The sequence below is a fragment of the Pantherophis guttatus genome, chromosome 2 (assembly GCF_059756535.1).
Source record: "Pantherophis guttatus breed Tessera chromosome 2, ASM5975653v1, whole genome shotgun sequence".
NCBI lineage: Eukaryota > Metazoa > Chordata > Lepidosauria > Squamata > Colubridae > Pantherophis > Pantherophis guttatus.
In genome coordinates, this window is record NC_142064.1 from 160,396,378 (window position 1) to 160,468,466 (window position 72,089).

General features: G+C 40.2%; 1 long non-coding RNA gene across 1 annotated transcript; it reads right to left on the reverse strand.

The window, feature by feature from the left end:
- Nucleotides 1–31,781: 31,781 nt before the first annotated feature.
- On the reverse strand, nt 31,782–46,353 carry LOC117663146 (uncharacterized). Its single transcript, XR_004590631.2, has 3 exons — nt 46,279–46,353; nt 42,591–42,634; nt 31,782–31,996 (listed from the first exon to the last, which is right to left on the reverse strand). It is a non-coding gene; the product is annotated as an uncharacterized LOC117663146 (long non-coding RNA).
- Nucleotides 46,354–72,089: the final 25,736 nt, after the last annotated feature.

Sequence of the window (72,089 nt, forward strand, 5' to 3'; positions counted from 1 at the left end):
TAGGTCTTTGGTTATTCGGGTTTTCTCCCACGTAAAATTGGAAGTGTCTTGGCGACGTTTCGACGAAGTCTCATTCGTCATCTTCAGGCTGGTGTCTTCGGCTTCGTGCTTCTAGGAGCAATGTGTGTGATCGCAGCTGTTTCTTCCTTTTAACTGCCAGTGGGGGTGTGAACTGATTGGGTGGGAGCTTGGCTGTGTTCTGATTGGTTGGGGGTTTGGCTGTGCTCTGATTGGATGGGTGTGTGTTCTGTTTAGGTGGGGGCTTGGTTGTGCTCAGGTTAGTCTGCGTGGCAGGGGGATTTGAGCTGGTGAGCTGTGTTGCTGTTGTTTGGCTTCGTGTTCATGGCCGTGCTATCTCTTCATGGTGGGTGTCAGTCTGCTTCATGTATGGATTGGAGGGGTTTAAAGGGGGTAATGATGCAGCTGTGGTCTGGCTTCTGGTCCGCAGTCGTGCCTCATCATCAGTGTGGGTTTGAGTCTGCTTTCTGCGTGGATGTGTGATGGTTACATCCTGTGTGGCTCTCGTGAGTGTGGGTCTGGTGTCATTCTTTCTGTTAGGGACTCGTTTGTCAATAAGGGCGGGTTTCCAAATGGCTGGTAGGCGGGAGGTATCATCTCGTTTATTCATGCTGTGTGGACGTTTTTCTATCTCGATGGCTTCTCTGATTATTCTGTTGTTAAAGTGTTCAGTTTTGGCGATAGTTCTGGTCTTTTTAAAGTCAATATCATGTCCTGTGGCTTTAAGGTGTTGGACCAGGGAAGAGGTTGGTTCCTCTTTTCTGACTGAGTTCTTGTGTTCTTCAATGCGTGCACTTATTCTTCTGTTGATTTGTCCGATGTATGTGGTGGGGCAGGCGGTGCATGGGATTTCATATACTCCTTGATTTTCTAACTCAATTTTGTCTTTGGGGTTTCTTAGGATGGCGGATATTTTTCAGTTTGTGCAGAATGCTGTCTTGATGTTGTGTTTGTGGAGGATCTTACTGATTCTGTCTGTGGTTCCTTTTATGTATGGGAGGAGGGCTTTGCCGTTTTCTTGTTCTCTGTCTTGGATTTTAGTGGGGGTTTCTTATACACACATGCTCTGTGGCTGCAATTACTACCAGTAAAATTGGGCATTGAAGGCAACTAGCAGATAGAGGGGATGGTTATATCCATTCAAAGTTCCAATGTGTTATTATTTTATTAATATTTTTGCATTGCACCTAGTACAGCATTCTGTTGCATGGATCACACTGCTAGTTGGAACCAAAGGTCTGATTTCTTTGGTCTGTTTCACATTCTTGGATAGTCTCCATTGTCTATGTTGTGGAACATGTAGCTATTTGGATGAAGTTACTCAACCATAACTCTCAACACCCCCTTTTCACTATCCACAAATAGCTACAGCTGCTGTGAGATGTTGTTGGGCATCTCTCAGTCCTAGGAAGGAGGCAATGGGAAACCACATCAAAAAATATTGCCAGCAAAACTGCAGAGATTTATCCAGGCAATGACCAGAAGTCAACACTGGTTTGAAGGCACTAAAAATAATAATAATAAACCCACTTCATTCCAGGCCAATAGCCATACCTGCCCTTTGAATAGAGTCACACTTCAAAAGTATTGGGAAGAATCAGAATAAAAACTAGATTTGATTTCAGGCTAGAAATCAGGAAACCATGAATTCTAGTTCTGTGTGAGGCACAGAGCAGCTGGGTGATCTTGGGCCTGTCACTTTCTTTCAGCCTTAGGAATAAGAAGACAAGGGCAAACTACTTTTGAAATCTTGCCAAGAAAACTGCAGGGACTTGTCCAGACAGTTGCCAGGAGTCAAAAATTGACTTGAAATCACACACAATACAAATGATTATGTTCCAGTTACATTGTTTAAAATGTCCTCCTTATGCCACCCTAAACATTACAATTTACTAATAACATGTAAAAGTTCTTTGCAGGCCAAACTCAAGACCTGCAAGAATACTTGCAGCTCTGGGGCCTCAAGTTGTGCATGCTTGTAAAAAGCCATGGTTTGTTTTAACCAGTAGCACTACCCATTCATAGCATTTATCCAGAGACCTTGGTTTAGCCAAAAATCACAACAGCAAAATTCACAGAATATTTTAAGCTAAATCCAAATAAAATCCCATTATGGTTTTACCTGACCTGTGACATCCAATTATCGCACACCTCTTGAAACCTCAATGATGCTCAGGACATCTGCTCTTCTGGCCATCCAGAAGATGCCACGGAGTTCTTAGAGTGATGTTAATTCTACGCTGGTAGCTCTTCACAGAAGGCACATAATTGAAGAATGAAACTGGAGAGCCTTTTAAAATGTTAGCTTTAGTCCCAAACATTTAACAGACATGAAACCTCTTTTCTTGCTCCTGGCACAGACAGGCAAAGTCCTTCCATGGCCCTGCCAAAATAGGCTGCTTTGGGGACTTAGAAACTATATTTAATTTACCTCCCTCAGCCCTTCTTCTAGCAATACTGCAGGGGAGCAGAAGGGCAGGAAAAGGGGCCCGGGGTGAGTAAGCTCCAGAAGCTTCCCAGCACATCACTCATTTGAGAAGCAATTCAGAATTCACATGGCAAGAAATTATATGGGAAACCATGCTGTCAAAAGAAGAAAAAACCCTATCTATGTATTGTGCTTCTGCGACAGTTTAGGTATCTTCTAGAATTGCTGGAAAAAAATATCAGTTGTTTCCCATTCATTCTCCATTCAGCTAGCAACTTGCATGACGGAACAACCAACAAGGCAATTGTCAAATAGCAAGCCTCAGGTGTTTTATTTTGTTGTTTTTGTCCAGGCAAGTCTGTTGCAACAAAGATAATATGAAATGGGCCAGCTGAGTAAGTTAAAGTGATTCGGTGAAAGCCGTGTCATTTTATGGAATTACTGCAAAACAAAGCTCTGGAGTTCAATGCTGTCGACCGATCGGTAGAACAACTCATTTACATGCAGAGGGTCCCAATTTAATCCTCAACATCTCCAGGAAAGGTTGGGAAAGGCACTTCTCCAAAACTAGAAAGATAATGTCAAAGCAGAGCAGGCTAGCTGTTTCCAACTGGGATCTCTCATGATAACAAGACATTCTGGAGAATGTCATTCCAACGTGGTTTAAGAGCCCCAGATTAATGTGGGCAGCAATGGATCAAATAGATTAGAGGAATGACACCGAAAGAGGGAGGCCAACCTTTGTGAGCCAGAGCCATGAGGCAATACAGGAAGACCCCCTGACTGGGTTCATATATCTTTCTTTGGTGGTTTAGTGCAATGTGAAAACACAATCATTTTTTATTATCAAATTTTTAAAACCACCCATCTTCCTCACAGAGGGATTCTGGGTGGTGTGCAAGTAAAACATTAAAATAAAATTTTAAAACGCTTTACTTCTTACTATGGTGTATGAACCTAGCCAAATGTGAGATATGAATCCTCAGCCCATGTAATTAACAAAACTGTGGTTTAACACAATGTATGAACCCAGGCAGAGATACATTCCTTGCTCCTTTTCTGGTAATACTGCTCATATATGCTATAAGAGCCTTGGTGGCGCAGTGGTTAGAATGCAGTATTGTAGGCTGGCTCTGCATTCTTACTGCCAGGAGTTCGATCCTAATTGGCTCAAGGTTGATTCAGCCTTCCAACCTTCCGAGGTCAGTAAAATGAGGACCCAGATTGTTGGGGGCAATAAGCTGACTCTGTAAACTGCTTAGAGAGGGCTGTAAAGCATTATGTGGCAGTATATATAAGTCCAAATGCTCTTGCTATTGCTCATGATCCCCTTAAATACAGAAGTGTTTGTCATAGATAGTTTAGCTCCTAGGCTCTGAGCCTCTCTCAAACCTTCCTTCTGCTCATCTGTTCTAAATCCTTCTCCAGTTCCCTCTTTTTCCTGGAATATAAACTAGGAAGAGATACGATGCATTCCCATGTGTTGATTGGCAGTTCCATCACCCAATCTTTTACTTTGTGCAGTTACCTTCTATTCAGCATGCACTGGAGAGAGCTGAAGTGGAATTATAAATTACTGCCCAATTGTGTTGGATTTAAATTTAATATGTATTCCTGACCTTTAGTAGTCTGGTTTGGCACACATTAAATTTCTGCTTGAGTCAAGTTGTGATGCGGTGCCTAATTTTAAACTAGATAAGAACTGTTTTTCCATAGCTAAAATTCCATAAAGTTAATGGCTTGTATCAGTGTTGCCCCATGTAAACAGTGTGGCCGTGGATTTGAACTTTTGATAATGCCAATAGTTTACTTGCATGCTATAGTGAGCAAGTTGGAAAAAAGAGCCCCATTTAAAGGTGTCTGCAAGGTTGTTGGGTTTTTTTGCTTAAAACTTGGAAAGAAAACTGTAGAAGGCCCAAATGTCCAAAACTGCTCCTCAGTTGCTGTTCATTCCCCAGTTCTCTCGGTTCCTCATTCCCCTGAAGCGTGTGATGCAAACCAACTGCCTTGGTTTGAAAGCCTGTCTTTACCAGAGAATTTACAGATTGGGAAGAAATCATCTGTTGCTTTAATGTAAAGTAACATACTTGGTTGCAAACCACAGGGATAACCAAATATTCCACAGTACATGAATGTACTGTGTAAGCTTCATTCTGCCATTAATACTTAGGTCATGATTTTAAAGCTGATTAATCTGTTAATTTCCAAAGGTTTTCCCCCCCCCTTTTTTTTTTTTTTGTAGCAACTGCATGCAGGATTTATCAAAATGCCTCAACTCCTAAAAAAATAGGAGGGTTTTTTCCTGATAGTATAGTCCATCCCTTTCTTCTGCATACTATGAAATCCAAATGCATCTTAGTTTAATCTCCTGAGAAACTGAAAAAGTTTAATGTTTCTTTTGAGAAAAAGAAAGCGGAAAAAAAATATTCTTTTGGAGAACATCACTAGTTTAAGAAGATGATGAACAGATTCCTTCTTTTTTTCCCCCAAAGGGTTCAACCAGGGCCACCACCAGGCTTGAGTTTCTCCTGAAAGTTCCCTGAACGAGTCCTCTTTGCCTCTTTCATTATAGGCTGACATCTCACCTCCATCAGGAACTGCCAACATACTACCTGATTTGTGTTGGCCTCTTCCTCAGGTCTCCTCTGGTGCTGCAGCCACTTTCCCTCTCCCCCACCTCACCCCCCTCCCAAGCTTACCTTCACCAGCTCACACAAGAACTTCTTGAGGGCCAAACAACAGTGGATCAGTTTACCTTGCTGCTAGGTGAAGCTTCCAGCTGGCCACTGCAGCACTTTCTTCCTTTAATATCTTTGTGTGGCAACCAGGAAACTTGTGCAGAGAGTAAGGAAAACAACCTTGATGGAAATATGCAAGAACAATTAGTTAGGCCAAGAGGGCTGAAACATTTTTTAAGTGCTGAGAAATGAGATATCTGAAAATGACTCATCAGAATAAGAAGAGGGAGGGAGTAGTACAGCACAATTAGAGTGTTATAGCCAATCTTAATAAAAGTACTAGTCTTCCTATGAAGTTGATTTGCTGTGGTTGCTAGAGTTGATTTAATGTTTCCGATCGAGTCGATGAGCCATATAGTCTGATCCTAGTGGGGCCAGTAAATACAAGGCAGCATCTCTGGAACCTTCTTTCCATTTTATTTGTACTGCCTTGCACCCACCACCTGAAGTAGATTCTCACTACAACTATTAGGGCATGTCTCCCCCACCTTCCCCACAGATTCTGCGGATCAATATTTATTAAGTCAGATAACTCAGTACCAGCAATTATATAATCAAATCCTTCTGGAGTATACTAAAACTGTTGCCCAAAATTATCTACTAAAGAACCGTGGCCAGGTTTAAATTTGGAATGGAGAAATGTGATGGAGCAAGCTATCCTTCAAAAGATCTCCAATTCATACTTTGGGCAGGCCAAGCCTTAGAATGACTGAATGCTTGACAAGAAGCATTTTAGTCCAACTTGTGTAAACACTTTGCTGATTGAAGCAAAGTGAAGTTACATCTGAGCCAAGGTCGGAGTGAAAAACAAGGCTGTGCCATGTCCAGCCAACAGCCACATCATGTCTGGCAGAACCCTGCATATACAAGCTAGGCATCACCTTCCAGTCCAGAAAAGAGATTAAACAGATTAAAACAGCATATTATAAGTCAACTGAATGGGCATACCCACAGAGAGAAATCACAGTTCAATTTGTGCTCTTGAGCAGACATTTGTTGGGTTAAGAATAACAGAAAAGTTAAGATTGAGAATTAAAAAGGAAGAGGGAAAATTTGATCATTAATTATAATGAAGAATTCCTTTCTCAAGTAGTGTTCAAAATCAAGAAATTAAGACCAAATATTAAGTCTTTAGTAACATAAGCAAACAAGATTTCCAACAGAGATATGGTGAACTGGATTCACAGAGCTGACCATGGCAGCAAAGCACAAGGAACTTTGAGTAGACCAGTTCCCTGGAACCTATCCAGATAAGGAAAGGACAGGAGATTGCTCATATATGCTCTGGATAGCTACTCCTTGCAAGGAGATTGCAGGACAGCAGCTTTCATGACTTTGACCACCAGGAGATAAAGGGATCAATCATCTTGCTCACAGTTGCAGCAGTGCCTTTTAAAGGACACTAAATTTGCAAACCTCACTTTCTAAGCACTTTTGAAAAATGCCTATTAACCATCTTAAAAATATTAGAGACCTTCATAATGAAAAGCTTATCTTCAACTCTGAAGAAAAGAAAAATTAATTATAAGCTTAAGAGTTTCAAATAAACAGCAAAAAGCTATGTAAGATTTTGATCTAAGAATGTTGCAAATGGATCTAGGATTAAGATAAATTTGGAATGTTGACATTTACTATAAGATTTTGGAATTAACTAAAAAAATGGTCTGTCATTTAAGTACTTAGTTTTGCTATCCTGGCTATTAAAGCCATAAAAAAGATAAGTTACTGTATCTTCCTTGAGACCTTGAGTTTGGCCCACAGAAAGAAAGAAAAAAATTGAAGCCTATTCTTGATGTCAATTAATACTAGGAATTACATAATGACACAAAATGTTATAACACTGGAAACATTAAAAGAGTTTGTTGAAGAATGGAGCAAGAAATTACAGTACTACAATAACAACACTATCAGCAGTGATGTCTGGATGTATGGATAGACTATGTCCAAACTATTCTAATAAAGGAATGACAGCTGTGGGACGAATTTTACTTGATAAGACAGAAAAAGTAACAAGAATGGAACTACAAATAACAGACCAAGACAAAAGGACACTTTACTGTATATACAAAAGAACCTGGCTGAAATTTTAAAAATTAAAAGGAAAATACAAATGATAAACCAAAAGATGATCTGGAAAATTATTTTTATTGAATTTATAAAAGAGGTTTTGTTAAAGCCTTGAGGAAATCTGTTTGATGAGATAAAGAAAAATTGAAAAGAAATCTAATCCTATTATAATATTGATTGGATAACAATTAAAACTGTTAAAAGTAAAAGGAAAGAATATAAAGTTGGTTTATTTGATCAAGGTTAAAATAAGACTTGGGTGAGAGCAATGTTCTGGCAATCCCTTATGGAGATTTTGCTGATCCCAGAATTGAAAAATTAATGTTTTATGAATTCACTTACAGTATAAATAAGGGATAGAATATGCAATGAAAAGATACCTATTTGTAACCTTACAGGGGGTGAAGAATTTTGAAATACGTTTACATTTGTTGTGATGAAGGTTGGAAGTCACTTCTTTATGTATTTCTTTTCTTTTTAGTACATTCTTTCTTCTCTTTTCCTTTTTCATCTCTCTCTGACAGCTCTGTGAAGAACTGAGATGATAGAACCCAAGTTGTAGTGCTTCTTTTTACTGCATTATTATAAGGATCACAAAATCATTGCAGTCTAAAAGCGCTCCTGTAGCGCACATTAGCTGCATCCATCACTTCCCAAAGACTAATCTCGGGGCTCCCTCCCTCTGCAGATTGGGTAGTGTTGGGTTCCAAATATCTAACAGCAAAGGGAAATGAAATACTTTGGATGTATATCAAAAGCAATTATTGCGTAGCACCGATTCAAATGGGATTATAAAATACCGCTATGGCTGGATCTTGGTCATATTATGTGGAATACAAATATAATGTCACTCGGGGGGGGGGTTATATAAAGAGGTTCTTTTTACAGATGCGGGCAGATGGCAACTGAAGACATTAGAGACACTGTTGGGCGAAGGGATTAATCTAACCTGGTTACAATATAACCAACTTCAACTGAGATGGAAAGAGGACCAAAAAACTGGCATTATGTTGCATGAGGAAGAATTGGTTAGACATATAAAAGAGAAAGGTCCAATGCATATTAAAAGGCTATATAATGTTTTGTTAGAAAGGGATTCAGAAGCCGAATTGGTTAAAGATTGTATGATTAAATGGGCACAGAATTTTGCAGAACCAGTAATGTTGGAAACATGGGAGAAAATATGGGTTCAGAATGTTAAATTTACACAATCGCAGAATTTGAGGGAAAATTTTTATAAGATGTTTTACAGATGGCATTTAGATCCCAAGAAATTATCCTGTATGTATCCTAATGTTCAGCCAAAATGTTGGAGATGTGATTGTTTAGATGCTACATATTACCATGTTTGGTGGAATTGCAAGAAAGTTAAGTTTTTTTGGATAAAAATATGGTGGGTCATGCAGAATGTTTTGAAGAAAAAAATTCAATTTTCTCCACAATTGTTTCTATTGGGTATAGTAAAGAGTTTTACATTGGATGAAATTAAGTTGATATTGTACATGATAACGGCAGCGAGATTATTGATAGGTAAATATTGGAAAAATGAAGCTTTACCCACTATTGAAGAATGGACTTTGAAGATGGCCAGTTTTGCGGAGATGGCGAAGATTTCAGCATATTTAAAAGATCGCTCACAAGAGACTTATGAAAGGGAATGGAAAAAATGGATAGATTATGTGCAGAACAAATATCAAGTTAGGAAGTATCAAATAGCTTTTCATTGAAAGTATTATATAAAAATAGAAATGTATGAATTCTGTGAAGATAAATTATAAGGGGGTTTGAGGGGTTCAAGTTTTATATAAAGGGGATTTTGATGGGATTATATTTTGTGGAAGTCAGGGGGAGGGTTAGGGGGGGTTTGGGGGGGTTAGGGTGGGGAGTGTGGGGTGGGTTGGGGGGAAAAATGGGGTGAAAATGTAATTGTAAAACTTTTGCAATAAAAAAAAAACAAAATAGGCAAAATAAAGGATAGTGGCTTGCTAATTTCTAGTTTATGGCAAAAAAAAAAAAAAAAAGCAATTATTGCGTTTCTGAGAATGACCCTAAATGTAAATAATTAGATTGATGAATTCGGATCTAGGTACAAATTGGAAAAAGATATCTGCAGAGCGATTTTGATCCGTAAAATCTAGGCATATATTACAATCTAATATAGTGCCCGTTATGGCAAAGCAGAGTTTGGCTTGAGAACTGACCCTATGCAAAATATTGCTTTCTATTCTTGGATTTAACCCAGATCTTAAGTATATTTTGAAGTCCGGTCATTTGGCAGATTTATGTACTGTTGAAGCTAATTCAAAATGTTACAGCTTCATTTCTTTTTAAGGGAGGGGGGGAGCCCTGGGCCTTTGGGAACAAAATAAAGAACCTGGCTGTTATGTTCCCCCAAAGAGAAGCAAGAACAAAGCCTCTCCCTAGGTGAGCAAAGAGATGGGAATGAGCTTTGAACTAAACAACATCTTGCATCAAGGATCTGAATGAGGCATAATCGACAGATCTCTAGTACAACATCTGGCACCCTCAAAGAGAATCAGCCCTTCAAGCTGAATAATGCAACGAGGGTGAAGAACCTGTCCTTTTAATTAATCCTTCGAATGGAGTATAATAAAAACAATAACGGTACAGGAATAGTCATCATGTAGGGCGCCTGATTAGGGAAAGTTGTTCCATGCTATTAAATATTTGGGTAGATTTGGATCAGGACTTACTGCAAGTAAAGGCCTGAGAAAAGTCTAAAAGGAGCTTCTAAAACAGGGGTGCCAAACTCACGGCCCACAGGCTGGATGCGTCATGTGCTGGCTCTGGCTCCGCCCCTGCCCAGTTTAGCACAGGGGAGGAGGTCCCGAAACATCATGTGACGCCATCGTGACGATGTGAGTTTGATACCCCTGTTCTAAAAGATGCATCTCATCGGAGCAGATGGCATGAGAGGGAAAGTTCATTCACAAGTGGCCTCTGCCAGGATGCAGATTTGGGTACCCGCCAATTGTGACTTGATGGAGTCACCCACCCTGCTTGTTTGCATAATCCCATTTGGGGACAGTTTGGGATCTCCGCCGTTTGCTTCATTTCAGCAGTAAGACAGCCTTGCGTGTTCCGAAGCTGTTCCTTGTCTCCAGTGTTAATGAGCTTGTGTGCATCCCAGTGCTCCAGTTAAAACCAAGCCAAACCAAGCCTTGCCTTTCAAAGAGTGCATAAAACAGCCATGAATCTCATAGGAGTGCCATAAGAGACTACAATATAAAACTAGATCCAAACCAAAATCCAGGTCAAGAAATCTGGAGGCATTTCTGACAGCTCCGTGAGCAGATAAGGTCTACCCAAACTGGTTGAAGGCCGGGCCTAAAAACATAGGTGACATTTTCCAGGGTAGGAAAGGCTTTAGGGAACTGACTCAGGGATGGACTTCTGATGAGGCCGTACATGAGGCAGCATCCTGCTTCCTTGCCTTGGCATTTCCCATCTGCATTGACAGATTGGCTAAAGCTCTTAAGGGACCAAAAAGATTGGATTTTAATTCCATAATTATTTGCTTCGGGAGAGATATTTGTAATCACTGAGAATGCAGGGGGCTGGAAAGAAAATCCCAAACCCTCTGCACAGTTCTGTTCTATTCTGCTTTGGGTAGGGCCCTCGGATCTTCTCATCTTCTCACAAATAGACCCAGGATCCAGCCAGGGAATCTTCCTGATCTCCGGCTGCCTCAGCCACTTCCTTCTGCCAGGTGAGGCTGAGCCAGGAGTTCCTTAGTTGGAAGCAGGGATTCCCCCTCAGCAAAACCGCATTGTCAGAGGCATCTCTTGGGCAGTGGGTTGGAAGGAGTGGGGAAAGACTTCCCTTCCTTGCACAGTACAGCTTTGCTCACGGGCTCACTAATTCATACCCGCAATAAATGTCGCCATGGAAACAGGACTTTGCAAACAAATTGTCTTGTGATGGGTTTTTTTTTTTTCCTTTCTTTCTCTTTTAGGCTACCAACGGGGTTCTTTTTTCCTTCAGGCTCCAAAGAACATGGAAGAAAGGGAGCAAGGCTGGCCCTTCTCCGAAGCTCAGGATGCTTTCAGCAGCTAGGAAACTCAAAAAGAAACCACAGAGAATATGTGGGAGATAACATAGAAATCTCCTTCTCAAAGAGTGTGAATATGTGTGTGTATGTGTAATATATATCACTAAAAGATTAGGAGACCACATTGTCACTTTATGCTGAATAATCTCAAGGGATGAGCAGAAGACGTACTGGAATATCTGGCTGAGATTTAGACATCATTTATTTGTTCATTCCTAGTGTATCTTCCCCCATGAACTGAGCCACTATCTTGCACTTGCCTCAGCTTTGGGGACTCCAGCATTCCAATAAAAATCAAAAGCCAAAATGCTATTTATGGACCATTCTCGAAATGTAGTAATTTAGTACAGCTAATTTAATAAGAATGGAGATTATTATCCTGGTCCTAAATGGACCTGCTTACGTGGAACCTGCACTTTTTGTACTGTGTAAATCTCTGCCTGTTGTATAATTGAACAGGATAGTTCCTAGCCCAAGAGGCAGAACTGGATGATTATATGGTTAAACTGGAAATGAGAGGCAGATGGAATCAATGGTAGCTACACAAATAATTGCAGCAAATCAAGAACTTATTATTACTCAAAAATCCTAGCATAACTATCCTACCTGAGACAAACCATGATGACAATGATTTTTAGACATGATCCCAGTAAAGAAGTATGTGTTATTCTGATTTGGTTTACAAATGAGTTTTAAATTATCTGTGATAGAGATGTCTCATTTCCCTCCTTGTGCTCTAGCTAATGTTTCAACCTTTCAGGGAGAGGAAAGGGAGAAGAGGGGGAAGGGGAGGGAGAGAGGGAGAGGGAGAGAATGAATTTATCTCTATCTTCTCAATAGCATACATTGATTTACAACAGCAGGACCCGGCAAATGTCAATAGCAATAAACACCATCAATGAATAAACACCTGCTTCATATCAGCATTTCTTTAAACAAAGTAGTCCACAATATGCTGGAAGCACTAGCAACATTTTTAGGATATCATCTTTTCTAGCAAGTTTCATTTCTCTTTCTCTGTCAAATGGACAAGACAGAATTGTCTGGATGGGAATTTCAAAGCCCTATATCTTCTAACGGGAATATATGTTTAAATCCGTCTTGGCCTGGTTAACCATTCAAAAATAATATTGTTAGATAGCTGACGGTCCTCTGATAATTCTTGGAATTAAAGATGTCTTGAAGGAAAGCGGTGCTGAAGGAAGGAAGCCAAACAGCCTTGCTAACATTTTCAGAGTCCATCACTCCTTCCAACTCTCTTAGCTGAGCGGTTCCTTTGGGGAGAGAAACAAAATTATCATATATCTTTGAGTGGGTGGAGGGAGGGAGATTTCTACACACATTACCTTTGAACGTCTGCCTCCAGTCACTGTGACCAAATCTGCTTCCAATTTGCATTCCACGAATGAGATTTTGATCTAAATACTTCGGTGAAATGAAGCCAATGCGTTGGAGGGCCTGAGTCAGCTCCTCATTGCTGCCATTGTTTTCATACACAGGCCTCAGACACGCAAACTCTCTTACCAGGGGGATCCAGTAACCCCAGGAATTAACTCAGCCACGAGAGGAGAAGACGAAGCGGGCAAATGTGCAGTGAACCTTTCAAGATATCATTGAATCACAGATTTGCTCCGCTTTGTTTCTCTTTTACAGAAATGAACACAACCCCAATACATAAAGCTGCCAGCAGCACACACGCCTAAAGTGTGCCAGCGAATCTCCCTCCCTCCGTCCCCGTCCCTCTCTCCCTCCCTCCCTCCTTCTCTCTCTCCCCCTCTCCCCCTCTCCCTCCCTCCCTCTCTACCTCTCTCTCCCTCCATCTCTCTCTCTCCTTCCCTCCCTCCCTCCCTCTCTCTCTCTCCCTCCCTCTGTCCGTCCCTTCCCCCTCTCTCTCCTTCCCTCCTTCTCTCTCTCTCCCCGCCCTCTCTCTCAATATGTAGCATCTTCACAGGTCACCTCACTTTTTCAGATCTACAGTTCTATGGTTTTTCCTTTACACCTATTTCCCTTCACATGATATAAATGGGTTCAATTAAACAAATGCATGTTGGGTGTCTTCTCTGGCCCTCTAATATTTTATATTAAAATTAAAGGGCAACGGATGTCTATCGTATTTCTCTTTTCCTGCCCTTCCCCCCTCCTACCACCCTGCTCTCTCAGATGACTTGTGTTCAAAAGGAAACCAGCCTAAGCGAGCATATGGCCGTAATTGCCTCACCATCAAGCTCCCTGCACCACCCTCTGCTGGTGAAAGAAAAGCACACATCCTTTGGCAATCCAGACATCGGTCAGATCCAATCTGCTCACAAGAAGGAGGCTATGTCAGGACTGAAGCTGGTGAGAGGGGAATCTCTAGCAGAAAAGGCCATTTTGCAAACAAGGGGCAGATGGCAGAAAGTTTTGCGGCTGAGAAATGAGGTCATTAACTCGAAGAGGCAGAAGAAGGATTCCCATCTTGGACTGATAGATAGATAAATATAAAGGGCAGGGACTCTGGATGTTATTAGATGGAGAACTTCTTATTATGTCCTAATTCTCTGCAATAAATCTACTTATTTAACCTTCAAGAGTCTGCTTTGGGGAGAATGAGGAAAGAGTTGATCACTGTAACTTGGCACCCAGATTTCTGCAAAATGCCCTTTTTGTTAAAATTTAGGGGAGGGGATTTTCCCCAGGCTTTGCAAGAGCAGTTTAACAGAATGCAACTGGCTCATCAGATGGAGTTGTGCAAAAGCCTTCCTGGTCATAGCTGACATCTGCTCTTCAAGCTGGAGTTGCAAGTCCAAGAAGACCACCCCCCAGATTGTGTTCTAACCTTTAAGAAGGAAGTGCTACCCCATCGGAGGTCAAAGATGCAGTATCCTCAGATCTAGGTGGTTTAAATAATCAGTGTTGATAGGACCAAGTTGGAAACGGTTCCTCCTCATCCAACCCTTGCTGTCTCCAGACATAAGGGTAGAATCTTGACAACCTCACTTGAGTGGTCAAAAGAAATAATGAGGTATCAGCATCATTGCCATCAATATCATCATCATACTGATGATGTCAAACCCCAAACCCCTATAAAGCTTAAGACCAACATTCAAACCAAAATAAAATGGAAAAAATTGAATATTCCTATAGCAGTTTGGAAACTTTTGGAATGTCTCTGTACTTCACGGTAATACTATTTTCACAGTAAATGAATTAGAGCTAGGTTTGGGGATGATACTTTTATTTTATCCAACCTGACAGAATGTTAAAAAGGAATTATGTGAAGCAGAGTCGGAATTCTATCCTTTTCTTTGTCCAACTATGGAATACATTTCCAAAACCAGAATGGAAGACCAGATTTAGTCTGGCAAAAACTAAGATTCAATTTAAAAATGGCCCAAATCTACAAAGGAGAAAAATCCTAGAAAAAAAATGTTCCCTAATACATTCCTATGAGAGAGCAAATTGAGCACCAATTTTCCTTCCTCATCAAGTGACTCAGAATTGAGATGTCATTAAGAGATTGCAAACAGCCCTTGAAGCCATGCTCTGCATCTTTCCCCCGCTTTTACTTCCAAAAACTAAGATTAACTTCATGATCCACTGGATGATGAGAGGGGATAGAATGAGAATCAGCTCTACAGAGCTCACCAGCTCACTCAACTAGAAACTATCAAGCTAATCCCAAGAACAACGTAGAACAATTCAGTCAGAGTTCAGTTCTTTATTTGCTTATGCAGAACAGACAGAATCTTGCCAGAGTAAACTTTTATCATACTCTCCCTAACAGATACACCCTGGCAGATCCTAAGGAGTGGCTGTCCTTATTCTCTGTCTCCTTCTAACTTCAGGCTATGCTGCCTCTTGTTTCCCCACCTCTTTCTGGAATGTTCTCCCTCCTTCCTGGGAAACTGCTACTTCATTGTAGTTCATCACACCAGTTCCCCACTGTGGGCACCATCTCTCACAGGAACTGACCTTGCTCTCCTGATTCTTTCACATCAAAGATCTTATTGCCAACCCACCCACTTGAATGGCTCCAAAGAGTGCATCATTGCTGCAGGCCCTTCAACTGTTTTTTTACCAGCCTTGTGAAGGTTGGAGGAGAGAGGAAGGAAGGGGCCAACCAACCCTGGCTCAAAAAGATCATCAGGTGTTTCTTCTTCTACATCAGTTCCTCAAGCGTCACTTTCTGCTCAAAAGCAGAAGCAGAGAAAGACTCAAAATCATCTTCTCCAGTTCTCGCTTAATGCAATGGCAGAGAATTTGCCTTCAGATTGTGTTTCAAAGGAGAAGATGATTTTGAGAAATTCAAACAGGTGCAATGAAAATACTCCTGAATTTACTTAATTACACAGTGACAAAGGGCTATATGTAAATGCTGTTTGTTGTCAAGCATCTCCTCAGCACTCTGCTGCAACCTCCCTGGATTCCCAGTTCTTTTAGGGATTTGATGTTTTCTTATGCCAGGTGCCTCCTGATGATCTCTGCCTTTCCCTCCCAGCAATAAGAAGAAGACAACGTTTTCATCACTTTAGAATCGCCTCCTCACCAACATTTGAGGTCAAGTAGCTTCTGGGAAGCAAAATAGGTCTTTGAACAATTTAAACATGGAAAGTGAAGGAGGACAGCCTATCTTTTCCTTTATATGGATACCGGAAACTTCAGAGCATCATTTAGCTAAAACAAGGCTTGATTAGAAGTAGGAGCATTTCTTCTGAGCTCCTGGGAAGTGAGATGTCACCCCACAAGGCCCAATGGGAGGGCCAGTTTGTCAGCCATGAGGACTCCATCTCAAATAGCCTATTAATGAAAGCTCATAAAATGGCTATCCCAAAGGTGCTTTTTCAAGAGGTACTGTAACTGGACTTCTTGGTTTTTCTTTGAAGACTTTTTGCTTCTCATTCACAAAGCTTCTTTAGCTCTGACTGGATGGTGGGGAATGGAAGGATTTATACTCCTTGCATACAGCTGGTCATTTGCATTCTTTAAGAGATTCATTGAGGCCACCTGGAGGTTTACCTGTGTCATCAGGGTCACCTGAGTGGTGTAAATGGGGGTGGAGCCTTCTTGGAACTGTTGAAAGGACTGTGTCATAGGCTGGACCTAGAGGATGTTGTATCCCTCCCCCTCTGTTGAGAAAGGGCTGTTCAATTTTGACATAGAAGGCTTCTTTGGGACATCCATGACCCTGGATGACTAACAAAGCACCTTTGGGGCAACCATGACCCTGGATGACTGAGAATCTCCATAGACACTTATAAAATGGCCCTGCCTTTGTGGCAGCAATAGGACACTCATTAGAGTTTGAAAACAAGTGTTTCCGTGAGTGAATAAATGGGCAGGAGAATCCAGAGGAATAGATGGAAAGTAAACTAAAAGCTGAGCTTCTTCTCGGCTCAGTCTCTCGCCTGCATTCTCACAAGAGATGCTTTTGGTTGTCATCCTTGGAGGAGATGTACAACTTCAGATCACCTCCAGGCTCCTGATCCTTCTGCCCAGGGATCAGCAGATCTTCAGATCTCACTCCTTCTGACAAGGCGTTGCTCCCTCTCAGGCAAACAAAAAACAAAAAATGCTGGGAGCCAAGCCAAGCTTCTCTGACAGCCTCCAGCAGGCAAGAGAGAAGGTTCACCGCGTTCTCAGCAATCATGAGACAAAAAGGTCTGCGCAAAACAGCACTGCGCTTGTTGTTCAAACGGAGGTGGGGGTTGGTAGCACCAAAACACCATCAACCAGGTCACAGTGACCAGAAAACAACAGCGAGCGTTCACCGTGGATTAGCTTCTCCCTAAAGTAATGCCCATCATCATCACCTCTATTCAAGCATCCTCATTTTCAGACTGCAATCAGACTGAAAAATGAGCAGAGGGACTATTACCGTTTCCACTAGAGCCTTTTTCCCCTGAAGCAAAAAATGCCCAAACTCTGACCACGAGCAGGAAATTAATTCTCCCATTAACTGTCCCTCTCAGCCTAAGGTGCTGATTATTCTGGCTGCATCTCTGTCATGGCTCCAGCGTGGCCTTTCCTCCAGGGAGGGCTCCATAGGGAAGAGAAAGAAGACAACATTGGCACAGTGTTACTAGGGCAGATTACAGGTAGACCTCGATTTAGGACCACAATTGAGCCCCAAATTTCTGTTGGTAAGCAAGACAGCTGTTAAGGGAGTTTTGCCCCATTTCTCAAACTGTCTTGCCACAGTTGTTAATTGAAACACTGCAGGTAAGTTACTAACGCAATTGTTAAGCGAATCTGGCTTCCCTCTTGACTTCACTTGTCAGAAGGTTGCAAAATGTGATCATATGACCCCAGGACACTGCAACCGTCATAAACATATGACAGTTGCCTAGCATCCAAATTTTGATCACATGATCATGGGGATGCTGCAACGGTCATATGGGTCACTTTGTAACTATGAACAATCACTAAATGAACTGTTGTAACTCAAGGACTACTTGTATCTATGGGGGAGGGAAACGGGGAGAGGTGAAGCTATTTCTTGTATAGTATGCCTCCTCTTCCCCAGGCAGAATCTTGTTTGAAGGAGAGCATTGGTCACCCTTCCTCTCTCCCACCCAACTGCGGGAGAGGGGCAATGATGATGATGATGATGCTTCCTACAATCAGCTTCTGCCAGGACATCAACACCCATCCTAGGACCTCTTGTGTTTCAGCCTCAGGCATGATTAGATCTTTTATCCATCCCCGAACAAGGCAGCCTTGCAAAGCAGTTTAGTCACTGCTGGGGAAGGTTTCCGGTTATAGCTTTCCATGGGGTTTGCTTCTTTTCTGTCATCTGGGTGCTGTATCCAGAATGTTGACTTTGAGAGAGGACCATGGGATAGAGAGGACCATTGGTTCGAAAGAGGGGTAAAAGAGGCCATTTGTGTTAATGATGAGCAGCCCCTCTCTCAACAGAGGGTAAGGGATAAGACACCGCTTATCTCCTGTCTACAACTGCAGCCCTTGCAAGCGTTCCAAGAAGATTCCACAACCAATTGCACTTTGATTCAGCTGACCCTCAGGGAATAGATTAAACCCTTAAAAGTGGGCCTCAAGAGCTCTCAGGGAGAGTGCTAACAACCAGATGACTGCAAAGAAATATCCATCTTGTCAGAACTAATCTTCCCATCAGCCCCACCATTCTTCTTCTTTTTAATACTACTACTACTACTACTACTACTACTACTACTACTACTACTACTACTTCTACTTCTAAAAGTGGCCAAAATTGTGAAAACCTTTTGGTAAAAGTGTATTTTTTAAACTAGCTAATAACACCACTTTTTTTTGGGGGGGGGAGTAGTACCATAAAATTATATATCAATGGAAAGATAATTTAATCAAGAATGTAATCCAATAACTTTTATGAAGGATTTGCTATTAGAATAGTGGTTACAGTATAAAGAAGAAAAGTGAAACACCTAGAAAAAAACAAGATATACAAAAATTATCACCATAGAAAAAAACAGAATATACAAAAAATATCACGCCAGTTAATACTTAGTTGGGTAACCTTAAGGATGAATTACGGCCTTACGACGTCTTCCCATGGAGTGAACCAAGTCTTTTAGTTCTGCAGCTGTTATATTGTGAAACCAAGATTGAATGATCACTTCTATTGACTGGATTTTATTGCTGGGTCGCTTCTGACTAACAAGTTTCTTTAGTCGGCTCCATAGATTTTCAATTGGGTTAAGGTCTGGGCTATTCCCAGGCCATTCCAACAGTGGAATATGATTATCTTGAAACTCCAAAAAAAAGTGGTGTTATTAGCCATCAAACCTCAAAAATACACTTTCCCCAAAAGGTTTCCGCAATTTTAGCCACTACTGTACTACTTCTTTTCTCCTCCTCCTTCTCCTTCCTCTTCTCTTTCTTCTTCTTCTTCTCCTCCTCCTTCTCTTCTTCCTCCTTCTCCTCCTTCTCTTCTTTCTTCTTTTTCTCTTCCTTTTTCCTTCTTCCTTCTTCCTCCTCCTCAGGGAAAAAACAATCCAGTTGCCTGTAGAAAAAACATCTTTGGGACAACCATGACCTGGATGATTGAGAATCTCCAGAGACATGTAATCACACCTGCTGCAGTGCAGAATCTTGCTGAGAATCTTGCCTCTGCTCCAGCTGTGGATAACCTGTCTGTTCAGCCAGATGAGCTTCCTTATCAGTGTTTAGAGACTGCTTCTTTCTTGCTCAGATTTCATGTCCATCACAGCTCAGGCCCAGCAGGGTTTCTGATCTTTGGCATATCAACAACCACTAGCAGTGAGGCCACAGCCTCACTTCAGAGAGTGTCACAGTATTTGTTTGACTCAACAGTTCTTGTCAGGAGTGTTTGTAAAACCCTGATGATAGCAATAATATCTTATTAGGGGTGCTAATCTTCATGTTTTCTGTTCTTTTCTTGGTTGGCTATCTCTGACTCTTTTATCCTTTTATTAATTACTTCACATTCTCCCACCTTAACTTGGCCAGATAGACCATTCCTTATATCCCTTATATTAAAGAACATCCCTTATATTCAGCAAATCATTTTTTTTCCTGGTCGCAGTACTGAAGCTGTGTGGTCCTTACAGTTTTCAGAAGGCAAGCGGGAGAAACATAGCCAAGCAGAGGCAAAATGGAAATATGGAGCCTTGTGCACTAAATGCCAGCATCTGCTGCGTTCCTGGAAGAATTTATATTAAAATCATTTGAAACAGCCCAAGTCAATAACAAAAGAAGACAGGGCTGTTATTGTTTTTTAATCAACAGGGAGAAGAAAATGATGGGTCATTCAGGACCCCCCCAAAAGCTAAAACTCCCTCCTCCTTGTACCATGTTATTAAGAATGTCTGTCATGTGCTGTATCTCAGGGTTTATATGTCAAAATACCACAGCAAAATACTAATATTGCCAGGAAGTAGGAGGAGAGATAGAAGGCTGAGAGAATCTAGGAAAATCTTGTGGAACTGGTGCCAATCACTGCAGGTCAGTACTGAATTAGGTAAACCAGGGGTGTCCATCCTTGACAACTTTAAGACCTGTGGACTTCAACACCCAGAATTTCCCAACTAACAAGGCTGGCTGGGGAATTCTGGAAGCTGAAGTCCACATGCATGGATATATTGAAGTCCATACCTGAGCTGGGACTCAATCCAAAGAAGATTCCTATTAAAACTGCTCTATTGGCCAAGGCATGCTGAAGTTTCATTGGCCAAAGAAAGGGAGGGAGGAGCTGAGGAAAAGGGAAAGTGTGAGGAGAGGAAGATGTAGAGAAAGGCCACGATAGTGCTGATTCTTTTCTCTTTTTTTAAGTCAGGTAATCCAAGGAGTTGGCTACATTTATGACTCTGTAGGAAAAAATTATGAGTCCCCAATGACAACAAAGAACTGCCAGTCAGTCATTTAGAGAAAGAAAACATAGACTAACCAAAGACCATCAGACCCACAACTGACTGGTCTCTGTTTGAGACACACAAGCAACTGAGTGTTCAGTGCCTACTTTTTAATTCTTACACTACTCCCAAGACCTGTTAATTTTATTTAAACCCTGCAGCCCTTGGCTGGCTCACAATCCTTGGAGTTAATCCCAGGCAATCTGGAGGGTAACAGGTTGGAGGAACAGCTGTTCCAGTTCCTCATATCAGTTCAATGCCCACAAATTGCGGAAATGAGAGGCTGCACGGTGTTTCCCTTAAAAATGACCAGCTTTCTACCAGTTGCTTCTTGCCTATCTTTTGCTCATGCCAGATGCCAATAATGCCACAAATTATGCAAGCCTATTCAGGTCTGGCTAAGGCATGGAACTGATGGCTGTTCAAAATCCATATACATTAAGGATAGGATACTCATTATCTTGCCTCAGAGCATCACGAGGTCTTGTTGACCAAGAGGGCAGAAAGTGATGCTTTCCATGCTACTGGGTGTAGAGCTCAGAGTACCATAAAGGGAGTTGCACAGTATCCCTCTGTGATGGATGTGAATTCACGTGGCCATCCATTTCAAAAAGTTAATCTCTGCTCTTAGTTCAGAAAAAAAAAAACCTGCATTAATGAAAAAAAAATCCCTATACTTATTATACAGTCAGCCCTTCAAGCACAATAACAATCCTACCATAATACCCATTATTCCATAATGCTTAATCCCTGCCAAAAAGAAATATTTTTCATCTTTATATATGAAAATGTCTAAGGTTATCAGATATTTCAACAGGCAGAGGAGGGTACGGGGACACGGATAATTAGAAAGGAAGACAAATGGCAGGGACGGGGCAAAGGGGAATACATTAACTGTTTAACGTTCTTGTCATCTGTGACCAAAATAAAAAATACAAAACATACCAAAAGAAAAAAAGATGATGTTCTACCAATATATGAAATTGCTTTTCACAGCATCAGAAATACTGGTTTTTCAATTGCAGGAATGTGCTAGGAACCAAAAGCCTTCAGCGTGTAACTGATTAAAACCTTGTCAATTTCAAGCAGGGGCAGAAGGGAGCGGATGCTAATCAACTATTAAAGTCAAAGAGCAGAGCTTGTTACCTTGTGTTTAGTACTTACAGTATTAATATAATGGTATGTAGGAATGAGACAAGGTAAAGAGTCACAGCCAAGCAAATGGCTGGATAAGAAGCAGCTTAACATGCAGAAGGAACATGGGCATGGCAAACATCTCAGAAGAGACCCTCCCTAGCTTCTTGGGCTGTAAAGGTGATGGGGGGGTGTCATGCCACACTATCGGTGGTATTCAGCTGGTTCTATCCGGTAGCAGCGGCTGCAGGAGGCTCCGCCCACCCACCCGGACATCATCATGTCCCGTTTTTTATGCCCTGTGCATGTGCAGAGGTGGCATGTGCAAGCGAAGTGAGTGTGCGTGTGCGCTCACATTTGCGAACCGGTAGCGAAGGTCAGTGAATACCACCCCTGCACACTATACGATCTTTATGTACTGTTGTTGCCCTCTAGCCCCATCTAGTGGCCGGAGAGACAAATATACGCCAAGTATATTGTTTGAAGTTGACCCAACCCATTTTATCCATCAGCCCGCACTCTCAAACCAAGTGCACGCTGGGAAGCCAGACTCCATTTCCTTTAGCATTTGGAGAAGGCAGAAGCATATGATCATCCAAGGACAAGCCCACATCTCATACAGAGCATCGCTGGTGAGATTTAAATTGCTTGTAATATAAATTGTTATGTTCAGCTCAGGGGTGGGTTCTACTTATCTTTACTACTGGTTTGCGCATGTGCAGAAGCATTCTGATGACATTGTGGTCGGTGGGCGGAGCCTCCCACCGGTTTTACAACTGGTTCTATAGAACCAGTGCGAACCGGGGGCAACCCACCACTGGTTCAATTGTAACTTAATACTGTCTATCTTGTATTTGGTTCTAATTGTATGTATCCCTATTTTCCCAGTTTCACCATATCCTATTCTTTCAATAAAGCATTCAGATCTATGCACACGGTCTGTTTTGTTGGAGGATAGGTGGGTTTAGCTGCATGTCGAGCTGCATACACACTAATGTGTAGTGGGGACAGAACAGGGGGAGAAATATATTATCAGATCTGCAAGATTCTTTTAATGTAGCCTTACAATAAAGTAAAGGTACTTCAACTAGGTATGCTTCTTGTCTGGGCTACCTTGCAAGGCCAACAATTAGGGAAGTGCTGCTCAGGTAACATGAGGCTTTTTTAGGCCTCATGTTACATAACATAGGTAACATAACATTTTTAGGCTTCCAAAAAAATGGACAATATTTGATTTTAAGGCTGTGCCTTAAATAAGACTTATATAGCTGACGGGGACATGAGGACAAAAAGGATACACTTTTTCCAGGTAACCATAAATATGTCAGCTTCGTTAGCAAAACCTTAAAAAGCATGTCTTTTTCCTCATCTCCAGAGAACTTGGTGGTTAGAGTGCAGTACTACAGGCTACTTCTGCTGACTGCCATCTGCCTGCAATTTGACAGTTCAAATCTCACCAGGCTCAAGGTTGACTCAGCCTTCCATCCTTCTGAGGTGTGTAAATTGAGGACCCAGATTGTTGGGGGCAATAGGCTGATTCTGTAAACTGCTTAGAGAGGGCTGTAAAACACTGTGAAGCGGTATATAAGTCTAAGTGCTATTGCTATTGCTATTGTTACTTAAATTGAGAGATTAGATAGATGCAAGAGAAGGGGGTGGGGGGAGAGAGAAAGGGAGAGAGATGATAGATAATATAGCGATACAGAGGGAAGCGAGGAAAGAATGTTGACTTAAGCTGTGATAGCAAACTCAGGTTTGATTAGCTGAAATTAAGATTTATGTGCAGTTTAAATAGCACAGCTAAGAGGGGGAAATTATCTAATCTAGTTTAAAAGAGAGCGGGGAATGTTGAACCTAATTATATTAGAGCTATTACACTTAGCATAAAATAAGTTTGGGTGCCTTGGATTGGGTTATGAAACAATTAGCTACTTCCCTATTCTTTCTTTTGAAGAAATGGGTATAATTTATCAGGAGCAAGTTCGTTCTCTGGCACATGCGATTTAGCAGCAGTGCAGCCGTCGCAGGTAACCTTCCTGCCTGTCTGTCTCATCATCCATCCATCCATCCATCTATCCATCCTGTAATAAAGTCATTGCTGGCCTAACAAGGTCTCCATCTCTTGACAGGCTCATTGACAGATTTAGTCACAGCTTTGATAAAGGCACTTAAAGGTATTTACAGGCTGTGGGAACTGCTGTCATGGTGCATTAGCGCAAATCACTTCACCTTTTGCATGATGTTTCCCATGATTAAGAGCCAAATTGTGTGTGTGACACAGAGGAAGTGAAATGGGATGGAGGAACGAGTTTTGTATAATTGAAACTATGAATATCTTTCCCAAAGTGCAAAGGCTATGTAGGAACTCCTCATCTTAATTTTTTTTTTTTTTTTTTTTAATTTGATTTATATGCAGCCCTTCTCCGGAGACTCAGGGCGGCTTACAATGTGCTCAGCAATAGCCTTCATCCTTTTGTATATATTTTATACAAAGTCAGCTTATTGCCCCCACAAACTGGGTCCTCATTTCACCTACCTTAGAAAGGATGGAAGGCTGAGTCAACCTTGAGCCTGGTAAGAATCGAACCTGCAGAAATTGCAGGCAGCTGTGTTAATAGCTGTTAATAACAGGGTGCATTAAACCTCTGTACTACCAAGGCTCCTTGGTAGTGACCACAACTAGGATCAGAATTTCCATTACTAAGCAAGACAGTTGTTAAGGGAGTTGCACCTGATTTTACAATGCTTTTTGCCACCGTTATTAAACAAATCGCTGCAGTTAAGTGAATTCGTGTGGTCATCAAGCAAATCCAGCTTCCCCTAAAGCTTGGTCGGAAACCAGCTGGGGAGGTTGCAAATGGTGATCACATGATCCTGGGATGCTGCAGCCATTATAAATATATGCCCGTTGCACAAGCCCTTGAATTTTAATCACACAACCGTGGGGATGCTGTGACGGTCGTAAGTGTAAAGATCGATAATAAGTCACTTTTTTCTGTGCTCTTGTAACTTCGAACAGTTGCTAGAAAAATGTTGTAATTCAAGGAGTACAAGGAGTATAATATCTACCCAAAATAAGACATCCCCTGATAATAAGCCCTATTGGGCTTTTGAGTGCATGGCAATAAGGCCAAGCGCTTATTTCAGGGTTCAAAAAAATATAAGACAGGGTCTTATTTTCGGGGAAACACGGCAGATGTCTGGACTTCAACTCCCAGAATTCCCCAGCCAACATGTGGGCTGGGGAATTCTGGGCATTGACATGCAAACATCTTAATGTTTTCAAGATTGAGAAACACTGCACTAGGCTGTCCCTGTAAAAAAGGGATCACCTACTACTTCAGATAGAGTCAAACGACAGTTGTTACTCTTTCCACCAGCCTTTCTAATAAAGTGATAAGATTATTTTAATTTACCTAGGAATAATACCAGATAAGTGCACTTTGCATGAGGAGAAAAAAAATGTTCTCTATCTAAATATTGATGACTGCAATAGCAACCCTTCATGTGTTTCGAAAAGTAACTAGGATCAAGCTGCTTTCCAATTTTATGGCATTTCGTCATCATGATTCATTTTCACACCTGAAGCTAATTATCCCCAAAATCATTTGATTGGGAAATGAGGCTTCCACCCCCCCACCCCACCCCCGAAGTTTAAGCAAATATTAATTTATATGGATAGAATTCTAGGAGGCAAGACAATGCATTGGTTTGAAGGGATACATTCCAATATAATCTTTTTTACAACTGCTTTTTAGCGGCATACAGTACAGGCATTCAGGGGGGGAAATATAAAATAATGTTGAAATGTCCTTTCTCAAAATAAGATCTCCAGTGCAATCTTCGCCAGCTAGGTTCAATGATAACGATTGATTGAAGGGGTGATAGGATTACGGCTTGATTATTTGCACCCACTCTGCAATTTTTTCCCCAAGCTGTAATTCGTAAAATGAACTGGATTTTCCTCACCTGCTAAATAAATAAACCAACCTCACCTTCCAGAGGTGAGCTGGAAGGATGCCTCTTTGTTTCTAATTTCTCGTGTGGTTCTTCTCCTGATTCTTCTTCATCTGAGCTGTGGAGGCTACGAAAGATTTCCCATTTAGGCATCTGTCAGTCGAGGTTAATGATTTTGAAATTACAATTATCACAAGGCCAAAGAAGGCTAAACAGCTCTGAACACACCATTCCTCAATCTGTTGGGCAATGAATCCATCTGGTCATGCTTGAGGGAGGCAGAAGACACAACCATCTAATCCTGCCTTGAGGGAGGGAAAGCAAAAACGTAACACAGAAGTATGTTTTCTTTAAGAAAAACAACAATAACAGCACTCTTATTCAAGCAGCAAAATGATGAGAAAGGAAAGTAGACTTCGGATGCAGTAGAATTGGGAAATTGAAAAAGAAAATCTCTATGTTTGTTACTTTGGTGCTAACCCAGCTCCAGAAAAGACACTGGTGAAGGAATATTACCTAGGAATTCCTTGTACACACACATATATCTTATCTGACTCGATCAAGGGCTGAGGTTGGGTAGACAGCAAAAAGGGTCACATAATCATGCAATTCCCATGGAAACTAAATTTATTACTAAACTAAACTTACATCTAAAAATATCTACTCTTACTCAGTAAGGTTAAACTGGCATGTGAAGGCCAGACAAGGAATAATGGATGGAAACTGAACAAGGAGAAATTCAACCTGGAAATGAGAAATTTTCTGACAGTGAGAGCAATCAACCAATGGAACAGAAGTTGCCTTTGGAAGTTGTGGGAGTTTCATCACTGGAAGCTTTCAAGATGGTGTAGGGTCTCCTGCTTAGACAGAGGGTTGGACTAAATCAGGGGTGTCAAACTCAAGGCCTGTGGGCTGGATCCGGCCCATGGGGTGCTTAGATCTGGCCCGTGAGGCCACCTGGAAACAGCAAAGGACTGGCCCACGGTGTCTCTGTCAGCGAAAACGTTCAATGGCAGAGCACTGAAGCAGGCCATCGCAGCTGAAAATGGAGCTCAGGAAGGCCACACACGGCGCTCCAGACTCCGTTTTCGCTGGCAGAGCACTGCAGGAGGCCCCTGCAGGTGGCCCTGACACAAGTGATGTCAAGATGGCCACGCCCATCCTGGCCCCTCGAGGTCAAACATAACCCTGACATGGCCCACAATGAAATCGAGTTTGACACTCCTGGACTAGATGACCTACAAGGTCCCTTCCAACTCTGTTAATCTGTTAAAACTGCTTCATCCATCTGTCCTATCATGGGAACACCTACATCAGATGATCCTTTTGCCTTCTTCTTCATTCTCTAAAAAAAAAGACGGAGGACAAGAGCGATTGGAAAAGCAACTTCTCCGTTCAACAACTCACTGCTAAGTCATGACAGCACAGAACATACCTCCCCCCTCCAACCCTGACCAGCAGCAATAGCTAAGCTATGTCCACTGTGGGTGGCTGGACAAAGGGAAGAGGCTAGCATGTCGTGAGGCCTTGCCAGGCTCTCCTGGTCAAGAAATGAATGGCTCTCAAAAAGTTTCAAAATGGCTTCCTTTAAAACCTAGCTTGTGTGATTAGATGTTGCCAAAACATCCAAGAAACAGTTCTAACTGGTTTATTATTGTCTAAATTAAGTGTGGTGTGGAAATATGGCCATTCGCTCCATCTCACTCCTCTCTCGCATTCAATTTCCTAAAAGTTTCATTTTTCATCTTGTCTAATTCCATTATTCTGACGCTCAAAACAATTGCATTTCCTTCACTTCAAACATTTTGTTGTGTTTTACTCAGCACAGACTCCGTCCCAACATTTTTAAAATAAACATGGCTATGTTTTGATCTGTCCTCATAAAGTGTAGGGAAAGGAACATGTCCAAGCAAGGTTCCTAGATTATTAAAACTACTGTCAGAGAAACTGCAGCCCAGGGAACCAGATCTGTCAATTCACTGCTGTTCTTTCTGCCAGCAGGACAGAGAGCTGTCTCTGCCAAGAAAGAATCATAATACTGCATAGAGCAGACTCAAGAAATGTTTATTTCTTGAGTTTGCTGTATTTCTGTATTTCTTTATTTCTTAACAACAGGATTGTAGGTTTTAAAGACAATATTATAGATGGACGGCAAAAGGGGAAGATGGAAAAATTCAAAGATCATTGGGGACCAATTTGGACTGGTGCATCTTTAGATGGATTAGACTCATTATTAAGGCTGGAACAACCATTCAGATAGAATTCAGCTTCCAATTGTCTTCAAAAATTTGATTTAATGGTGTACATTGTATTATACAAGCTGTGAGATTCAACCCAACTATTAGAAAAGTTGGAGACTCAGCCTAAGGAAGGTACAAAATATCTTGCCATGCTAGGACTAGGGGGGGAAATACATTCCCATTCCATCAAATGGAGCACAATAATGTTGGGGACCCTACAAGATTTCCTTCAATTTGTGTTCTTGGTGATTTCACGGACATGTCTGTATTGTTTTCTAGGCCACCATATGGAAGTGGTTTACTACTACCATCTCCTGGGCTTCTGCAGCTTCCCAGTCTTCCATTTCGGCACCTGACATGCTGTCTTTATTAGTTTGTTAGTAGGAGATGTTCACTTCAATAAGATTTCCTAAACATCTGCAAATTGCAGCATTTCTAAAATCTGCTGATCTGGCCCGTGATGTCACCTTTAGAATGTTCCATATTTAGGAAAATTAGACTGAAAGGCATTTCAGAGAGCATCGGTAACTATGCCCAGGTCTTTTTTCTGGTACCAGTTGGGTAACCATTGTGAAAAATAAACTATCTGCATTTGTAAAAAAAATACTTTTGAACGGGTTGGTATATAATAATTTCAAAATTTGGTACATTTAGAAATAATTTTTGGATGAAATCTGAACATTAGTAGGGAAAATGGAAGCCAGGCATCCTTGATGTTTGTTCCATCAGTTGTCCATCAAATTACCAGTTGATTAGTAACCTCAAAGACCCTGAGTTTTCTTTTCATGTTTTCTTAACCCTTTAAAGTTGACTTGAAGTGAATGGCCCTTCAAACAAAGGTTATCTCCAGAGATCAGTCTTATGATCACCCTAAAAACAGATAACGGCCCTCTAGAAATTAGGGGGGGGGGAATCTTAATTTAAATATCTTACTATATACCCAACAGATTTTATCATAATGTTGGATTTTTCTAGGATATTTTTTGGATTTATATCCTGCCTTTCTTCTCTGATGAATATTGAAGATGACTATAATCTTCTATACAGACCATTTCTAAGACAAGTGAGGCCTTAGGGAAGTTATTCTTCCTTAATGCCAGGATCTCTGAATCTCCAAAGTTGGTTGATGACTGATTTTGGCCAAATTCCAGAGAGTGAAATTCACAGAAAACATTAGATGCTCCACAAAGCTTATAAACCAAAGCCCTTCAATAAGCACTTACACAGGGAATCCAGAAAGCATTCACCATCCATCCATGTTTTCCTCAACTAATTCTGCATTTGGAAATCCATAGTCTGTAAAAATTCGTAACTTTCAGCTATTGAAAAGAATGCTGGCATTTCCTTGTTAGAAATGAAGAGAGAGAGCGAGAGAGAGAGAAGGACGGGGGGGGGGGCATATAGAATTTAGAAAAGAAATAGTAAAGTTCAGTGTGGAATTCAAGTAATTTAACAACCGGTTCTCTGCCCTAATGATTTCTTCCAACAATCAGTTTGCCAAACTGCTCAGAAAGTTAACAATTGGTTCTCCCGAAGTGGTGCGAACTGGCTGAAGCTCTGGTAAAGCTCCCATCTCTTTAGTGATATTTAGTTCCTGTAGATCAGTATTTGACAACCATAGCAACTTTGAGATGTGTGGAGCTCAATTCCTAGAATTCCCCAGCCAGCATAAAACATTGCCACCTGCTGTAAGTTTGGAAAGTTCCTTGTGTGCTGGGAATGAGTACTGTCACCAACCTTTCGGACCTCAGAGACCACTAAATTCATAATTTTAAATCCTGTGGACCACTAATATGATCTGCCTAATGACCAGCTGGGTGGACATGGCTAGGTGGGCATGTGACTAGGTGGGCATAGCCAACTCCATGTGACTCATGTGGAGGGGCGCCTCGCCAGCCTCTACTCACCCCTCCCCTCCCAGCCACTCCTCACCTTCCCAGGCTCCTTAGGGTCCCAACAGGAAGCAATTGTTGGAGCTAAGCAGCCACCATGAGAAAAAGTTGGCAAAACAGCAGGCTCAGTTCAAATTGGATCTGACCAAGAAGGAGGCTCAGCAGAAGCACTTCACTGAGGATGAAGAGCTTAGGCTTTCCAAGCAGAGGGAAGACCTGCAGGAGTGCCGGCACCTGGAGGCTCAGCGGGCTGAGATGGTCAGCCAGTTCCAGGCCACGATGCAGTCCCACTGGAACGAGGCCCTCTGGCTCTTCACCACCAGCAGCACTTCCTTCTAGCCTTCGCCTATAGCCCCACATCAGGAGACTGAAGCAGACCCTGTTGGAATTTCTGCCCCCACTGACCCACAAAAGAAGACCCCGAAGGGGGAGACTCTCTGCAGCAACACAAATGTTCATTGCATGTATCCGGCCCAGGGACTGTAGTTTGAGGACCCCTGATTTAGTGCAATATAAAAAATGCAAATAATTTTTCTGCAGACCACCAAAAATTTTTTCACGGACCACCAGTTGGTGATTGCTGGTCTAAAGGATTCTAAATTTCATTTGCACATTGTTGTTATTGGTTGGGTTTTGCCCCATCTATTAGGGAATGACCCAGCCACCATGAGACATAAACTCTCAGAAGTTTCCTTCATGTCCAAATGTTTTTATTTTGGCTGTTCACCGCCCTGAGTCCGAAAGGAGAAGGGCGGTATACAAATCTAATAAAAGATAAAGATAAAGATGGGAATAGAGCTTTGAGGCTGAAAAAGGATTTCCTACCTTGCAATTCAGAATACATCAGTCTTCTATGAAATCTATGAGTAAGTTAAGGTTACTCATATTTTAGTAAAAGAAAACATCTATCTTGCTCACCTGCAAAAAAAAAAAAAGAAAAGAAAGAAAGTCCTGGTATGAATTTAATATCCCTTAAATCATCACAATTTGAACTCAAATGAAGATAAAAGATGCAGCAGATTTAATAGGGAAGGTGGCAGAACCCATCTACCCTCTAGCTGTTCATATCTTCCAGAAAAATCCTCCCTAAGCTTCAAAGAATTTGCAAAATCATACTTTTCTCAAATAGACACTTTAAAAAAGGGAAGGCTCACAATATATCACTGCACAGTATTATATTCAGTTGCCAAGATTATATCCTGAAACTTGTAACTTCTCTTTTGCGAACTTGTCCTTCATAACACAGCAGATCATGAACACTATATTAAAAAGGAACAAGGGAAAGCCTACATTATTATTCATACTTAAAAAAAAAAAAAAGTAGTGTGGGCAGCTCAGCATGAAAGCAAAAGCTTCCCCAAAGCTTAGGCAATGATAATTTGCAAAAGAAATATGAAAAAAAAGAGCTTTGTTTCCTCTTTAAACTTCCTTTCTCACCCTCTTTCTCCTTTTGGTGTCTGCAGTAACAACTAATTGGAGCAAACTTGTCAATGTGTTGAATAAGCTCTATTGCCAGTTGCTGGGTAGGGGAAGAATGAAAGTCCTTTCTTGCTCCTCCATTCAGTAAGAAATCAATGATGATGTCATAATAAGTTGGTATGTTAACTTATAAACCCACAAATATCTGTTGTCATGTAAACACCTGAGGTTGCATTGGACAAATTTTCATGATCAGCAGCATTCCACTTGATCAGTGGCTTGGAGGCAGATTGGTGCGATTGGTATCATAACAATGGATTACCATCAACACAATCACTTGATCTCAGGCATATGCCAAAAAAGCCAAAGTCCAAACTTGTCTTGCCGGAACCCAGAGGCTGCAATAATTGAAAAGGCTTCAGAAAGGAAAGCAGAACAGCACTTACCTATTTCTATTAATGAATGGGCAAATGTTTCAATTATTGGAATGAAATTAAATATCTTTGTACTTCATACTTTCTTAATTTGTACTTTATTTCCAGCACCTTTGTCCAATGGAATAGATAGCAGGACACTGTGCAACCTTTAAATTGCATTCAGAGCATCATCTCATTCCCAAAATCTTTTGCAGCAGCTGCTGGGCAGTAAAAAAAAAAAGGCAAAAAGGGGTGTCTGAAAGCAAACCTGAAGGAAAAAACGAGAGAAGCTGGTATTAGAAAAAGAAAAAGGGGAAAGGAGGCTGGTCTATATAAGTTTCAGCAGTTTGAATTAAAGTTGGCATCTTTTAAAGTCTACTAAATATATTGTGGCATAACCATCGATTTTCAGTTTTTGGCATTACTTTTAACACATACAGTTGTACCTGGCAAGACTGAATGCTACTTGTTGGAAAAATTCCCCCCAAAAAAGTAGAAATAACTCTCTTACTCTGAAATATTTTATAAACTGGTGCTAGCATGTTTCTTAGAGCAGAGCGTAAGAGACAGTGGTGCTTGCTTATTCCTAGAGTCTTATTTACATGAACATTTGGAGGATAGCTACGTCAGGATGGTGACATATAAATCTAGAGTTGTGTTTGGTATCAAGCAGTAAATTTTCTTGTTCAAAGACAATTATTCTTATTATACTGAAATAGTACATGGGAGAGGAAAATATTTCTTGGTGACAAATATATATGGGATAATTCTATATTTAATTTTAACTCCAATATTACCTACATTCTATGTAATCAGTTTACTGAGCTGCATTTCTGTTTTTTTCAAGAGTATGGAACCAGGAACAAGCAACCAACTTCACGCTCTTGTATTAGAGGAGCATCACTGTTAGATGTAAATGCCTTATTCTCTAATGTGTAAATAGTGTATATAAGAGACATCAGGGGTTAACTTATTCTTTGGTTCCTAATGTATTCATGACTCATTACTTATATTTATAGCTCCACCCATTGTGTATATAAGGAGCTGCCCTCCACAGTTTCCCTGCTTCAGTGAATATAGAATGCCTTATGTAAATAAAGAGAGTTATATTTGAACTCTTAATTCTCAAACAATTTATTGAGTCTGATCCAGAAAAATATCGCAACAATCTGGTAGCAGAGGATGGTTTGATTGACTCAATATGGACTTAAACATGTCTAAAAGAGATAGACCCAACACCAGGGCATACAGCAAAAAGATGGAAGAAAATCAAGAAATAATAAATGAATACACAAATGCAATTTCAAGAGAATCTGAAGAATATACCACAGAAGATGAGGAAATAATAAATGAAGATGATGAACAAGAAGAAGACGAAATAGAAAACAACGAACTCAGGTCAGAAATACTAAAACTCTTAAAAAATCAAAAGAGTGATGAAAGTCTTGTCGCGGAACTCCAAAATGTACTAAGAAACAACGGAGCAGCGAAAGAGAAGCACATCACTACTAAAAAACCAAAAGACTCAAAAATAGTAAGTGATATGCTTACAGATAAAAATGCAGCGAAGAGGGAGAGCAGCGGTCCCGCGCGAAATTTTGAATGGCAGCCATCTTGGTTTCAACTGACTCCCAAGATGAACGAAGCAGAGCCAATCAGGAAGCTAGGTTCAAAATGTCTGGCGCGAAAAGCCTTACACGATACGAAAAATGAAAAAGAAAAAACACATACTTCAGAAGAATCAGAAACAGAGAATGAAGAAGACCCAATAGATATACAAGTAAAATCAGCAATAAAAACGCTCTTTGCTGCATTTGGGCCAAAACTAAAAATCTCTAAAGAATCACCAAAGAAGCAAGCAAGCAAACTAATGCCTCAGGACCTGCCTGCCTTCATCCCGAATACAAGATCAGAGACACCCGAGCCCAGAGAGCCTTGCCGATTCATCCCTACACCAAAAACAGAAGCAAGCGACATCGCTCAAAAGAGAAAGAAAAGAACAGTCGCCATCACCAGGACCCCAAAGACCGAGCCAGGGATCGACTCATCCGAAGAAGAACCGAGCGAGCAGACGGCAGTGGAGAGAACCTTCCACGACGAAGTCAAAGGAAGAATGAACAGTGCGCATGCGCGAAGGCACGAAGACAACCCGGGAAGATTTGAACTTACGAGAGAATCACACAGACTCGTTGCTGACATCCCTACACCATTCTGCAACTTTCTACATTTGCAAGACCACGGACTGCCTCAGGTTGTAAGTAACGGCCAAAATAGTATAGGAAACTTGCCCAGTGACTTCCCAAAGTTAAGGGTTGATGGTATTAATCTACAAGAATGGTATCAACAGCTTCAGGTTATTTTCATGAAAGAGAACTTGCTATTTTTTATCACTAATCCTCCAAGAAGACCTTGGACTTTAAAAATAGATAGTTTGCACCATAGAGCCTTTTTTCTAATAATAGCTAGTATATCTCCTGCAATGTATTATAGCATCAAACCAAATCTGACTGTTTCAGAAATTATTCAATGTATGTTTAATTTGTTTCACAGCGACAGTGTAGCCACTACAACAAGAATGTCTAAAGATTTCTTTTCATCTAGAGTAAAACCAGGGGTTTCTATAAGTGAGCATTTAATATATTTAAACAAAATAAGGGCTGAACTACATTTAAGGGGGGAAGTGATTTCAGACCAAACTATGAAAAGTGTTATTATCAACTCACTTGATTCATCATGGGACAATTTTATGTCACATTTAGACACCATTAACCTAGGATATTTATCCATAGAAAGTCTATCCAACAAATTGATAGCTGAGGACAATTCAAGAAAAAATCGCTCTAGCAATCATACAGAGCATAGACCCTTTAGAAAAGTAGCTTTCCAAGAAAAATATAATGAATCATATAGATGCCATAATTGTGGGTCCAAGGAACACAATAGAAGAGATTGTCCCAAATTTTCAAAAGAAAAGCACAGACCAGAATACATGAACAGACACAATTATAGACAGCCTTCTATAGATAGACACAGATATAGAAGCCCACCAAATCATAGAGAAAATAGAGGGGGCAGAGAAAATTCAAGAGATAGAAAATCTGGTTCACTGAATGGACTAAATAAACATGACAATACAAAACTCCAGCAAAGTGAAAACAATAATTGGCTTATCGATTCTGGAGCTACAAATCATACCACTAATAATAAAAATATATTATCTTCTTTTACAGAAGATAAGTTTGTAATAAAGGTAGCTAACCAAGAAAAGGTTCAAGTATTAGGCAAAGGGAATGTAATTTTGCCTGGTTTAGGAAAAATAGAGGGGGTATTGTTAATACCCGAAATACCTCATAACATATTAAGTGTCATAAAGCTAAGCAGGGACTTTGACATTAATATAACTTTCTCGAAGGGAGAAGCAATTCTAGAGAAAAATAAAAGTAACATAGGTACTGTGATGATTAAAGGGGGTCTACCTTACCTTATAACAAAAGAAGAATGGTTACATAATATTGATTCAAATGTTGAAGAATGTATAGAAACAGATGATGAAAATGTCAGCAATAGTGACAATGATGATTGTAAGATATCTCATGATCATACTGACACACACAATATAAAAAAACCAAAGATAGGTAAACCAATCCATGATGAGTGTGCTCACATCTTACACAGGAAGTTAGGACATGCCAGTTTTCCTGTAGTACAGAAAATGACTGAACACGCAGAAGGTGTAAAAATAAAAAATTGTGAAAACTATTTGGAATGCTCAGTATGTAAATCTACAAAACTGAAAACTAGTCCCAGACCAAAAAAATCTGCTAGAACAACTGACAAAATTTTTGACTTAGTACACATGGACCTAGTAGGACCACTTACTCCATCAATCACATACAGAAAACGTTATTTTCTAACAATAGTGGATGATTATAGCCGTTATGGTTTTGTTTACACATTGAAACATAAAGATGAGACTTTTCAAAAATTTAAGGAATTTTATAAACGCATAGAGACACAACATAATATTAGAATAAAACAAATTATGACAGATAGAGGATGTGAATTCATGTCTAAAGAATTCTCTCAATGGTTAAAAGATAGAGGAATGCTACATTACACGTCCAGTCCATTTTCTGCGTTCCAAAACGGAATTGCAGAAAGAAAAAATTCCACATTACAAACCATGATTAGATGTACATTAGAGGATGCTGGCTTAAGCAAACAATTTTGGTCTGAAGCCTTACACTATTCAAATTACACACAAAATAGGACCTGGTCCAACATTATAAATAAGACACCATACGAAGTGATGTATAATAGAAAACCAAAATTGGCACATATGCACATTTTTGGAGTCACAGCAGACGTACACATACCTAAACAATTGAGAAGAAAGGGAGAAAATGTATCTAGAAGACTTAGATTCATGGGATATGAAACTGGTACAAAAGGATATAGATTCATTGATAGCAATAATAAGTTTATAGTTTCCAGAACAGCCGTGTTCCATGAACAGGCCAACTGGTCTAAATTACATCTTAATGAAATATTCCCAAATAAACACATAGAAACAAAATACCATAAGGAAGGAACTGTAGATAAACAAAATACCAACAAACATGAAAACAAAACAAAGACCTGGACAAATAGCCAACACAAAATAAAGACTGATACACTAACAAAAAAGGAGGCAAGATATATGCATGACAACAATAGCAAGCCTGAAAGAATCATTAGAAGCAACAGGAATAAGATGCCAAATAAATATAAAGATTACGTAATGAATATGAATAGTGAATCAACAACACCCAATACATACGAAGAAGTACTAAAGCTTCCTCGTGAGGAAAAGGAAAAATGGGAACTAGCCATGAAAAAGGAAATGGAAAGTTTGCAAGGATTAAATGTGTTTACACCCACAACTGCACCTAAGGATAAAACAATTATTGGCACCAGGTGGATATATAAAATTAAAAATTTGGAAGGAGGTAATACCCTATACAAAGCTAGATTAGTTGCTCAAGGTTACGCACAAAAATATCCAGAGGATTATACAGACACATATTCCCCTACTGTAAGAACAGAGAGTGTCAAAACAGCTTTAGTTGTAGCCTCAGCACTCAACCTTGATGTATTCCAATATGATATACAGACTGCGTACCTACACGCAAAATTAGATAAAGAAATATATGTAAGGGCCCCTCACAGCCAATACACTAACAAAAATGAAACTTGGTTGTTAAACAAAAGTTTATATGGATTGAAACAATCCGGTAAAAGATGGTATGATTGTTTAGTAAAGGTACTCAAGACTATGGATTTTAATACCACATCTGCTGATAACTGTTTTTTTGTCAAAAAGAATGATGATTGTATTGAATTTGTGTTAATTTACGTAGATGACATTTTATATATTGGTAAACACAAAGAAAGAAGAGAAATCTTTGTAAACAAGTTAAATGAACACTTCTCACTAAAATCATTGGGTAAAGTAAATAAATATCTCGGTGTACAGATTAGCAAAACTAAAAAAGGATTCCAGCTTACTCAAAAGGATAAGATTTTAGAACTTTTGAACAAATGTAATTTGACCAATGCTAAACCATGTGATACTCCCATGCAAACTGACTTTCTCAGAAACACTGATGAATCATCTCCTGAATTTAAGGATAACACATTTTATAGATCAATCATAGGTTCGCTTCTTTACATATCTAATTGGACTAGGCCAGATATAGCCTTACCACTTAATTTGCTGTCCAGATATGTCAGCAAACCAACAATGTATCACTGGGAAGCTATCAAAAGAATTTTAAGGTACCTGAAAGGCACAATAGATTTTTGTCTTGTATTAGAACCTAATGGTAACAAAGAACCAAGACTTATATGTTATGCAGATGCAGATTGGGCAGGAGACACATCTTGCAGAAAAAGTACATCAGGTTACATTTTCTTTTTAAATGACTGTCCAATTTATTGGTATACCGGTAAACAAGAACTAGTAGCTACTTCAACGACAGAAGCAGAATACGTATGTTTGTCCAAAGCTGCAAATAATCTTGTGTGGTTTAATGACTTAATTTCAGATGTTTGGAAGGAACCTGTTTTACCTTTTGTCATGAATGAGGACAACAAAGCAGCTATTGAAATCTCTAGATCTGATGCTATTGGACAAAGGTCCAGACACATAGATATAAAGTTTAAACATGTAAGACAATTGTCTCAGGACGGATTTATAAAAGCTGTACACTGTGATACCTCGGAACAAATAGCTGATATATTAACAAAGCCTTTACCTTCTAAACAACACAAATATTTAACTTCTAAACTGCATGTATTGTACTGTCCAGAATCTGAATGTAATTGGTGTTGTATGACTAATCGGCATTTAGAGGGGGATTTGTTAGATGTAAATGCCTTATTCTCTAATGTGTAAATAGTGTATATAAGAGACATCAGGGGTTAACTTATTCTTTGGTTCCTAATGTATTCATGACTCATTACTTATATTTATAGCTCCACCCATTGTGTATATAAGGAGCTGCCCTCCACAGTTTCCCTGCTTCTATTTGTGAATATTCAGTGAATATAGAATGCCTTATGTAAATAAAGAGAGTTATATTTGAACTCTTAATTCTCAAACAATTTATTGAGTCTGATCCAGAAAAATATCGCAACAATCACATAGGTAGTCCTTGGTTTACAACCGCTTGTTGTTAAATCAAAAAGAAAAAGAAAAAAGAGCCAAGGTGGCACCGTGGCTAGGGTGCAGTACTGCAGGCTACTTCAGCTGACCACTAGCTGCAGTTTGGAAGTTCAATTCTCACCGGCTCAAGGTTGACTCAGCCTTCCATCCTTCCGAGGTGGGTAAAATGAGGACCCAAATTGTTAGGAGAAATATGCTGACTCTGTAAACCACTTAGAGAGGGCTGTAAAAGCACTGTGAAGTGGTATATAAGTCTAAGTGCTATTGCTATTGTTTAGTGACTGTCGGAAGTTACAGTGGCACTGAAAAAAGTGACTTTTGACTGTTTTTTACATTTAGGACCATTGCAGCATCCCCATGATCAAAATTCAGATGCTTGACATCTGGTTCATATTTATGAAGGGGTCATGTGATCCCCTTTTGCGACCTTCTGAAAAGCAAAGTCAATGGGGAAGTCAGATTCACATAACCACCATATTACTAATCACTGCAGAGATTCACTTAATAACTGTGGCAAGAAAGATTGTAAAATGAGGAAAAACTGACTTAGCAACTAACTCACTTAGCTTGGCAACAGAAATGTTAGGCTCAATTGTGGTCTTAAGTCGAGGACTACTTATACTCCATAGATGTTCTTTCTTCTGGCTAAATTCTAAATTCTTTGCCTCTTGTGCACTACAGACCTCTTTTCCCCTACATATTAATCTACAATTTTCTACAATTGATCTACAATGCATTTTGGGAAAGGTGAGAATTCTAGTTCCATATCTTGGAGGACTCTGAGAAAGGGAAGGCTAGTCTGGTATTCATCTGAATGTCCACAGCAGATAGCAAATTTCATATACGACTTTTGTTCAAACCAAGGCATCATGCTCTTAGCCTAACTAGCTGGAAAGGTGTATCAGGCACTTTAGAGAAAATCTTCCATTAAACAAATTTATCACCTCATATATTACTGCTTTTATAGATAAGGCTAGCTTCTGAAATATAGGCTGCCATGAGTATTCAACTATAAGTGTGTAGAATATGGATTTTTAAGCGACTGTTTCATCTCTAAAATCTATGAGGTCATTTTAAGCAGATGTAGTAAAATGCAACAAATGGGTTGCAACCAATGAATTGTGACAAAACTGGCATTTAGTCAGAGAAACAACAAGAGCCATGGTCTGCATCAGCAGAGAATGGACAAAAGCATGCAAAATATGGCAAAACAAACCTTAAGAGTGCACTCTAGAATGACAATAGAAATTTGAAAATAAATAGGCTATCTTTAGGCTTCTTCCAGTTTATTTTGTAGGTAAATGATAAAATAGCAGGTGCTTTTGGAGAATAGGTAAAAGTAAAGGTTCTTCTGCACATGTGTGCTAGTCATTCCCAAGTCTAGGGGGCAGTGCTCATCTCCGTTTCTAAGCCAAGGAGACAGTGCTGTCCGAAAACATCTCCGTGGTCATGTGGCCAGCATGACTCAATGCCAAAGGCACACGAAGCACTGTTACCTTCCCACCAAAGGTGGTCCCTACTTTTCTACTTGCATTTTTTACATGCTTTCGAACTGCTAGGTTGGCAGAAGCTGGGACAAGTAACGGGAGCTCACCCCATTATGCAACGCTAGGGATTCGAACCGCTGAACTGTCGACCTTTCGATCGACAAGCTCAGCGTCTTAGCTACTGAGCCACCGAGTCCCTCTGTTTTTTTGAGAATAGGGCCTCTCTAATTGCCAAACAAAACATACCAGTTGAACCATTTCCTCTCATAGGTACATTGCCACCACACTTGAAGGGACATTGAAAAGTAAATTTAATGTAAGGCACACTCCAGCTTTCTCTGCCTCGTGCCTTCCAGGTGTTGGATTTCAACACTCATATCTGACCAAGATGACAGGAAATAGAAGCTAAGCACAATGTGTCCAGAAGTCACTAGCCTGTTGAGGAGTAATCATATTCTTCTCTTAGATTTTACACAAGAATATAAATCCTTGCTCAGATGGCCTCATTACAGAGTAAGTGCTTCTTCCTGGACCAACTCTACCATTAGACAGAATGTGTCCATCCATCTCAGACTATAAATAATGAGAGGTAGTGTTTAGATTATGATATTCCACTCCAGAATTAATGTTTAATATTTAAAACCAGTTTAATTGGAAACTAGATAAAATTACAGAACATAAGGAGCAGTGAGATGGCTTGTTTTATGATTGAAGCAACAAAATGTTTTGAGCACACCTGTTCCTTCAATATCCACAATTCACTCATTTATAATTTATCTGTCCAATTTAAAGCCTAGATCTCTTGATTGTGCCCATCTAATATTCCCTTGGCAGAACAGCCACCAAACTGTACAATGAACTTCACATGAACTTTATTTGGAATAGACCACCAGTCTCATGTGAGATCATGCTTTCACATTCCCGAGTTCATTTTTTATTTTTCTTCTCCATCTTGATTCTTGCTGCTACATTTGGAAATACTTTTACCACTAAAATAATTGTATTTCAGAAGAAGCTTTTTAGTGCCTGATACTTTCCCCTCAGGTAAAATGTATGTTCATCAGAGTATAAAATTATCAAGCCATGCATATTCCCCTTCTTTTCTGCTGAAGGTGTTTCATTTCCATGATGGCAATCACATAATCAATTGGGATAAAATTAGTCTGAATAATGTTATTGTTCATCTGTATCAGTATACATCACTAACATTCCCACAAGGGTGAAAATGTGATAGCAAGACTAAAAATCTCAGCTGGCAGCAGTGAACAAGGCAAGGATTCAGAAGAAGAGACATCTGGAAATCCTGACCAGCCCATTGATACAGTTAAAAAAAGGTAAAGGTAAAGATTCCCCTCGCATATATGTGCTAGTTGTTCCCGACTCTAGGGGGCGGTGCTCATCTCCATTTCAAAGCCGAAGAGCCAGCACTGTCCGAAGATGTCTCCATGGTCATGTGGCCAGCATGACTAAATGCCAAAGGCGCACGGAACGCTGTTACCTTCCCACCAAAGATTGTCCCTATTTTTCTACTTGCATTTTTTTATGTGCTTTCGAACTGCTAGGTGGGCAAAAGCTGGGACAAGTAACGGGAGCTCACCCCATTACGTGACATAGGGATTCGAACTGCTGAACTGCCGACCTTTCGATCGACAAGCTCAAAGATCTTGTCCTCAGGATTAGAACCAGTAGTCAGCATCCCTAAGGAGTAATTAGTTTTGTTGCTTCCTCTGGACTTTGCCTGTCTTCTCACCTCAAGCTGTTGATACTGAAAGCCCCCATGGCTGGAATCTATGAACAGTGACAGAATCAAAAGGATTAACTCTGAACTTCTTTTCATCCCAGGCTGAAGTCAATTGGCCTCCAGGATGGTCTACTCAAGGTTATCAGCTTGGAGCTGTCCAAGGTCCTGTTTTCCTGGGCAAAGTCTATTTGTTACTAATGAATTTTCAGCCAGGACAATCCCTATTTCCAACCTGCTCTTGCCCTATAGGTTATTGTTTAGTACTAGAATCTTCAGTTTACTTCATTGATTTTGACCCATTTGTTTCTTTATTTTAATGCAACAATGAAATCTAAACTGATAAGAATTTTACTATGACTCCTACATAGATCCTGACAGCAATTTATTACCAGCAAATATTCATTACCCTTCTCACTTAACAATGAATGAACAATGTTGGGCTTTGCCACACATATTCATTGCACAATGCATTCCTTAGAAGCCATTGATTCTGTTCACATATTTCACTCCAACCTATTGATCTGATTAGTCTCTGTAATTTAGCCCAAATTAACTATCATTTTGTGGAGGTAATTTGTTACAAGTCAGTTACTGGGTGGCTTCCAATTGTGCAAGTGATATATTTATTTCTTAATTGAAAAAGAAGACCAAATCCATTTTGTCAAACACACATACCTAATAGATGGATTTATTCTGCTTCTGAAAGAATAAACCAATAGATATTTAGAAAAGACTAGGCACGTCTGTTTTTCCTCACATATAGTTACACTTATTGCCCTGTTCAAATGATTTATCTGCTAATGAGTTTTTTAAGGTCATGGCTAAACAGCCCAGACTGAATGATATTTATTTATTTGTAAGAATTACTAGAAGACAATTTCTTGATCATTTGTGGAATGAGAGCAGCTTTTGAAGAAAATGTACTAACCTTCTCTCTAGCTGAGCAGTTTCTGAGACTTGTTTGAAGAAGAGCTTTGAAGCAAAAAGAATTAAAGCATTAACCAAAGGGCAACTTGGAAGGCAAATACTTCTCTCTACAAGATCCAGTGTGGAACATCAATAATATTACTATTCACAAGCTCCACTAGACACTACATAACAGAGTAAGTATCTTAAATAGCAATCAGCCATTGGTGGTTCCATTCAAACAAAAATCCTGAAATTCATTACTAAATGATAGCTTTATCAATCAAAATAAAACAAGGGAATGCAAGATTTCAAGTTCTCTATCCCTCCTCAAGCAAGAAGTTACAAAGAAACATGGTAAGAAAGTTACCGTAAACAATTAAGGTAGATTTTTGAACTATAAAGGGTGCTTTAAAAATCAGGGTGAAGTTTCTAGCCTCAGGATCTTTGGAGGATCTTAAAATGTTAAGAATCTTTTTAATATCAGATTACACCTAATTTTTAGGGGCAGAGGAAACAATTGTTATCCCCAGCTCTACAGAAACAAAGACCTCTAGTTCCCAATCTGTCTCTTCCTATGGTGTGTAGTAGTGTCCTAGAACTATGATGGATAATGCATACAATGCAAAACAATAAAGAACAGGGATCTTTCTGCCACATTGTTTTTTACCAAAACTCTCATAAGGCCAAGGGCTTATTCCAATTGAATTGAGGTACTTCACAAGCTATCTTTATGGTGACTTTAAAAAAAAAGCCACTCAGAAGATGCAACCCTACAGAATCTACAATGTGTCAAGTGTATGTGCATCTGAGCAAGAATTTTCTGCATTGGGCATACATATCCTATAAGACAACCGTACCTTTAATTGTTGTGAACATACTGGATTCTCAATTTATATGATTTTTGTCATTGTAAAACATTCAGATATGTTATTATCTACTATGAATATGCTGTATCCTGTGTTTATGCCAATTCCACTATCCCAACCCTTTCACCAGGTCATGTTACTTCCATGTGGGAGATCTAATGCATAGTTACTCTTATTAAATCACTCTACTCTGACTTGTTAGTGCCGACATGGCGAACTGTTTATTCTCAGATGACTGGGTAATAAGTACTTACAAATCCCTTGTGGGTGAATTGATAAGTTGGCTAAAGAACAATGCCATAAAAATGGGCTAACATTTCCTGCCTCTGATTTTAATGCAATATTATAAATAATTTTGTAATAATTTTGTCACACTGTGAACTGGTGAAGAACATTCTGAAACTTCCCCCCCCCCCAAAAAAAAAGTGATACTACGAATTCCTTATTTCATGCAAATCCATGTGCACACATGTCAAGGTAAATTTAAAAAAAAGAAATATTTTTTTCCCAGTGTGTGTGCCCATAAAACAGATTTATACCTTGTATTTCATAGGTAGTGAAAAGGTTCCCTAAAAACTAATTTAAACAACCACTACAGTTAAACAGCCACTGCTGCTTTTGCATCAATATGCACATCTTAATAAAAGAGAAAAATGACCTGGTTGGTACTAAGCTGCTGGCCTGTGGACTAATATAAATATTTTAATCATTCTGAAAGAAATGTGGATTAGGGAATTAATAATTGCCATCACATTTGGGACATTATACAACAGAACAACTAGAGTAGTAGACTGGTGAAAATAGGATAGAAATATGGTAAATAGATGGGCTCTAACAAATCCAAACTTTTAGAATGGCCAAAATGAAAATAGAGATCAATCTATGTCTTTCTGTTGTCTTCCAAGGCCCACTTTCTTTATTTAAGGAGGAATAAATTATTTAGATCACTTAAACGGCTATTCTAGATTTTCTCTTAAAGTGTGACAAGGCCAGACCTTTTGTGGACTTTTCAGAGTTGGGATTTCCCTATAAAATGCCAGCAGCAAAATATATCAGAGAGGTTCTGATACAGCATTGTATATAACATAATGGCTAGGGAATTCTGAAACTGGAAAGTCTATGCCTCCTAAAATCGGTAAGGTTGAGAAACACTGTTCCAGATAAACATCCAGTGCCACCAAACATCTTTAGATCATTTATAAAGATGGGATGGAAGAGATATTACCTAGTTTTGCAAGAGATAATGCTAGGATGATTGACTAATGGCCAAGAGAATAAAATCATAGTAGAAGGCAACCTTGACCTATTATTGGGCAGAATCCAACTACATCGTGTTCAACTCTGACAAGTCTAACTTTCCCTGAATAAGAAAAATCAAATACTTAAAAGGGTTCTTGATTTGGGGATGATACAATCCAAGGTAGGACACACAAATCAAAATATTTTTATTGCAGAATATGTTACTTTTATTACAAAGAAAAGCTCTCCGTTATTTTCTATTTAAATAATCCTCTTGTCTCTGCTATTTCTGTAGGTTTCATGTTTTCTTTTTTAACATTTATTCTAGTTCTATTTCTACCCTATTTTACTATTTTACCAACTGAACATGCATAAATAGTGAGATTCACGAGCAAAAAGACAGATGCAAATCTGACTGCATAAACTGATGCATTGCATCCAAGTCACAGAAGAGCATGGTACCACACTGTCCATGCTGTTTAGACTGCATGGGAAATATTTCGTAAGGAATAGAAGGCAACTTCAAGCATGTCCTGCTTGATTCTGAGAAATGGAAAGCAACTTCCAGCATCTGCTGTCCACTGGACTAAATGAGTAAATGCAAAACTGAAAAACCTCAGAAAAAGGTGAGAAGCATAGAAAGCAAGACGAAAGAGTGGGGTGATAATCTATCAAACCTCCTGATTTGAAGAACACCTCAGGATCAGGGTATATTCCCCACTAAGGCTGTTTACAATATTTGCTGATTTATAGAGGTCACTAATGATTAGCTGTCTGGGTAGCAATCTAACAACCAGGAAGGCATTTATACATATTCCCCATACACCATAGTATGTCAAGGCCAAACCGAAAGATGACACAGTGAAATCCAATGGAGTCCAATTCTTAATTTGCTTTCATCTATTGGACAGAATCTTGTCATGCTAAAGCTATAATCTTCTACTCTGATAGATACAGCCTTAGAAATTCCAGGGTGGTGACTACCCTGAATCTCTTCCCCACCCTTCCATCTGGTTTGGGACTGTGTAGTCTCTTAATTTGGGTTTCTCTCTGGAATGTGCTGCTTCCTCCCTGGGAAAGCTCTGGACTGCCAAGACTCCCCTCCATGGCTTCTCCAAGTGCATATATCATCACTGAATAGTTTCCTTTAAATTAATCGCTAGAGGAAATGGATTGTCTCCAGTTTGTCTACAATCATAGGGCCCACATCTCATTCCGAAGAGTTCCTGATACCCTTGCTTTATCTAGAACAAAATGAATTCTTTAGCAAAGTACCAGGTTAGGATAGAATAAAATAAATGAGTAAATGCAAATGCAAAAATGCAAGACAAAAGCATTGCCTATATATAGAGTACCACGGTTGTCACAACGTAATGCTGCGATTTCTCCCTGAATTCAGAGAAAGGTATTTATTTGTTCTGCGTGGCGCTGCCTCTTCCATCTCAAGCCAGTTTGCAAGATCCAGCTGAAAGTATTGTACCCACAATCCAAAAGATGTTTAAAAACTTAGCCCACAAAAGGGGAGGAAAAAGCCTTAAAGAAAAGCTGGGCCAGCCTTTGTCACAATGCTGTGTCAAAAGGTTTTCATGGATTATAACATACCTCAGAACTGCTGCTGTGACCATTTAATGGCATAAGCAACGCAGGAAAATAGGACGTTCACATAGGCAGTGTCTGCAAAATGGTCAAGAATAAGCATCAATATCACAGGGGTTAACCCACTTTTATTCAGCAACACAAAAAAGCCACACAAACACCGTCCTGTGGATTTGATATTTGGTGTGGCATTTCCTCCTCCTCCCCCTCCTCCTCCTCCTGAATTCTCTGCAGCCACAAGAAATGCCGGAGTCTTTCTGATCCTTAAATGGAAGAAAAGAAAGTGGAGAGGGGGGAGAGGGGGACTTTTCTGTTTTGATTAACAAGAGAGTCTTCCTGGGAGACTTCAGTGCCTGCTTCTTCTCCAGCAACAGGCTTGTTTAATTTAGCTCCATCATAATAGCCACTAAGATAAAGAAGTTTCCTCCAGCAGTTCAGTTTCCTTCACCCCCTTCAGCACACCACCTGAGCACCAAACAATGCCAACCGCCACGTAAAGCGGATTTATTGAATTTTGCCAGTTGTGTCACCTTCAAATATTGGGCTGTCAGAGGCATTTGTGAAAAACCACATTCTCTGCTGGTGCTGTCACAGGCAAGGAAAGAGCCGGCCTTCAGAGAAATAAGAGACACACCTGCAAGTCCCGTTCGCTTCAGCTTCCTTTTGAATCCTGGCTCTCTGGGAGAAATGGATTGTGCCGTTCATTGTTACAGACAAAAACCTCAACCCAGCAGTATCCAACGCTTCGGTCGGTCTCCTACACCCACGCATTCTCTGACTGGCACTCTTCCTCTGAGGCTGGGGATGGGGAGGGCAGCGGCAAGCACCGAGGATGGTTTAGATTCTGTGGACTGGTTTCTACGAAGGTGTGCTGTTTGTGAAACACACTCAGCAGTGCTAGATGTCTCCATGTTATGCTGCACAGAGGAATCCTCCAGGTGAAGCTCACCCATCCTCAGATTAGCAGGGCCTGTCCTGCAGCACCATTTATCTAATAAGGGAAGGGAATACGTGTCTGTGTGGTGGTCTGAAGTCTGTATCCCCCCCCCAAACAAAGCAGAGGGTCAAACAAATAAGGCACATTGAAGCAACGAAGTCCTATAAGAACAAAACCCAAGATGGTAGGGGAGGCATCCCTTAATAAAGGAGCAAACCCGATGACCCATTTGCACCTCAAGACTGGAACTGTCCATCTCCCTAACTTAGAGCAAGTACAAACTGCTCTCCTGAATCCTGGAAGAACCACTGAGCCATTTTTTTGTTGTTGTTATACAGTACAGGGCAAGTAGAATTGATTCCTTTAAGAATCCATAAACCTCTCAATCCCTTCCCAAGATGAGTCAAACAATTTCAGGGTTATTCTCCTCAGACTCTGAATATAAGCTCAGATGAATCGGTTTTATTGCCTCTGAAAAATCATTTCCTGAAAAACTGACACATGCAATTTTCAGGATTTCTAGGCTAACTCATCCCTCAGGATGTTAGTATCCATAAGGGAGCTGAAGATTTCCTATGTCTCGTATATGAGTTTGTGGAGTATGTACCCATAATGACAAAACATACGGCCTTAAAGGTGTTGTTCAGATGTGTGTTGTTTTAAGTAAAATAAGCAAACTCAACTTATTCTTCAACAACCTTGTTTGCATTCTCCATCTCCTTCCCTGGAAATCTGCCCCTAGATGGCTAACACAACTCAAATCTTCTGAATAAAGCCCCATTACTGCTAAGCAGAGTTTCGGCATTCAGTTTGGGCTCTTTTGTTCTAAAACGTTAGATTCAGCATTGCCTTTTTTCTTAATACTCTGAGTGCGTAACCACCATACTGTACTTAAAGATGAATCCTTCCAACAAAAAGATATAATGGAGTTTTTCATTGCCCTTGATTGTGCAAATTGCCTCATTTATGCTGGCCATGAAAGTAAAGCATCTCAAGGCCGCAAGGCTACTCAGACTAAGGAAGCACAGTTGCCAAAAATGATAGGATCTACTGAATAGAGAAGGGGAGCAGAAGGAAGGAAAGGCATTTTAAAAAGACCAAAAGAAAGTGGAAAGGACATGCAAGAATTGCAAATGTTTCCTATGAACAAATTATCTGCGGTTAAATGAGTTTTATTTATAATACTACCTTGATAACTATTATATGTTTCATTTTTAAATCACTGCTTGCTGTTTCACTTATGCAACCTCTGTATGTTATAGTCTCTTCTGAAGCAGTCACCTGAAGAAGACCAGAAAAGCCATGAACAGAGCAGTGGGAATATGCAGTTCTTTCTTACAAAAGTTATACCCCTAATTCAGTGTTTCCTTCTTCACTCATTCTTTCTGCTCTCTGCTAACCAAGACTACACTCACCAGAAGCAAAGCTTATTTCCTCTGTCCTACTCACACTGCTGCAGCCTTCACTACCAAGTCCTCTTCTGGCAACCCTTGAAGCTGCTTCCAACCATGACTGCTGAAAACTGACACTGCAGCTTCTTGCCATTTTGGGAGGAAAATGGGTTTAAATTGCAGACTGAACCCTTGGAATAAGGGATTAGCATTCTGCCCACTTCCCCCCAAAAAAAAATGGTTCAGAAAGAGGTGGGAGCACCACGCTTCTCTGTTACTTGTTAAACAGCCAAATCGTTTCTAGGCTTCCGCGAGAGCTTGAGAAAAAAGGTGCCATTATTCTCACAGTCCCCTTAATTTTAATGAGTGGATTCCTGAGCTGCTTTTTTCAGGCATGTGCTAAAGCCTGGAAAAGGTCAGCTTGTTTAATGAATAGGTGGGCTTACATAAGAACTCCGAAACATCCTCCAAGTCATTTCTAAGCCAGGCCCAACTGCCTAGTAGGCATAATTTAGTGAAGAAATTCAGAAAACTTCTGAAACAACCTACCAGAACTTACATGATATAATCCAAATTGTCGACAAATAAAGGTAAGAGTCCCAAATTTTTCTCAAGGTGAGTTCACATAGAGATCAGGGGTGCTATTCAGCAGGTTCTGACAGGTTATAGAGAATTGGTAGTGGAAATTTTGAGTAGTTTGGAGAACCAGCAAATACCACCTCTGGCTGGCCCCACAGTGGGGTGGGAATGGAGATTTTGCAATATTCTTCCCCTGCCATGCCCACCAAGCCACACCTACCAAGCCACGCCCTACCACAGAACGGGTTGGTAAAAAATTTGAATTCCACCACTGATAGAGATCTCTGCTGGAGTTACACACAAGAGATCAAGTTTGGATATTGCAAATCTGCAGCTCAATTCTAAACAGATTAGAAATCAAATAGGAAGATTTTCTGATCCCTGGAAAGTTATTTGTGGGGGTGGGCAGAGGGAATAAACAAAAACAGCATCACGCTGTCAAGGCACAAGCCCTATCCCTTTTTTACACCCATGGGGATATCACACACCTGTACAAAGGTAGTGAAACCGGGCTTTTGTCATTTTGATGGAAGTTTCAGGTCCTGCAAACATTTCACTGTGTTGATTAACAACAATATAAATCACCCACAATTTAAATTTATACTGGTGAAAGGGAAGAAAGCTTGTGGCAATCAGTCAATTTTTTATGAAAAGATTGTGCAAGTCATTTTGGTTTTTTACCCAAAAAAAAAAAAAAATCTGGGCTAGGAATTCTAAGATTGCAATTGGATGAACACTTATCTGGGAAATCCTACTTCCATATCTTGGAGGAATCCTTCTACAATCTTCCCTTTCTTAATATATTCTGTGGAGAACTCCTTCTCTCTACTTTCTTCTTCGCATCTAATATATTCACCAGAATGAATTTCAATTTTTTTAAAAAGATACTACCTAGTGAAGGTAGAATTAAAAATATTTCAGTCACTAACAACCCCAAAATAAAATAATATATGCAAATGAAGCTATTGGGATATAAATGCATGCAAACATGATAGATTAACATTAAAAGAAAAAGAAAAAGAAAATAAGGCCTAAGCGCTACCTAAAATTCTGGTCAAATCCCCCTTAATTTTTTTTTTTCTTCAGCAGATTTTTAAGATTGTCAATCACCATGACTGGCTTTTTACAGGTGAATAACAATAAAAATCAAACCATATTAAAGGATTACTCTACCACACTTCTACCTAATTATTAGCAGGTCCATATCTCATTATAGCCCAGGACCTGCCTAATCATCTTTTGTCCTCCAAAGCTAAGTGGGTTTCTTCTCAGTTATTTGTTGCTTTTGAAAGGGAGATGGGTGGCATTTGAAATTAATAAATTAAGTTAATATAAAATAAAAAGTAATAATTTGATTTGGATGCTGCCCAACTCCAACCTACTCTATTCTAATCTCCACCCCATCAAATACAGAAATCCTCAAGTTCCACCAAAATGGAGCCCGCTCATTAAGTTCATAAATCACAGTGGTCACACAATGATGTTTGTGAAGTTTTTGCTGTGGTCATTAAGCAAAGCAATGGTTCGCTAAAGGCACGGTTTTGCCAAAACCTGAAAGTAGCTGCCAGCTTTCAGCAAAGCCATTGTAAAATAATGGTCACGTGACCACAGGACACTGCAAGTGATCATAAATGTGCCTCTGTTGCCGAGCAACTGAAGTACAGTCATGTGACTTCCAGGGGAAGGTGACCATAGAATTTTAGATCCGGATTGCAAGTCCTGTTTTTTCAGATGGTTGTAACTTTGAATGGTTGTTAAGTGACTGGTTGTAAATTGTGGACTACCTGTAACTCCAAATGAAGTAAAAATTGGATTATACTGGATTATATTGAAAAATTGATCTTGGTACAGCAAGATTATTTGCTCATTATACTACTAGGATACACCTGTCACAGCAGAGGTCTGCTACGTTGGGGAGACTTTGCTATACCTAAATGACAGGCTTCTCGTTGGCCTTCTGATGATAAGAGTGAATTTGGTTCTTCTTCTTCTTTTTTTCCTGGCTCCTGGGCCTTTCTTTTGGGTTTTCCATTGACTAGTTTAAATACCACTATAAATCCCTCAGTTGCTCCTACACATTTGATTTTGCTTCCAAATCAATTCCAGGCTGATTAGTGGCACTTCCCTGCTATTCTGTTTCTAAACTAGCACTTAGTGTGGTCATTTAATTAGCCTTTAAGCCTACTGAGGAATTGATCTCTATTTTTATTAATCAGGATGGGGACATCTTTTCACTGACGGAAAAGTTTTGATTTTTAACTCTTAGAATGTTTATGTTGCATTTTCCAGCATGAGAAGAGATTTTCTCCCCATATACAGTAGTTGTGAATTGGTGCCTCATCTTATATTTGCAGATGGATGGATGGATGGATGGATGGATGGATGGATGGATGGAAGGAAGGAAGGAAGGAAGGGCTAAGAGATACAAACCTGATTGCTGAAAAGATTAGCCTGAATAATGCGTGTTGCTTGCAGTGTAAATCTGATGGATTTAACCCTTTTTGTAATATCTAATGAGGTTTTCTCTCATTTGCCTTTCCTTCCATGTTCAGTTACTGACTCCCTTCATCTCACCTCCAGCCAGTTTTCTTTTCTCCCTTCCTTTTCCCTTTCCTTCTTTGTGCTGTTTTCTGCCACATTTCTATATTGAGGGATCAGGAGTGGGGGGGTGGGAGAACCTTGGTCTGTTTTTCCTTGGGCAGGAATGTCTGTGTTTGTCTGTCTGCACATGTGAGAAAAATAATTTGTTTGTATGTGCAAGTGGGAAATCTTTTATAAACACAGAAACTTACTTTGCAGGCAAATAACTTTAATTAGTAGTGGTACCTTCAACTAATATACTTTATCTTGGATCAGTAATGTGTGTGTGTGTGCAGGAGGGGTGGTTTTATGCAAACAAATATATAACAGTTTTCATTAATCCATGCATACCATAAACAAGTATATCTCATCCACACCAGTGGTGGATTGCTCCCGGTTCGGTCTGGGTCTATAGAACCGGTAGTAAAACTGGTGGGAGGCTCCTCCCACCTGCCACGACATCATCATGGATGATCTACGCATGCGCAGAAGCACACGCACACACTACCATTGTGAACCAGTAGTAAAGATAAGTGGAACCCACCCCTGATCCACACATTTTCTGCAAGGGATGGGAGGAATCTCCAGCACGGATTTCAGTTAGAGTGGGAATCCTTAAGCTGACAAAGTGGAGAAGGCAGGCACAGGATTTTTAAATTGTGTCCATAATGTGTGTCTGTCCTTCCCCTTGGGTGTGCCAATCATCTAACATTCAGGGTCATGTTCCTTTTAGTTAAATACAGTTGAATGGTAATTGCGGATTCCTCGGGTAGTATGTGTTGCCCTTGGCACAATCTCTCTTCATATGATTGAGTTTTAAACTCAACATTGTTAACTCACCTAGTGTTGCATTTCAGTGGAATTTTTTTTTTTTTTTACAAAAAATTAACTCTTTAAATGCAAGACAAAACTGATTTTGCCAGGGTAAAGGTTTCCAACTAAACCTACACCGGGTTGTATTGCCAGCACATTTCTCCAGCAACAGATACTAGCTGGTGCACCTTGCAGCCCGAAAATGGTTATCTTCCCATAGCCCAGGTGTGGGCAACTGTGGTCCTTTTACAACCTGTGGACTTCAACTCCCAGAATTCCTTGCCCACCCCTGCCATAGCCGAATGTTGTTTGCCACTCAGACCCTTGTGTTATTTTTGTAGTAGGAACAAAATGGCCCGTTGGTTAGAAGATTGCTTATTTTCTAATTTAGAGAAGCCTCTGTCCAGCTCTCTTCCCAGTAGAAAAGCAATTTCCTTTCATCATTTTTTTTTACTAAGGACAGTAGATGAAATGTAATAATCAATTCAGGGTCGATTCTCATGAAATGTCCGAACTGAAGAGAACGAGAGAGAGAGAGAGAGAGAGAGCGAACAAGACAGAGGCAGACTATAACAATAGAGAGTATTAGCGTAGCTCTTCCTACCTGATGTCTTTTGGACATACTTGATTCCACTTCCCATCATCCTCAATCAGACTGCTAGGAAAACTACATTAGTGGGTATGTTTTATTTAATCAAGTGAAGTCAACATTCACTTGCTACAAGGCCAAAGGGTGGCTCATTTTGTTGTTTGTTACCACAGTCCTGTAAAAGCAACCGGAAAATAAATGGTTCTACAGTGTGTCCCAGAGCAAATATACTTTTCATTGTCACTTGGATGAGTGAAAGTTATTTCTGGGATCAAGAAAAAGAATGGAAGTCAAGCTGAAGTAGGAATTAAAAGTGGCAGGTATCACAGTTCCGTACTAGCAGATGACTTAGTTCAGCAGAAAGATAAGCTTGACAAGGGCAGTGCCAGCAACTAACCAATTAACTAACTAGAGAGCATTCAGACAAGAGTATATTTGAGCAAGATCTTGCCAGATTGGAGACTTGCAATTGGTGCCTTAGTTCTGCATTGTGTTTCTCCACTGCTTATATGTGTCACTAATAATAATTTAAGCAATTATGGCATTAATGTTGCATATACCAATTTGCCAGTATAGGTACATAGTTTGGGGACAGTTGACATAACAACTCTTCCCCAAATAAACTTTATGCAATTAATAATAAGGGAACAATAAAAAGGATTAATATTCAGATGCTAAGCCCAAGACCCAAGTCTCATGGTCTATCATGCTTTCTTTGTGCTAAGAAGAGGTGTTCAAAGTTATTTTTAACCCTCCTCTAAACAGAGTTAAAAGAGGAAAGCCTTGAAATTCCTAGTGATAATTTAATAGATGACTAGCTGTCTCTTTTCTGCATGCATCCAGCATGCAGATGGCACTTAAAACTCTCAGAAGTTATTTCCTTCTACACATCACTTCCATCAATATATCAATGGTGTGCAGAAGTTGACAATTACACCACATCAAGCAGAATCACGGCTCACATCACAATTTACTCTGAAAGTCACACTAGAGTCACCCAAAGAGTGAATAGCCATTCCAAATTATTGATAAATGGCAGCTAACCTTGGAACTCTTTGGCATCCTCAAAGGAATCGATGCACTTAGGATGTGATGAAACAAGCTAAACATTTATTGAGTGACAGCGTCAGGGCAGTAAAAGAAGAACAACAAGAAGCAATCGAATAGAGACGCTGAACATGGCAGAATCTACTAACTACAACAGGGAATGAGAATCTGAAGTCTAAATATATATTATTCCAATTCTACTACTGAACACTAACAGAACAATAGATTTACCCATTGAGTAAAATCAATTGGCCTCCTAATCCAGAATAGTAAAAACCTGTTTCTGTATTAACCTTCTCCATCCTCCAGATCATGCTGCAAGAAATTACGGGAGTTTTAATTTTATATACAACTTGTGGGTGTGCACAGAGTGAGGAAGATGACCTTGACACAGCTATGCAGAAGCTGTTGTCTAAGCAAAAGGAGCTACAGTATTTTTTTTAAGTCCAAATCATCTGGATAACATCTGGAAGTAGTTTGTACAGGAAGATCTCTAATCCACAGAAATATAAGGAAAGGGAGATAGAACACAGTCAGAATTGGTATAATAGCCAATCACAATTAAAGGAGCTTTAGTCTTCCTGTGGAGTTGGTTCCCTGGTCAGGTCACCTACTGGGGTTGATAACGATTGATCAAAATGTTTAGAGTCCTGCAAAATTACAATTCCCAGATACCCCAAGCAACAAAGTCAATGGGGTAATAAATTGGGTCTCTTGCTTCAAGAAACCAGCTCAGCTGTTATCACACTCTTCTCTTAGCTGGTAAGAGGTGTAGGTGTAGTTTGTCTTTTAGTATGCAACCAACAGCCTTAAGACAGTTAGTCAACTCAAGCCAAGCAAAACTTTGCTGAAGTTGACAATAACCACCTGTCTATTGTATTTGCTGTGCAGCCTCACTATGTATTTGGCATGTCAACAATGTTTTGATTTGGAAGCAAGCTCTTGGTAGCAATCAACTCTTTTGTATTTTTTGGGACCAAGTGTGGTGTAGTTAAGGTATCAGACAAGCACCAGAGAAATGCAGGTTCTAGTCCGCTTTAGCCATGGAAACACCTTGGTTGACTTTGAATCAGTCACTGTCTCTAAGCCCAGCCTAACTTATAGGGCTGCTGTTGTAGGGAAAAAATGAAGAGGAGTGAGTGCTGTATATACTGCTTTGAATTCCTGAACCAAAAATGAGATACAGTCAGAGAAATAAGTAATAACTCAAAGACTGTTGGATTAGATCCTGCAAGATTACTCCCTGGTGTCAAGTAATATCAACGCCGCTTGACACCAGGGGCAAAGGCATGCTTATTGCTGTCCACAGGCACATAATGTCCACAGATGTAGTGGAAACACTTCTGGAAAAGAAAATAATTTAAACCTGTTAGAAACTGAGCTCTGGAGTCTATGATCACACAAACGCTGATGCAGCCCTTCAAAACTTTAAGGTCCAATGTTTACGCAACTGGCTTTTCCAAAGCAAGCAAACTAAGGCTGATGTACAGCATTCATAACTCAGTAACTTAGTGGTTGTAAGTCTGGAAACCCTAATTCAGAGCACTAGAAATGAACTAACAGTCATATATTTGCTGTCCAATGGAGTCCAGTTATTTAAAGTCATGGCACACCTACTCATGACATGACCCAAATGAACAAGCACAGCAAGTAAATGATTGGCTAACTATTCACTATCCCAGCCATATCAACACCATAACAAGAAAGAGTCGGTGACCTCATGAGACTTTGGACTTGCCCTTCCAAAATCATATAGCATATACCTGTGAGTGTCAAGATAGTTCTACCTTTTTGTCATATTTACTACCACACGTAATATAACACTTATAATAATATACTATAGTACAGCATGTAGTTGCCCAGAGCTATTTGCTTAAGATGGACAACCATATACATTTTCTAAATCAATAAAGTAAGAAAGCAAGGGAGCATCTTGATCTTCTACATACAACTTTGTGACAAGGCAGAGACCACCATTGTAGCCAAGCTGAAAACTACTTTGGATCACCCTGGTATTCTAATTTATCTTTTCTGTGTGCAAGTCCTAACTGCAAACCTGATTATGCAGTTTCACCCTGACATGCTATAGTCCAGCATATCCACTGGCAGTGACTGATCTTGAACACAGTTGCGTGTGATTAGTACCTACATGACAATTATTTATTTATTTATTCATTATTATTAGTTCAATTTATATGCCGCCCTTCTCCGGAGACTCAGGGTGGCTTACAATGCGTTAAGCAATAGCCTTCATACTTTTGTATATACCTGCTTAGTAGGACTTTCGGGGACCCCAAGCGGTGTTCTTTTTTATACAAAATCAGCTTATTGCCCCCACAATCCGGGTCCTCATTTTACCTACCTCGAAAGGATGGAAGGCTGAGTCAACCTTGAGCCTGGTGAGATTCGAACTTGCAGTAATTGCAGGCAGCTGGTGCTAGTTAACAGCACTTTAGTCTGCTGTGCCACCAAGGTTCTTTAGACAGTCCCAAAGCTTTAAACAATCTAGGATTCCTGCATCTGGGATGCTTAAACATTCCAGATGCAGGAAATAGCAAGCCATTTATCTACTATTGCCAAGCATGTTATGATGGTTGTGTCCTTGACATTCCCAGGAGTCAAACTTGACTTGAGGGAATCTCTCACAGCACATCTTCAGCATGACCCATGACTATAAATATTCAGGAAGAACCAAAACAAGAAACAAACACTAATAATGAGGCAACTAATTTTCTCTTCCTTACCTCTACCATCTTATCAAAGAAAAAAAAAAAAGATTCGCCACTTGGGCCTCAGGAGAAAAGTGAAAAGGATGGACAAAGAAAGAAAGAAATACAGGAGAAGATGCAATGATCTCTTCACCACAACTCCGTTCTTTAAAGGGAAAGGAGCAATCTTCCAGTGAAGGCCTGGCAACCATATTTTGAGTGAAGCTGGGCGATGCTTCAATCTAATCAAACTAAAATCAAATATATGAAATGGAATCCATATCTGTCAACAGACTTTAGGTAAACTTTATAAGGGAGGCCCAACTGTGGGGCATTTGAGAATAAGATAAGAGAGCACTAAAGGCCCCATAGTTCAACTCTGAGCTACAAATATTCTCTTCTGTTGGTGCAGACCTAATTTCTAACTGGGAGAGGCCACAAGGTATATTTGTGCCTAAGAAAAACTATTAGCACTTGGAAATCAGGAAACATGGGCCAGGCTGAGTAAATGAGAGAGAAGCTCCTACTGCTTGCTAGTTCATTATGTGTATTTCCAGCGTACATTTTATCTTTGTCCAGATCATTAGTATTGATGCTGTCTCACAAGGCACATTAGAAAGCCCTCGGTATCTATCACCTTTTGCACAAACTAAGTAAACACAATGCAAAATGTGAACAAAAGGAAAAGACTAGCTGCTAGTCTTGCTTTCCCAGTCCAGGGAGGTGGCTTCAAGAATGCATTTTTACTCGAGAAAACAAGTCCTTTAAATTTGTTTGAGCCTAAATTATTGCTACTTCTACTCCAGACAATGCAGAATCAGAATACTCGTTTTTAATGCCTTGCAGTAGTCCGACTGATGTTAAGTAATTCACCAGATAGAAGACAAAATATAATACAAGACATAGAAAATAGCTTCTGAAGTATATATGTTTTTTCAAAAAAAAAAATCAACTTTCTTTAACACTGGTTTCAAATAAATGGCAAGCAATGTAAGAGCAAGCAGGAAGCACCTGCCCAAATCTCCAAGGCTTGGAGAACTATGATTTCAGCAATTGGAAGTTGGAATATGGTGCTTTCCATAAATGCTTTGCTCTCCCCCAATATATTCTACAAGGGGAAGATTATATAAGTAGTACACAGAGGAGGCTAAAAATTTAAGCAGGTCACAGCAATGTGCTTTGTTTGAAATAGAATGTGGATTGCTGGGGTGCGGAATAATCATTTTTCCGAGTGCAAAATACACACAGCATTATGAACATGGCATAGATACGTTAAGCATTTCAGAGCTTCAAAGTTACAGATACTTCTGTCCCTGATTGTACCAGTGACTCCTTCAAGAGATGGTTATCATAAAGGACAAACCCAGTTTCCTCACAGGTCAAACATCTCAAGAACCAAATCACTCTAAACTGTACTACTACAGAAAAGGCACAAGTTCATTTAAATGTAGCATGTAAAGTCCTAGCAAAACCCTTACTGGCTTAAAGACACGAATAACTAGAGAATACATGAAGCATAACCTTAATAGAATAATAACCTAAGTATCAACTTGCAAAGCTTTCAAGTTGCCATGAGCAGGAGGGAGGGAGAACTGAAGTGAATTCCATACATTCTTTCTGACCGCAATCAGAAGGAGGGTGTTAGATTTCACAGCCAGCCAAAGTGGTTAATTGGAGAATGTGATTTATGATATGGCCAGAGAGGAGGGGAGAGACAGGGTCAGAGGGGAACGTAAATCTACGTAGGATCAGTCCTAACTGTATCTGAGTATTGCCGGAATGGTGCTCTTAATAAATGAATATATTTTCTTTGAAGTTTGGATCATGGCTCATGAATTAATTAGGGCATCTTTCGGAAACTTGACACTAAGTAAACATAAAGAGTAATCTTTGTTGGTTATTTAATTTGCTGTATACATTTCTGAAAGAAAACAAGAGGGCATCAGGAAAACCTCTCCCTCCCTCCCTCCCTCTCTCACTCTCTCTCTCTCTGTGTCTGTGTGTGTCTGTGTTTGACCTTCTCTTCCTATTTACTCTTGCCAGCTGTGAGATAGCAAGCTTCTCACTTTAACCCCCCAATCAAATAATTATTTCCCTCTTTTGTCATAGCACCCAATGCCTGCAAGTCATTTAATCTTCATAATACCTAACTTTCTTTTGCTGATAACCTAAATGCAGAAGGTTTGGAGGTGGAGTGGGAAGGAGAGGTTGCACAGGTAAACAACTTACCAACTAAAGCAACCTCTTTGTGAATCAAATTCCAAAGATTCTCCTTACCATTCAAGCTCACCAGAGCAGACAGAGGAGTGGCCTCTGATACTGTATGTCATTAATAGGGGCAATTTAAATTAACATGGTGTTGTTTGTTTTAGTCCTGGCATCCCCTTTAATGTCTTCCTGCTTCCCTATCCATGCTGCACATTCAAAGTTAGCCAACAAAACAAGAATTTCAGAAAACAATTAACTAGAAACATAAAACCTAACCTACAGTTTGCAAACAACATAGCCGTTTTATATATAGACACACCTTTAAGAAGGGGAACACCTAGGTAGGACAGATTTCTAGATATAATACTATGGCAAAATGTCAAATATTGAATCTTAGAGAGCAAAATGCCATGTAACTAACACCCATTACAGAAGTAATAATCACAATTGGGCCCCACATGGCCAAATTTGTCTAAATTTCTCAAGCATTTATCAGTTTTTTCGAGAAAAAATGACAAAAAGACCATTTATATATTTATAGACAGTGGATGCTATTATAAAGACAGATCTGAGGAAATAGAGCTACTTCTAGAAACTGCAAGCTGGAGGAGAAAGCCTGAATAATGAACAAACCATGTTCAACAAGAAGTACCAAGTGCAACCATAAGTAGGTCAGGCAACATCCAGAGAGATATGCAAAGATTCATTAGGGTCTCAGCCTGACATGACCAGAGAGGGTCGGCTAGCTGAGGGAGAGCAGGAATTTCATAGGAAGAAACTAATGAAGGAAGCAGGTGGAGTAAGAATGGAGAAGATGAGAAGCAGGTGAGATAAGTGTCAAAGGAAAGGGGATTTTGTTTCGGCTTCTGTGCTTGTTTTCTGCAAGCCAGCAGTTCAAATTGCTTACTTATTCCAAGTGGCTGAAACTAGGAGGTTTTCAAAAACCTGAAATAGGATAGTATATTTTGGAAAAGCAAAGAAATTGTACTTTCAGACCGGATTTAGTTGGATCCAATTTTGTGAAAGCCTCTTATGTTAACAGGGCATGATGAACAACAGTATCACAGATCAAAATGAAACAGTGGGGATAAAATAAAAGAAACGGGTGTGGGGTTTTTTTGTTACATTTGATATCTTTGCATTCTCCGGGTATATATCAGATTGAGGCCCCAAAATGATTCTTTGCCATTTTCCTTAGAGCGTTTTTAAAACCACATCTGCTCTGCCGAATTTGAGCTGTATTATGTAATAGCAATCACATACTAAAAAGGGCATGGTTTTCTTTTTATTTGTCATGACACTGGGACAAATTTCCCATGGAAAGAGAATTGCAAGAAACACCTGCTTTTCAAAAGCATTTCATCACTGACAGGTAATCGGGTGAAAGAATGGGAATGCCAGCTGTTTTGTGGACCATCCCAGAGATGGCCTTTAGTTCTGCAACCTCGGCTCTGTTTTAGTCATAAATTCAGAAAAAGTCAGGAAAGATTCAGGCACACGTCAGGATTGCTTGCTCACCCACACACACACACAAAAAAAGAGTCAGCCAGGACTTCAGTCTCCAACTTGGCACTTATTGGAAATCTAAGAAGGTACCTTATGCCAAGTTGGGTCCTTTGGATGCCTACTAATTATTTATGTGAAAAGTGATCATATTCCTGTAGAGCAGAGGTCAGCAACCTGCGGCTCTGGAGCTGCATGTGGCTCTTTCATCCCTCTGCTGCGGCTCCCTGTCACTCAAAATATGTGTCACAACCACCAATGTGCGACACCCGCCGGCATGTGATTTATTGAGCTTTTCAACCCCCAGTAGGCCAACCATGGATAAATCCAAGAAAATAAAAGAAAACAGAAGGTTTAATTCAACTACATATGCTAGTTTTGTGGCCGCTCAAGAAATAGTCAGGCACAGGAAGGGTTTTGTGGCTCCCAGTGTTTTCTTTTCTGTAGGAAACGGGTCCAAATGGCTCTTTGAGTGTTTAAGGTTGCAGACCCCTGCTGTAGAGAGAAGTTCCCTGAGGATGGGCTCCAACACAACTCTGAAAGTTTGGAAAACTAAACCTCTGGTCCTGGTGACCCACCCAGATTGGATCTTGCAAAATAATCAAGGTAACTAGCGATGCACTCATATACAAACACTCCAAAGTGAGTTTGGGGCCTTTTGATGGTGGAGGAGGCCTGAACGTATTCCTTGAACTCCACAATCTCAAGGCAAGTAAAATCTAAGTATTATTTCTGGCAGAAAGAGGAGAAAATACAACAAGTTGGCTTTACATCGGCTGTGGTGTCTTCCTCGAGAAATCAGGCTGATGGTAACATATCTTCATCTCTGAAAGTTAGGGAAGTATAGACAGTTTGCACACTAGTGTTTTAGTCAAACTGGGACACTCCAAGCACACCAGAATTGCCATCTTGTCTACCAGGTTGAGTGGTCTACACCAGAGGTGGGTTCTACCTACCTTTACTGGTAGTAAAGGCAACGGGGCCGCGCGCTTGCTCTTCTGTGCATGCACAGAAGCGTTCTGATGACGTCAGGGTTGGTGGGTGGAGCCTCCCGCCGGTTTTACTACCAGTTCTATAGAACCGGTGTGAACTGGGAGCAACCAACCTCTGATCTTCACTAGCTGACTATAACAGGGCTACCAACAGTCCTCTTTCTTGGAGATGCCATGAACTAAACATGGAATCTTTTGTACACATTTTGCAGATGTAGAGACATGGAGTAATAACCAAAGAAGGCTAAGGAAAGTCAGCTTTCCACTTAGGAGCAATTGACTTTTCAGATAGGAATAGAATTGAAATCAAGAGAAATTTACTTAGTAAACCAAAGCAGCACTCCTTGGATTCAGCAGACCTAGATTAGAACAGAAGTCTGCCAGCCAGGAGAAAGCAAAGTGTCAGTCATACACCAGGATGTTCACTGAAACGCCTGGATGGAAATCTTTTTTTCCTCCCTGCCAATTCAGACCTTCATTATGGTAGGTTAACTAGAAGTGGAGGTGGAAGCATGTACCGGAAAATCAACAGAGGTTGAAACAAGAAGGAAGTACAATATGAGGGAAAGCACAGTAATTAATCTGGAAAGAGTCGGGCTAAACTTTAGGATTTTGATGCAAGATCATTCTGAAGGTTCTGATCAAAAGCTAAAGGAAAAAAATATATAATGCAAATGTGTTGATATTTTAACACTTGGAAGAATTAACGCAAAGCCGTTTTAAAATAATAAGTAGAAAATATTCAATACTACTGTCTATGAAAGACTATAGGACACTATACAACAATCATATCACGTCAAACTTGCAGATAATTGCCCCATTAAAAATACAGGAATGTCATTTAATAATTTTAAACTACTGGATGGATTAGGAAAAGATTTGACACCATGCATTAGAATCCACAGTGTGTGTGGTAGAAGTAGTTTCCTCACCAGACCCTTTTTCAAAGCATGACCCTTGAAATACAGTATGCTGGGCAGAAGCTGGAGCTTGAGTTGGCAGAAGGTGTACATTCCTGAAATAAGCAGTGCTGTTCAAAGCTCTGGCCACTGTATTTTGCACAAAGTGAGGCCTTCATCCCATATTCAAAGGCCATTCTGTATAAAGCATATGGAAATAATGTAAATATATATGTATCAAAGGATGGATGGCTGTGATCATCCATTGGTCAAGAGCATTTCAGTCTGAAACAGGTTTCAGCTGATGCCCTCCTTGAGCAGTGGCATCCACAGCAAACAGCAATCTCAGAAAATCATCACGCGGATGCAGCAGTTTTATACATACCTAACCTATGCCCAGTGGTGGGATTCAGCCAGTTTGCCCCTATTCGGGAGAACTGGTTGTTAACTTTCTAAGCAGTTCAGAGAACCAGTTGTTGGAAGAAATCTTATTTTGTTTATGTTTTTTCCGCTTTACAGAGCTAATCCTGTAAGGAAGGCAGGAAGGAAACATTCTGGTAAGGTGACCAGACGTCCCGCTTTTGGCGGGACAGTCCCGATTTTTAGCAATTTGTCCCGCGTCCCGCGGCATTTCAAAAAAGTCCCGATTTTTCATTCTGCCTCCTCTGAGTCCCGCTGCCTCTTGAGCCCCAGCTGATGGCTAGAAGAAAAAAAACTGTTTAAACTCTTGCCCGGGGCTTCAAAGGGCCGCCCTACAGGCAATCAGTGTAAAGAGTTTTTTTTCCCCCTAGCTAAGCTGCAAAACCGAAACCGAAACCAGGGTCTTTGGTGCAACGTGACAAAATGAGGCAGAGAGAGATTTATTTTTATTTTTATTTTTCCTCCCCAAAAAAGGTAGGTGAAAAACTGCAAACAATGGGAAATTTAGGAGGAGAGTTCAAGATTTTAAAACACAAAGGAAAAAAAGCTGTATTTAACTAGGGAATTGTAATAATTGAGATACTATTAATTGTATATTGTGTTGAAAGCAGAAATGGTTAAGTTGTGGTTCGGAGGAATATATGGGAGAAATTATTTGGTTTATTATTATTGGTAAATATAATTAGTTGATTTGTAAGAAATTGGATTGCATTGAAATAATTGGAATATTCATGTTCATATTGATATACAAAAAAGATAGTTTTATAACTAATTGATTTATATTAAAATGTTGAATTTGTATTAAACAACTGTATTACATAATTACATAATTAAACAATGTGAGGATGGATATAAAAATAGATGACAATGGGAAGGGGTATAATATAGAATAGAAGGGAAAAATTGAATTGGATTAAGATTAGAGATGAGGATGAAGGGTAATATTGGTTTTTTTAAAAAAATAGATGAGGAATAAATATGGCAAAAAGGAAATATAGAAATTGTAAATTTAATTGAAGTGACTAAACACTGTTTAAATTTGTGAACCAGCCAAATACTCTGTTCAAAGAAAATAAATTGTATGTATGTATGTGTGTTTCTAATTACTGCTATTTATTCATATTTGTTCTCTTTTATTCTTTAAAGTTTAACCATTCATTCTTTATCTTAATATCTTTATATTTGTTTGGGGTTGGCTTTCTTCCCTTTCATCTTTTTTATTGTACAGCAATCTTTCTCCTCAAACCTACCACCTCTCTCTTTTCTTTCCTTCTTACTTTCTCTTCCCCCCCTCTTCTTCTCCTCCCTATTTCCTCTTCCTTTCTCCTTCTCCTCCTCTCTTCCTCCCTCTCTTACCCTCACTCCTACTCTAATTTCCCTCCTTTCTCCTTCTCCTCCTCTCTTCCTCCCTCTCTTACCCTCACTCCTACTCTAATTTCCCTTCCCTTCCTTCATCCCTCTCTTTTGCTGTATCCTTTTATGCATATGGACTACTCAGAGGGCTGAAAAAGTTATTTTTGACTGGTCCTCGCACTTTTGACCTGTCCTCGAACTTACGACTGTCTTCACATTTTACGTTTTTTGCCCTATCTTATCACCATGGTGAAGAGAAGCAGTTGTGAAATGAGTGACATGGTTGTTAAGAATGCTGCACGGGCATAAATGTGAGGATGGTCATAAGTGTGAGGACCAGTCAAAAGTGCGAGGACCTGTCAGAAATGACTTTTTTCAGCCCTCTCGTTAGTCCTTTTGTGCATATGGACTACTCAGAGGGCTGAAAAAGTTATTTTTGATTGGTCCTCGCACTTTTGACCAGTCCTCAAACTTACGACTGTCCTCACATTTTACGTTTTTTGCCCTATCTTATCACCATGGTGAAGAGAAGCAGTTGTGAAATGAGTGACATGGTTGTTAAGAATGCTGCACAGGCATAAATGTGAGGATGGTCATAAGTGTGAGGACCAGTCAAAAGTGCGAGGACCTGTCAGAAATGACTTTTTTCAGCCCTCTCGTTAGTCCTTTTGTGCATATGGACTACTCAGAGGGCTGAAAAAGTTATTTTTGATTGGTCCTCGCACTTTTGACCAGTCCTCAAACTTACGACTGTCCTCACATTTTACGTTTTTTGCCCTATCTTATCACCATGGTGAAGAGAAGCAGTTGTAAAATGAGTGACATGGTTGTTAAGAATGCTGCACGGGCATAAATGTGAGGATGGTCATAAGTGTGAGGACCAGTCAAAAGTGTGAGGACCTGTCAGAAATGACTTTTCAGCCCTCTGAGTAGTCCCTATACACATAGCCATGGCCATCCGGTCACATGACCAGCTAGCCACGCCCACCCAGTCACATGGCCTCCAAGCCATGCCCACACAATAAGCCACGCCCACAATGGTGTCCTTCTTACCAATGTTAAAATCTGTTCACCTTACCCTATACACATAGCCATGGCCACCCGGTCACATGACCAGCTAGCCACGCCCACCCAGTCACATGACCAGCTAGCCACACCCACAAAATAAGCCACGCCCACAATGTCCCTCTTTACCAATGTTAAAATCTGGTCACCTTACATTCTGGTGTTGTTTCTAGCCTAATCTTTATTGCCCTGCTTATAGAAACTGCCTCTCCAGTTAACCCTTATTACATTGTAACAGCTAAAGTGAAGCACCCATTGATGTGAGTGGCCACGCCCACACAGTCACATGACCCCCTGAGCCACACCTACCCAGCTGATCATTAGGGCAGAGAACCGGTTGTTAAATTATTTGAATCCCACCATTGCCTATGCCCCACTGTTTGACACAAATATGGTAAAATGCAGCATTTGTGTGTGCTTGACATGGACATTTTGTCACATGCATGGACTTGATAGCAGTGAAAGATACTTTCTACTACAAAGATCACCTGCGTCTCTAAACGAATAATAAAGTAGAAACTTCCCTATTTAAAGGACTATATACCAAACTCAAATGGCCAGTAATTATTGAGTCTTTTATTAAGAAAAGAATATTTGCAATGGAATGATACTTCTTCTATCACTTGGATCTCAGAAGGATTATTATGGTTGGTCTCGCAGACAGACAGATTTTTAGACTGCATTTGGCATCTTTATCCATGTATTAAGTCCTTCCCAAGGATTTGGGATGGACAGATGTTGTTTGATGGTGTTAAATGTATCATTGTAGGATGTAAACTGTTCTAAGACTTGTAAAGCTGCTTTTTGCAACTGGTTGATGGTGATTTTGTCAATGCTGATAGTGTTCAAGGGGTGCTCCAGATGTTTTGGGACAATCCCCCCAAGGGGTCTATTATTATTAATAGTACTTTTGCTTTCTTTTGCCATAGTTGTTCCATTCCTGTTTGTAGGTCGTTGTGTTTTGTGATTTTCTCCAGTTCTTTCTCTTCTGTTCTGCTGTCTCCAGGTACTGCAGTGCCCACTATCCAGCCTTTTTTGTCTTTCTAAACAACAGTTGTTAAGTCTGAGGTGTTCTGTGGCAGGTACATGTCTGTTTGAATTCCAAAGTCCAGGAGCCTTTTAGTTTCTTCATTTTCTATTCCCTTGTCTGTTTTGTGGTCCCAACAGTTCTTGCTTGCAGGCAAATGGTATTTCTCACAGATATTCCAATATACCATTGTTATTAATTTGTCATGTTATTTTTTGTAGTCAGTCTGTTTTGTTGTTGTTGCTGCTGCTGTTGTTATTATTATTATCCACCTTTTTAATATATAACTTAAGATGGCAAACATACCAGTGGTGGAATTCAAATATTTTACTATCAGTTCTGTGGGTGTGGCTTAGTGGGTGTGGTGTGGTGTGGTGTGGTGTGGTGTGTGGTGTGGTGGGCATGGCAGGGAAGGATATTGCAAAATATCCATTCTCACCCCACTCTGGAGCCAGCCAGAGGTGGTATTTGCCAGTTCTCTGAACTACTCAAAATTTCCGCTACCGGTTCTCCAGAACCTGTCAGAACCTGTTGCATCCCTGAAACATACCGTACCTAGTATTCCTGCCTCCTATTTACTCCACACCAACAATCCTATGAGATGGATTGGGTTGGACTGAGAGTGAATGACTGGCCCAAAGTCACCCAGCTGGCTTTCATGCCTAAGGTGGAACTAGAAATCACAGTCTCTTGGTTTCTAGCCTGGTGCCTTAACCACTAGACCAAATTGGCTTTTCAATTTATCCTAGATATCTACCTCACATACTGCTTCCAAGTATTTTTGCACTCTTCCTCTAGACCTCTCTGAAGCAGCACCTAAATTAAATTTTTATTAAAGGTCTAAGTATGTATGGAAAAGAAAGTGAGAAAGTGTCCCAAGTCATTGTCCTGTGGAGGAGGATGTTTTGGGGATTTTTTTTTTAATCTATCGTATTATTTGACAATGAAAGTGGAACTTTAAAAGATGCACCAGTCTTGCCACCTAATTGTCATCTGGCACTGAAGAACCACAAGATTCCTAATTTAGAAAGAACTGGCCTCTATTTAAATCAGAGGTGAGGCGAGGAACAATGGCCCCTTTATGATTTGCGGCCTGGTACAGCTGGCTCAGGAATTCTGGGAGTTGAAGTTCACAAGTCATAAAAAAGGGCCACGGTTCTCTACCCCTGATCTAAATTGTATCAGGAAAATGGGTCCTCAAAGTCACAATTCTCCTAAGTCAGGGGTGGGCAACTGTGGCCCTTTTACAACCTGTGGACTTCAACTCCCAGAATTCCTGAGACAGCCAAGTTGGCTCAGGAATTCTGGGAGTTGAAGTCCACAGGTTGTAAAAGGGCCACAGTTGCCCACTCCTGTCCTAAGTCAACGTAGATATGGCTCATTTTATGTCCCAGGTCAATCATGTAGTGGGACAGACAATAATTAAAATCCTGAGATGTCCCTTTTAAAATTGGCATGGCTGCTGAAGTGAAATAGCAGTATTTAATATCAACTCTAAGTCTGCTACATATTGTAGGAACATATTAAACAACAGATCAGCGACACACCAGCGGAACGTTTGTAGTTACGAAATTGTTTGGGTTCCTTGTTTTCTTTATTTCCCTTCCCATTCCTTTTTTACCTAAGTCTGTTAGAGGATCAAAAATTCCCAGCCCTGATGCAGAACAATGAAACACGCTTCAAACAGAAAATGATAGAAAACTAAAGCAAATATTTGGCCTAGCCCTTGTACTCTGACATCCTCTTGAAACATTGTGATTCAGCTCCTTAGCACCTGGAAAGGAAAAAAAGAGGAACAATGGGAAATAAGTGCAGGGGCAGACAGAAGGAGCTAATCATATACTATGCACACATATGTGTGTGAAAGGGTGAGTAAGCGGAGAGGAAGAAGGCAGGCTGTGTCCTTTTCGCCAAAAACAAACGAGAAAATCCATGCAAAATAATGTGTAACTGGTGGGTGGCCAAATAGTCTCCTAATTTTTCCATGTACTCATCTATTCGCCCACCAGGCACCTGGCATAGGGAGAGAAGATCTGTCTTGCTGGATCAGACTAAGGCCCATCCAATCCAAAATCCTGTTTTGCCAGTGGATCCTTCTGGCAGCAGGGAATAAAAAGAGCTACCGTTTCCTGTTGTTTGTCTCAAGGGTTTTGAAAGGTATCTATACAAGAAAGATTTATTTAGCCTTGACAGTTGCATTGCCTTTTCACCCATCATAAAATCTGCTGCAAAGATCCCAGGAGAGGAATGCTTTGGATGTAATTTCAAATAGGCACTATTTGGAGTGTGAATTAAAGGTGGGTTAGAAGTGACCTTATCCCATGTTATCCTTTCTCCTTATGACCCTTAGAATGAAATTCAGGTGCATCTTAGGGCTTCCATGCACTATGATTGTCAGTGTCTGCATAGCCAACAGAAGCTACCCAGAAGCTATAGGTGGTCCTCGACTTACAACAGTTCACTTAGTGACCATTCAAAGTTATAATGGCAGTGAAAAAAAGTGACTTATGACCATTTTTCACCGCTGCAGCATCCCCATGGTCACATGATCAACATTCAAATGCTTGGCAAATGCTGGTTCATATTTATGACAGTCGCAGTGTCCCAGGGTCATGTAATCACTTTTTGCAACCTTCTGACAAGCAAAATCAAAGGGAAAGCCAGATTCACTTAACAACCCTGTTACTAGATTAACAACTGCAATGATTCACTTAACCACTGTGGCAAGAAGGGTCGTAAAATGGGGCAAAATTCACTTAACAAATGTCTCGCTTAGCAACAGAAATTTTGGGCTCAATTGTGGTCGTAACTCAAGGACTACCTGTAGGATTTGTCCTATAGGTAGTCCTTGAGTTACAATGGCAATTGGAACTGGGATTACCATCACTAAGCGATGCAGTTGTAAAGTGTGAAATCACATGACCATATTGCTTAGCTATAGCCATGCCAGCAGTCCTGGGCTGCCATTATAACCACAAGATTATGCCGGTCATTAAGTGGAAAGAGAAGATTTCTTAGGGAGAAGATCGAGGGAGATGCTTATTAAGGCCAAGCAGCAGACACTATGTTTTGGCTCAGGTTTAGGCTGCGTTGGGGCCTGACTTTTTCCCCCGCCTCAGCGGGCTGCATGTAACATGGCTTTGGATAGGCAGCACAGAGCCCATGGGCAGTTCATTCTCCCAAGAGGGGGCACGAAGGAGCCAAGCCCCATGGCCTTAAATAAATGTATTGATGCCTTGTAAAAGTGAAAAGGTGGCAGAGTAGCTCAGCTGTAAGACACTGGGCTTGTCAGCTGGAAAACAGGCAGCATGGATTCAAGACCCTAGTGCCACATGATGGGGTGAGCTCCCGTACTCGCCCCAGCTCCTGCCAACCTAGCAGTTCGAAAGCATGCAAATGCAAGTAGATAAATAGGTACTGTATTTTTCGGAGTATAAGACACACTTTCCCCTCCCCCTAAAAGAGGGTGAAAATTTGGGTTCATCTTATACACCGAATGTAGCCCTGCCCACCTGCTGGCCCCCACCCTTTGGCCTCTGTGCGTCCTCTCAAACAGAGCTTTTGGAGGCTGCAAATGCAGCCTCTCAAATGGAGAGCCTCTCAAGGAGTTTTTTTTTTTAATTTTCCTCCCCCCAAAATAAGGTTCATCTGAAGGTGGCCAGTTTCGCAGAAATGGTGAAGTTATCAGCATATATAAAAGACCGGACACAAGAGATCTATGTAAGGGAGTGGAGGACATGGACAGATTATGTGTAGAATAAATACTAAACTAGGAAGTACTAGATAATTTTTAGTTGAATGTTGTGTAGAAATGTATAGTTTACAGGGGATAGTATACTAGAATGTCAGGAAGAAAAGCATACCACACAGGGGGTAGAGTAGATGGGAGGTAAAGTATTATATAATATGATTTGGATTTGGATTTCATCCTGGGGAAGCCATGGGGGGAGGGGAGGGTAAGGGAGGGTTAGGGAGGGAAAGCGGGGGGAAGGGGGAAAAATTTGTATTTGTAAAACTTTTTCAATAAAAAACAAAAATAAACAAAAATAAGGTTCATCTTATACTCCAGAGCATCTTATACTCCAAAAAATACGGTACCACTTTTGTGGTAAGGTAATAGTGAGCTATGATGTCATGCTGGCCACATGACCAGGGAAATGTCTTTGGACAGCACTGGCCCAATGGCATTGAAAAGGAGATGAGCACCACTCCTTATAGTCGGCAAAGACTAGTAGAATAAAATCTGCAGGGACTCCTTTTACCTTGTAAAAGTGAAGATGGAGCAGAAGAAGATGAATGACACTTCAAAAATCTCTCTCCAGATGACCTGCAATATTTTTATTCCTCCCCCTTTTTAAGGTGCTACCAATCCTAGAGAAGCCAATTTCCCCAAATGCCATGCAGATAAAAGGAAATATAGTAAAATGTTTATGCGTAGACCCTGTACCCATTCATGGCCTTGCTTCAATTTGCTCATTGGGTCATCTGAAAAACAAAGGGTGCATTTGTCCACCTGAGAAATCTTATTAGGACAGCTGAATCCAGGGGCTCAGGGTCGGGCAAGAGATCTGGAGATTAACTGCCCACAAACTCTACTGTACTGAGTCATTATGTGATAAGGAAAACACCATGGCTGTGCTTTCAAACAGAGAGCAGCTAAGCTGACAATAAACTGGCTTCCCTCCCTTGACAGCAGCCAAGGCTGTGAGATCACAGAGAATTGAAGCCAGTTTCAGACTGAAAAAGAGCCTCCTGTGAAAGCACCTGAACTGAGTAATCGCACTACTCTACCACAGATTATAAAAATGTAGCCATTGCTACATACAATATATCGTGTGAACATAACCATAGAGACTAGAAAAGCAAACAGTCAGAAAACAGGAATTCCTCATTCATATCACTCTGTGTAGTCAAGATTCCTGATCCAAAATAGCTTGACTATGATTTTTTGAGCTTGTAAAGTAATTTTCCCACTTGGAAAGTTATAGTAAGTATAAGTCATTCATTCTTTACAAAGGTGCTTTATACTAGGTGAATGTCAACCTCAAAGTGGAGATAGTTCAAGAGCCAGAGGCTGCATTTTAACTTTGTTTAAGGGGACAAGTGATGCAGTAGGCAGACTAAGAGAAATTCATTGGTAGGTCCCAATTTAAGTCCCAAGTTCCTGTTTTTTTCCTGAGTCTCATCAAGAATTGGCGGGTGGGGGGGGTTATTATATTGTAAACTATGCTATACTTACAGTTTTAATACATTTTTCAGGAAACCATTCTACCAGGTTTTTTATATGGTATTCCAGTCATTCAAAAGAAATCCCTTGTAGTGGAAAGTCATTTGCAAAGAGAGCAAGATTTAGATGTCAGGGAGATATGAATCTGGTAGATTCTCCACCCAGGGTCTGACTGGCAACAACAATCCTGGGTGTTGGACATAGCTTGAATCTTCAGCTTTCATGTTAAGAATATGATCTAAATCATGGGACTCCAACCTTGGCAACTTTAAGCCTGGCGGACTTCAACTCCCAGAATTCCCCAGTCACTGGGAAATTCTGGGAGTTGAAGTCCGCCAGGCTTAAAGTTGCCAAGGTTGGAGACCCCTGATCTAAATATTCGTTGTTATGGTGCTTCCATAGAACCTATTAATCCAAACTGATTGTAACTGATGTTCCAGGGAAAGGAAACTCATAACTTTTCCATTTTAACTCCAAAT